This window comes from Haemaphysalis longicornis, unplaced genomic scaffold (assembly GCF_048455015.1).
Source record: "Haemaphysalis longicornis isolate Haplotype H1 unplaced genomic scaffold, Haemaphysalis longicornis Haplotype H1 scaffold_423, whole genome shotgun sequence".
NCBI classification, from domain to species: domain Eukaryota; kingdom Metazoa; phylum Arthropoda; class Arachnida; order Ixodida; family Ixodidae; genus Haemaphysalis; species Haemaphysalis longicornis.
The window spans coordinates 24-71,945 of NW_027526368.1; the positions used below are offsets into that span (position 1 = coordinate 24).

At 46.5% G+C, this 71,922-nt stretch overlaps 1 protein-coding gene across 7 annotated transcripts; it reads left to right on the forward strand.

Annotated features, from left to right (window-relative positions):
* Positions 1-245: 245 nt before the first annotated feature.
* LOC144137612 (echinoderm microtubule-associated protein-like 2) lies at positions 246-51,955 on the forward strand (the record flags this gene model as incomplete). Of its 7 annotated transcripts, none has more annotated exon segments than XM_077669550.1 (23): positions 246-352; positions 754-896; positions 2,496-2,687; positions 8,673-8,741; positions 11,074-11,099; positions 12,067-12,196; positions 13,334-13,483; positions 14,277-14,349; positions 17,290-17,334; positions 26,580-26,681; positions 28,214-28,318; positions 28,780-28,914; positions 29,745-29,810; positions 31,981-32,080; positions 36,230-36,387; positions 37,076-37,201; positions 37,414-37,545; positions 38,737-38,893; positions 40,001-40,098; positions 44,810-44,897; positions 46,127-46,222; positions 47,403-47,533; positions 51,685-51,955. In XM_077669550.1, coding segments are annotated over 23 exon segments (2,555 nt in total), but the record flags the coding sequence as incomplete, so codon positions are not given.
* Between the last annotated feature and the right edge of the window lie 19,967 nt (positions 51,956-71,922).

A 71,922-nucleotide genomic window follows, 5' to 3' on the forward strand; every position in this document is an offset into this window, starting at 1 on the left:
CTGTGGCGAGAAAATGCAAACCCTGAAACTGGAGTCATTCTGCATGAATGATTGAAAAGGTGGTTAGTGCATGACCTTGTTTTGGCACGATCAATGATTGCATTACTCACAGGCACGGTCAGTTGACAGACAGCCGTGCGTTCTTCTTGATGTCCTTGTGCTGTGTTCAAAAGCAACTTACTATTTTGTTTCCTTTTGCTGTCTCTGTGCTGACCAATATTATGTGTTCCCTCCTGTTGGTGCAGCCCCGGTGATCACCAACTCCAACAGCCATGCCACAACGCCGACCAAGGTGTCCCCGTCCCCCCCACAGCACCCGGTCGTCCACAACCGGCACTCTTTCCACAGACAGGTACGCTCGTTGCTGGTGCATTAGGTAGGCTGTTTTGTGGGGGAAGTTTGTGCTCTTTATCTAAGCTATTGTCGTTTTCCACTCAAAACTGTTGCATTCTGCCGTGGCTCAGTGGTTAGGCCATTTCGTTACCAAGTACGAGGTCAACGGGGGCCATTCCCACCTCCGTAGCAGCTGTCTTTTTCCAGTGGAGTCAGGAAACGAGAACACCTGTGTGTTGAGATTTCAGTCCAAGTTTGAAAGATCCCTAAGTGGTATCCAAAATTATGCGCAGCCCCTTTACTGCAGTATGATTTGAAGTCCATGTGTTGCTCCGGTGCTTGGAGCCTCAATTTGAATAGGTTTACTTTCGTTTCAGTGAACTGCTGTAATTGTGCAAACATGCCCCCCTGCATTCGCAGGCGAGCAACAGCTCGAACTCGTCGTACACGGACGGGGTGACGCCCCTGAACGGCAACCACCAGCCGGCGCACACCTCGCCCGGGGTGGCCCCCCAGCGCCGGCTCAGCTACTTCCCCACCGCCTCCACCAGCTCCCTGCACAGGTACTGGGCAAGGGCAACGGGGCCTCTCTTCCTGGCGTTGCATCTTAAGGACACTTCTGCGGGTGTGGTTCATTTTTGTACTGAGACGCCAGTGTTACCTGTCATTAACTGAAGTGAAGTGAAGTGAAGTTTGAAGTTTTATTTTTGGCAGAATGGTGTACATGGTGCCGAGGCTAAAGGCGACGTACATGTCGCCTGACTTGACCTTTGGCTCCCGGTAACACTGCCAATAGAAGCCCGCCAGTGAGTAATAAACATGCTAGGCAGACAGTTGTTGTGAAAAGGGAGGAAAACTCATTGGCAGAGGGACAAACAACCCACCCAGTGAAGACGGAACTGCTTCTCTGCTGACGGCTTGCCACTGGTAGGGCAGGTAGAAAGGGTGTAAGCTGAGTTCTTGTGCAATCAGAACTGAGACTTGAACGCCATCGTGGAACCGTCAAGATAAATCATCTTATACCCCATACACCCAGGCACTCTCAATTTGGATTGAAGTGACAGAGGATTGTCTTTTTGAGCTCACTTGATGCACCACTGCTGCTTATATGACACGTCACAAGCCCAATTAAGAAAACACTCTCATACGCCAGATGGTGCCAGAAAGGTACTTTGCAGCCAGCTTTGGGTAACCCTGTGAGGCTGTAGCCGGTAGCAGCCAAATTCACGGCCATGTCAAGTCGTAAAGTGGTTGCTTTTTAGCAACTGGTACAGTGCTGTGTGGTGTGGTATGTGAGCCCTTTTTTCACGACAGCGCTTGGCCCCCACCACGTTGCCCCTTCATATTTGTCCCAACAGAGACAGTAGTGCAAGATGAACTAGCAATAACTGCTGTAGTTGATACAGTCGCCAACGGGTGTGGCAATGCAATTTTTGTGTTCAAGCAGGATTGACCTGTGGTGTCACTGTACAAATCCAGTTTTGTGCAAGTAGGTGTACTTATCTACATAAATATTATTGTGTACTTATTTCAGTCAGCTTACTCGATACAACTCGTGGCATTATTCAAGTTGTCACCTTTTATGGCATTACTCAAAGGGGAGAAGAGTATCACTGCTGCCTTCTGATTGCGCTTGGAAACCTCAGTCACGCTTGGATAACCAGGATTGAGTTGAGTGTGATAGAGCTCGATCGCAATTGAAACTGGCCATATAGCAGCGCCCGATCCGTATTGAGTTTGATCAGAATCAACTCAGTTGTATTTGAAAGTGCCCATGTCACAGGGGTATTAGGCTCCCTCAAAAATAAGTTTGCCTTGCAAAGGATGGTTCGTGTGGGGAATAAATTTGGGAAATAAAATAAAATGAAAGTAAATGTAAGGATTTAGTAGTGAAATAAATGTATGGGGAAACCTTTCTTCAGCACGTTGCTTAAAACACGTCCTGTGCAAGTGCGTGAAAGCTGCAGTGTCACAAAACGGTTTGTGGACAACCGTACATTTGAGACTGTTCATACCTCTCTGTTCTACTGTTCTAAAGTATGGTTTTCAGCAGGCGTTTCTGTTACACATGCGTGACTTTCCCTTTTAACAGTTTTGCCCTCCCCCTCTCTCCCCCTCCCTCTCTCCCTCCTTCTCTGAATGGCGATGGTGGCTGAGCGCAGCGAGGGTGGCCAGAGCTCGACCTCGGCCTCGCCCTCTCCGTCGCCCGCACCCTCGTCCTCGTACCGGGGCTCCCCGTCCCCCCGGCAGACGCCCTCGCCCAACCGGCACATCTCGGCCTCCACCTCCAACCTGTCCGCCATGCGGCGCTGGAGCAGCACCTGCTCCAGCCAGGACTTCGCCACCTCCAACAGGTAGGGCAGTGCGCCACTGGGGCTGCACTGGGGTCCCACTGGGTCAGTCGGCGTGTCGGGTGGCAGAGCACTGTTGGAAAACAGGGGCAGGGGATGTCCAGTTGTAACAGTAAACACATTTTTTTTTCATTTTTAGTGACAATACAATGGGGTGTGATGCATGCAAAAAGTTTGGCGACTGTTAAAAAAAAAAGGGAGGGCCCTGAAAGACGTACAAGGTGTGAGGTTCGGTCTTAGACCTGTGCACGGGCTTGGGTGACTCTGATAAGGTTTATCCTGAGCCACAATGTATTTTTCCTGGTGTGCCGAGGGGTACCCACGGCCAGGATCGGCTTGGATCATTGATGTAGTCGACGGATTTCGATGGCATTCTATTAACCAGCTGACACGCAAGCCTTCTTCTTGACCTAATCTCCTTTAATATGACCTTGAACGTAAAAAGGCAGGGTGGCGATGTGTGTTGCCACGAAACACTGTTGCCTTTTTGTCTAGTCCCACAGATCAGACAACTTTTTATTAATCTTAGCCCCTCCTGGGGCATCTGGAGAACAATTGTTGTCGATAAGCTAAGCATATTGTTGCAGAAGAAATTTTAACTTTATTGACTTATTTTCATTAATTTGTGAGGTCTCTTGGAATACAGGAAAACAGGAATTCAGTAGACGAGATGTTCCATGGAGCTGTGCCTGTCCCATTACTTTATAGCACTTTGGACAAGCAAGCTCTATCCCCAAATTTCAGCCCGCCCATGCACATTTTAAGACCATCTAGATAGGTAAATTAGAGCTTTGAAAGTAAGAGATTTGCAGTCTTCAATTAAGGGTCAGGACTAGTTGGCTTGAAGAAAAGCTTAGCTCAAAACAGTGCTTTTGGAGACTTGCAGTTGCGGTGCTCACGCATTCGGTGTTTGTTTCAGCTTGACTGCGCAGGCTCACAAAAAATGGCAAATACATCACCAAGGCTATGAAAGAAGTGCCATCCATTCTACGCCTTCTCCTCATTTTACTAGCTTGCTGGAGCCCCATTGGCCAAGTGATCAGCCAACACACAGTTGGAATCAGTTTTCAGGGTTTCTAAAAGTTTCTAAGCAGCTGCATTAGTTTTCGTTTATGTAAGTTTTCTCCCAAACGTAACATTTTTCAGCGTTCATATAAGCAACAGGGAACCAGCTCTCAGTGGAGAGCACTCCGTGCATAGGAGTGCTTGTACTAGTAATCCAGTTTTCTTTGCTTGGTTGATTCGGGGCAGTGTTTATTTCATTTTGTTTTATCCTTTCAGTATAAACTGACCAGTTGATGGGTTCACCTGTGCAGTTGGAATTGATTTGCAGGCCAGCAGTGGTGTATGCCAGTGATAAACTTAGGCATTGATAAATTGTGCATATGGAGCACAGCGCAATGACAGTTTTTATTGTCGTGAAAGTTTTGTGAAACTCTAGGGCATCAGTATCTGCAGCATGGGTGTAGTTGGCGGACCTGCTAAAAGCATTTCTACCCGACCCCCTCCCATTTGTTTGCTTGTGACAGTCACCTGTCCAGTTATCTGACCTGTGTGACCTGGATAGATAACACTCGTGCAGTTGTACATAAATGCCTCGCATTGCGGCCACAGTAAATGTAGTTGTTTTTCTTCAGTTTGTTTATATAATGCCTAACCCCCAGCCCCATTAGGCAAGTTGAGGCTCGCACGACAGTTCCAAAAACAGGGCTTTTTGTCAACTACCGCTCCGCTGATTCATGTAACTGGATCTTATTGATTTTAAAGCTACTGCGTTAAACCATTTGCCATAGGGCTGTACGGAAATGCATTAATTTCCATGCCCAGCAGATCGTTTAGTTAAGCTTACCTTTTGCGGCTGCCTTGGCTGGGGCAACTGCAGGCAGTGTAGGCCTGGTATCTCCACTACCAGACCACAGCGCAGTATAATTACAGCTACTCCCATTTTCGGTCCTACCTTGGTGTTCTTGTGTGTCTACAAATCAGTTTGGGCTGCACACGAATGTTCCTCGCCGTTAACGTGTGTGTGACATGGTTCTAACCTTTTCAGCTGTGCTTGTCTTGCAGTGCCTGGAAAGAGAGAGAGAACAAAAAAGTGTCCGCCTCTTGCCTGGCCCCCTTTGTTGGTCACTCACCCACAAAGAGGCTGCTCCCCTGCTACGCTACACGCTTTGCTGCTTTATCACTGGCTTGGCTAACACTGTCGCACGTGCCTCGATCGCCGCACCGCGATTCGCTGTGCAACATGTTGTGCTGTGTAACATGTGCAACATTCCTTTGGCCAGCTGCAAAAGTGGCCGCTGACACGTTTATCACGGAGGAATAGAATGCAGCAGATTTTGTGATCAGCAGCAGGCTTTATACTCGCGCTTTCCTCTTGTTTTTAATGTGAAAGCATGAAATGGCCCAGCTGAAAAGCCCGCATTTGGCGACTGTAACAGACAGCAAAACAGCTCCTAAAATGGCCAGTGGCACAAATAGATTAAGAGTGAAGAAATTGAGTAGAAAAGAAAATGAGGAAAATTTGGGTATGGATGGTAGCTGAGTCCAGGGCCTCCAGAATGTGGGTCAAGCACGCACCATGACTCTGACTTCCTAAAAGTGACCCGCCGCGGTGGCTCAGTGGCTAAGGCGTTGCGCTGCTGAGCACGAGGTCGCGGGTTCGATTCCCGGCCGCGGCGGCCGCTTTTCTGATGGAGGCGAAAAGCAAAAACGCCCGTGTGTACGAGATTTCGGCGCACGTTAAAGATCCCCAGGTGGTCAAAATTAATCCGGAGCCCTCCACTACGGCGCGCCTCATCGCCTGCGTTGCGTCGGCGCGTTAAAACCCTACAATCAAATCGACTTCCTAAAAGTGGGCCGAGTGCAACGTCGGCGACCAGTGCATGCAGCTCAATGTACTACACGTTTGACATTGCTTGGTGCATCATTAAGCTCAAAATTAAGGTAACCTCAAGTTAAAAGTAGTAATAGTCCTAAGAACGTGTACCCACTTGTGCAGATTGGCCAGGGATGGGGATAGCTGCCGTCAGTATACTCACTCACACTTTACACATACCTGCTCAGTGGGATTGAGCAGTGACAATGACAACAGCCTTTGAGGGCTCACAGCCAATTCACCAATTCCTCTTGTATGCAGCACCAACAACCCCACTTTAAGGAGCGCGTTGTGACGTTCAATTGGACATTAATGCTTTCACATTCACAACTCACGAGATGTGCTTAGGTACCTCTGGAATTGCATTTTATTTTGTTGCATCAGTGCGTGGCATTTATTTTATAGGTAAGAAGTAGTTCTACTGTGAGGTTTTTAAATTTTTCGGTTCCTTTTTTTTTTTTTTTTTTTCAAATGAGGCATCGAAATGTTAAGTAATTTTCATTATGCCATAGAATCGACAGCTGTAAATGACTACAGTAGTTGTACTGTCGTACGTATGTGTTGTAGTTAGTTGTAGTGGTTATGTGCTTTAGTAAGATGTACTGACGAGATTCACGCTACATGTATTCACGTGCTGCATGCTACAATATCCAGCTTGCGCTTTTGGAGCTGCCTTTTTTGCTGGGCACGAGATCCCATCACCTCCATTTACCCTGAAGAGTAGAAACTGCTGGGGCATTCTTGCTCTTTTTGCAGCACTTCCACAGGTTCTGTTGAAATCCACAGAGCATTGTTACGATATGGCACTTGTGACGGTATCAAGCAGCAGTGTCACTTACGTTTGTAAAAAAATCTAAGTTAGTTTGTGGGTGCCTCAATTTTTTTAACTTTTGTTTCTTCCCAAGTAAAAGCTTCACAAGGGCAGCCAGCAATAAGGTCATTGCTGTTCTGTTCGTAATGAGGGTCCTGTGGGTCTAGACTAATTATTTTTGCCTGACTTGATAAAAGAAGGTCTCTTTCAGAGACCATTGCAACAGAATTGTGGAAGCTTCCAGAATTTTTAGTCTGTGCAAACCACTCGCTTGTTTGCACTAATATTGAATTTTTAGTCTCTGCCAGCAACAGCACACACACCTGATTGCGTCTGTATGAAATAAAAACGGGTTTCGTGCCACTGGGTGCAGCCAGTGCTGGATTGGCTCTTTTTTTTCCCCAATCCAGAAAAGACAATCCACCTATGGGCAAAAAAAAAAGAAAGGAAAGAGACCACAGTTTATGAAAGTGATTATTTTTTAAGCATTTGCAATAATGTCACAACACCACATATGTATTACTATTCAAAAAATTGCAATGATAAGAATGAAAGGCAGTGGAATCTGTGGGTAATGTTTGCCTGAGCAGACGTGTATGCAGTAACTTATCTGCTAAAGCATTCTGTGGTTCACTTTATTAAGGACGCTCAAGGCTTCTATGGTAGCTGCCTTAGGGAAACTTCTACTTGTCCTTTTATAATGAGTGGTTAGCTATATGAAAAGAAAGAGCAGTCAAAGGGGGAGGTTATTACATGCCTTCAGTGTAGCCATTTTCATTGACCTGTCTGCCTTTCTCTCCCTTCACCTGCTTATGTTATAATCGCGGTGCAACCAAGGCACCGACTCATATAAACTCCCATCCAGAGCACACATGCAAACAAGAAATAAATGTGCATATCAGGTTACTGCACACTGTATAAATACTTCATTGCTAATTGTCTATTTATTCTTCGCACTGTAGAATCTTCTTTATTACATATCGTATGTATCTGTATCTTGTTACAAACAATGACTAGGTATTTTTTTAGCACAGCATAGTTAATGCTCACCCCATGGGGTTGAACCTCATCTTTGTAGCATATCGTATCTATCTTATTAGGAAAAATGACTAGGTATTTTTCACAACTACATAGTTAACGACGTCCCTGTTTTGTAGAACGTGAACAGCATCATTTGCACAAGCACACTAGATTACCTGGTATTTCTTTTGCTTTTTTTTTTTTTTGCTCGATGAGGGGCTTTTGTTCTAAGTTGAATGCTCCAGCAAAGTCGCGGAACATTTGTAGAGTTGTTTCACTAAATTTTTTTGTTATTTCTGCCTGAAGTCATTTGTATTTTGTGCCTCTACTAATGCCTTTGCTCATACGATAAAAGTTAGGTTATTTTTTTAAGGTTTTATTTTATTTTTTAACTTTATTTTTATGGTTGTGATGATAAAAATTGGGGGATGTGTGTAGTTCTTTATCCTGATTGTAGATGCGAAATTTGTTTTTGTGCGAAAAGAATATATTCAAATTTATTTGGATTTTTATTATTCATTTTGTGACAACTTTTGTAAATGAACTGCTGTAGTGCAGGGATGCAGCTGAACACGGTACCAGTGAACTGTGCACAAATCAAGGAATGCAGTAAAAACAAAATTGTCATTCTATCTGATCTGTAGCAAACGTTAGGACCATTTGAAGTTTTGGCCTGAAAGGCAATACCGGTCTTTCTGGTTCCCACCTTCCAAGCCCAAACTTCAAACGGTCGTAACTTCTGCTACAGACCAGGTAGAATGATAGTGCACTCCTTGCTTTGTGCCCAGTTCACTGGTACCCTACAGCAGTTCTTTTACAAAAGCTGTAAGAAAATCAAATATAAAAATACAAGTAAATTTGAATAGATTCATTTTGCACAAAACCAAATTTTATATCTACAATCAGAATGAAGACCTACATATGTACCCAATTTTCCTCATCATAACTGCAAAAATAAACTTTTTTCGCTTAAGACCAGTGTGCCCCTTAAGTCGATAGCACCGTCTGGTAAATAGCTCACTGCTATCCATTGTGCCAATAAGGCTTTACCACACATATGAACAACTGTGGCATTCAGGTAGACGCCTCTCTAATCCCTCTCTCTCACACATCATCTGCATGGCTGAAAGTGTCTTGGCTTGGCTTTTCCCCCCCTGGCCGCTTATTAGCGCTGCTTGAGTGGACGTGTGATGATCTCTGCCGCACTCTGTGTGCGCGTATGTGTGTATCCGCCCTCCCCCTCACCTGCCCCTCCCCTTTTTTTCTTTCCTCCCTGTAGACGCATTGTAAGTGGTTCCATGTACAATCTGCCCATGCGGTCATCTTCGGGGACTCTCTATAGACATGGGTAATGGAAGACGACGGCAGCATTGCATGCGCCTCTTCTACGGGGGAGCATGCGGGACGGGTTCGGGGTTCCTCCACTGACGTCGCTCTGAGCACGTCAAGGGCAACGGCAGCTTTCTTTGAGTTATTTTTGGGCATTGCACAGTCACCCGTTATTGTATGTAAAAGAGTGAGAAAGTAGTATGCAACGTAGGTGGTGGTAGCAAGTTATAAAGCCAAGCCAAGCAAGTTGTGAAGTGAAGTGAAGTCAAGCCAAGCCCAGTTGTCAAAGTAGTCACGCCAGAAACCAGATTTGACTGAAGTTTTCTGGGCCTTATTGCTCTTCAAGTGCTACGGTTCACGTGTGAATTGATAAAGCATTGCATTTGTAGTTTCTAATTGTGACACCGCAATTCTGTGTCCTTGTCACTCCTTTGACAAGGAGTTCACGCTACTAGTTTTTTATGGTACAAGGCACTGTAATTGGGGTTTTTGCTTTTCGTATGAACGTGTGCGTCGAGCACAGCTATATTGCAGAGGCTTCTGGAAAAAAAAAAAAAAAAAAGAAGTAGCCAGTGAATTTAAAATATAAACTTCAGCCAAGCAACATCAATCTTTGTAATGGTGGAGAATTTCGGCTTGCACCAGCTTAATTTCGACCACAATTAAAGCGAGGAGCTTTCGCCTCAGCAGGTTTGAATTTTGAGTTTCAGGCTTAGTGGTTTGTACCACAGGCCAGAGAAGGCCATGATTGTCACTTCTTGAGACGTCCTCTGAGCTCCCTCGTGTGTAAAGTTCAGCTTAGTTTAAATCTCTGAAACTTTTGCTATCAGGAACGTGCATTTGCATGTACGCATCTGCTCCCGATCGACTCACGTGACTTGAAGTGCGCTGTGTATGCATGGCAGACAGAGAAATTGCGCACATATATTTTTTTTTTTTACGCTTCTTTGTACGAGTCGTTGCACATTCCTGAGTAGCGAGGTAGCCTCAGACCGTAGGGAAGTGAGGGAATGTTTAGAAGGCAGCGTTGAGCGCCTCCCAAAGCTGCCGTTGCCCTGGAAACGCCCAGCGTCGTCGGAGGAGCCTTGCATGGCAACCCTTTCCGCATGATGGTGGTGGCAGTAGTGGTTGGTGGTGGTGGTTGTAGTGTGTAGAGGTGGTAGCATCTTTTTGACCGCTCACACCTTGCCCTGGCTCCTGTTGCAACTGAAGTAGTGCAAGTGCAGGTAGGTGTGCTCATATTGAGAGACTGGCGTTCACAGGTAGAATCAAAAAGGCATCCACTCGACAAAATGGACGTCTAAAATGGTTATGGCAGTTCATAATGAAACCGAACATGAGACAAGGACAAAGAACGAGAGACGACACCATGAGTATTCATGGTGTCGTCTCTTGTTCTCTGTCGTCTCTCGTTCTGCGTCCTTGTCTTTTGTTTAGTTTGCTCAAGGACGCGGGTTCGATTCCCGGCCGCAGTAGCCACTTTTCTGATGGAGGCTTAGACTGAAAATGGCCGTGTGTTTGAGATTTTGGCGCATGCTAAAGGTCCCCCAGGTGGTCAAAACTAATCCCAGGCCCTCTACTGGGGTGCGCGTCATCGCCTGCGTTGTGTCAGCGCGTTAAACCCCACAGTAAATCAATGAATCAAGTTTCTCTGGTTTCACTGGGAATGTCATGGTATAAAAATATAGACGAGAAAGGCAGTGGAGTTGTAAATGACACCCTTCAATGGTAAGGCAATGGTTGAAAGTGACGCATAATAGCACTAGTTGGAAGTCAGTGGGGGAGGGTCCGCTGAGTAGCAGTGAACGGAAAAGAGGGAACAGGGGCAAGTAATCATGAATGGTGAACAGGGGAATACCAGATTAGGAGTGAACGTGGTTCACATTGATAAATTCCCAGCATGCTTCAGTTGCATCATGGCGGCCAGGCAAGCTGTGCTCTGATTCCTGTGGTTTTGTTGTGCTGGGTTTTTTCCTTACTGTCCTTTATCTGGGATGCAGGAGGACTACTATGGTTACGCGACTTCTTTTGTGGGGGAGGGTAACACTGTCCTTACCTCTGTTGGTTCTCGGAAAGCTCTTTTTAATTCTAACTTTGTTTAGAGGGGCTAACAACTGTACAGGAAATTCCAGGTAGTCATTAAAAAGATCACGATTTGTCTAGCTCATGTGTTAAATTCAAGGTGCATCGAATGTCTGGCTAGAGATCAGGTTTGAAGGTGTTTCTCCTTACCAACATATGTTGTAATGGGCGCCAAAGTTTTCGGAGCTTGTGCGTATGTATTTTTGTTCTCACACCTCCATTGCCAACTTTTCTAACAAAACATTTTCTCTTTGACTTCTCGTTTTCAGCACAAAAGAGACCCAACTCAATACAGGTAACCAAACCTTGATGCTCATGATTTCAAGTTTGGCTTAATCAGCACCATTTTTAAGCCTAATCTTTGCACAACTGTACCCGGACTAATGTTATGTCTTTACGCATACGCTACTACAGGTGCAACATTGCCTGCTATAGGAACTTGAACTGAAAGGACATGCTTGATTTCTTGCTCTTTAAATGCTCTTGTGGTTTGTATTTTTGACAAAACAATGCCTTAAGTAAACTATTTAGTTTCCTTGAGGTGCGGCTTTATTTGAAACCTGGTTTATTTAGTTCTACTGTGCTGCTCGTGCATATTTTTGTTCATGTTAGTAGAAAGATGCAGATGGGTTCCATCTGATTACAGCTTGTATATGGGAATAGTATATGCATTTTTTATATGTGTACAGCAGGATCTTGTTACATAGAAATAATTTGCACAAATTTTTGCCCAATGTCAAAATAGTTGTTGTTGGCTGGTTTCTTTTAAACACAACTACTCTCTCACAAAAAGAAAAAAGGAGGTGGCATGTTTCTGTGAAACTTTTGACAGTTGGAATGAAATTTTGCTTCTCTCTTCAGAGATTGAGTGTTGAGGAATAGAAGGTTGATGGAGGATGGCAGTAAGATGTACTGAGATTTCAAAAGCCCCGAGGCTGTGAGCTTAAAAAAAAAAGTAAAATAAAGTGCAATGTTTCCTGCGACTGCTATAAACATTTGGGGCGTTTCACTTTGGTTTTTTTTTCTCCATCTGCACACACACACAGAGAAATAGTGCGAGAAATGTTGACACTAAAGAGGCACTGAAGTTCAAAAGTGAACTCGCAAACAATGTGGACCCCAGGCAGATGGGCCTTTGTAGTTGTGCTCTTAAAGTTCCGCTCAGACTTCTTATTTGCCTGGGAATGTGTGCACTTGATGCACGTGAAACGCAAGCGCCCCCGCTTCAGCGTCACCGCAGCGCGTGTGTGTGCTCAACGCAGAGGAGGGCACGGTGCGCATGTACCTGCGGGGGCGGCCCATCGTGATGCACATTCCCAGCGAGCAGCTGCACGACTACAGCCTCATGAAGGTCAACAGCGCCCCCTCCCAGCGGCTCAAGCTCGAGTGGGTGTATCCTTGCTGCGCGCTGCGTCTTGCTGAGCACCTTATCTGTATCACGTACCTCATACAATAGGTATACAGTGTACCTAAGTAATGGTGTGCAGTGCCCCAACTTTATGCTGGGCAAGCTGGATGATTTTTCTTTAAAGAGTGCAAGAAATAGACTCACCACAGACGAAAAATGGACAGGACGAGTGCTCATCGCTTCTATTCTTTGTCTGTTGTGTGCCCGTTTTTGGTGCTCCCTACCAAAGACACAGTACTCGTGAATGCAAGGGCATGCAGTGTCGACCTGTCGCAAAGAAACGGTGTCTCACCCTCTTGTGCTTTGTTAGACAATTGATGGAAGGGAATGCGTGCCGGAATAGTTCTGGTGCGGCATCCTGGCGGGACCAGCTTGCACATGTGCGGGATTGGGGGGAAGGTGGGATCTGGTGTACTTGAAAGCAGAGTGTGCCAGGCTCTGTTCAAATGAGAGACTAGGTGAGGTGGGGCAACTACAGCTTGTTACAGCCAGGGGAGATGCAATGTGTTAAGGGGCATGATGACGGAATTCCCTTTTTTGGGTGGCATAGGTGTAGACAACAGTTACTGATTTTCACGGTAGAGGTTGCAGGCTTGCCTGCAACATATAAGACAGGTGTCGATGGCTCTTCAGTAGTAAGTCCCAGACATGCCACGGGTAGTGCATCCATGAGTAGTTCAAGGACTATTACTATGGGAATACATGTGAAAAGTGAGTACTGGATTGAATTTTCAGTCGGCCTGTGGGTGAACCTGGTACTGATAGTGGAACAGCCGCAGTGTCCATTGGGAAGCAGCTGTGTCCATACCAGATCCTTACTTTTTAGGACGCAATTTCGGTTTCCCCCTTGCACATTCATATAATGAGGCTGGCTGTACACTTTCAGGTAACAACAGTGGAGACATGCAGACAGGCAACAGACTATAAGCCAGGCATAGTGCCCAAATGTCTCCTACCCTGTAGTTTGTATGCTTTGTTGCTCTCAAGCACAAAAACTTCCTCACACCCCAGAACAGTAAGCGGTGCACCTCTCATAGTGGGTTGGGCCTAGCCCAGTCGTAGAAGAGGTGAGGCCTGCATTCCTTTGCTTGTCTTCCTTGACGGTGACGTAACAACGCCAGATATGGGTACCGGGGGCGGGACTGTCGGGCCAACCTGTTCCTGCTGCCGACGGGCGAGATGGTGTACTTCATCGCGGCCGTCGTGGTGCTCTACAACGTCGAGGAGCAGATCCAGAGGCACTACCTCGGACACACCGACGACATCAAGTGGTGAGGGGGACCAGGGGGCTCGCGCCCTTCCTGGCTCACCAGGAAGGGTCTCTGAAATTATTGTACGCTCGTTGAGAAATATGGACACCTGAGGAACCAATGTGCCGATGGGAGTTTAGTGGTGTGCGGCATTACCCTCCAGAGTTTAGGGCAAACTGCGCGTTTCTGTACTGTCTGTGCTGTTTGAGCTGCATGCATTCATTAGTTCCTTAGCTGTTCAACGATCTCCCTATCCACTGTAGCGTCGTTTGACATCCACTGTAGCGTCGTTTGACAGCTCGAAAAGGGATGGAAATTAGGACACATAAAACCAGCATCGAGGAGAGGGGGGTGGCAGTTTTTTCTTCTGTCGCATTGTGCCTTGAGTTCTGGGCACGAGCTAGATAAGTGACATAAAAAGGCTTCTTATCTGTAAATGTCAGAAGGGGGGCCCTTGCACAGTTTGTATTACCCCGAGCTGCTTTTAATTGCAACTTTGCTACACCAGTCTTTTTGAAGCCAAAACTGGAACAAACTTACTTTTAAGAATCGATTATTCTGCATTCATCTCAGGCCCCAAAGGAAACACTTGTAACTTTCTAGTAAATGTCTTAACTTGGAAAGAAGTAAATGTTCAACATAGCACAGTGGTGAAAAAGGTCCATGTCCTCAGGTTTCAGTGTGGATAGAAGTGGTCATTTTGATAGCTCTACCAAGGTGTATCATTTTAATAATCCATGCTGCTGTCTGTAAGTGTCTCACTGCATAAACCATTTCCCCCTGTCCTCTCTCCCTCCCTCTCCCTCCCTTGCAGCCTTGCAGTCCATCCAAACAAACTCCTGATTGCAACGGGTCAGGTGGCAAGTATAGACAGGCGAGAAAGAAAGGTGCGTCCCTTTCGCTTCCCATCTTCCTTTTACTGCTAAGATGCACTGCTGGGCAGGTTGGTTGTTGGTTTGGGTGCGTTTATAGCAAAGGTAAATGCGGAGACGTAGACGGCATAGGTGCTCACAAGAGGAGACACGACAGGCAGTCTCGTCTCTTCTTGTGAATGCCTGCGTATATGCCCGTGCCTTTATTGCAATGTATTTTTTTATGCATTTAAACATTGCAGCCGTCTCTACGAAGTGTGATACGTTCGCAAAAGATATCCACAACTGTTTGCTTATCCCATCATCATGTCTTGCCGCCACTGTGAACACAGGCACATTCGGGTGGCTTTCTTTGCGCATCATTTTATTGTAGCGCAGCTAATATGCTGGCAGCTCAAAGCTGCTGTATTTTTCGCACGGCTTGGAGCTTTGATTATATGACTGAGCCCAGTTCTCAAACAAGGCTTTGTTGAGAATGCACTTGTGGACTTTGCGAAATCATTTTCTCCGGTCTCTAAAGGCGTATCCGATGTTTTGGGGGGTTGGTAATAAAAATGGACGCGATCTGTGGCCTCTGCGAGGTTGTTGCTACGGTCTGTGAAAGCATTTGTGCGGTCTTTTAGTGTGGTCACCTGACCCTGCAGTTGGGGGGTTGGTGTTGTGTAACCGACACGCACTGCATTTCAGGTCGATGGCAGGGCCTGAGTTCAGAACTAAATTTGACAAGCTTTTGATGCCTCTGATTGAATCCGCCGAGATTTGCCTGTATAATGAACAAATAGCAGACAATTCGCCAGCCCAACCTAAGGGATTTCACAAGTTTCAGCCGCAAATTGTATGACCTAGTAGTATGTCCGTTCAGCTCTTGTTCTTTCGTACCAGCTCGTAGCAAAACAGGACACAGGGCTGAGACCAACTGCCCATTGTTGCTGAACGATTATGTGTGCTTAACAAGGAGCGTATGCTCAATTTTGCACTCTCCTAACAGCCTTCATTACCGCCACCGCCGTACACGCAATTTCCAGGTGTAAGTTTCATTTCTCGCAATGCAGTTGCATGCACCTCGCTTCTATGCCAATGCCTTTGTCACGCACTTAACATTCCGCAGTCCTGCTCGATTTTGTTGGCACCGTACAAAGATATTCTTGGTTGCCCAAATGCACCATATTGGGTTTACTTATAATGGGTGTAACATTTTGAAACTGTTAGGACAGCGTTTGCATGTCCAAAGTGGTGAATAGATTTTTCTGAAGGGGAAGCATCTATAAGACTTTTCTTTACACACATTTTTAGCCTCGTAACAAATATTTCTGTTTCAAAAACCATTAAAAGGGCTACTGTATCCATACTGTGCACAGTGATGAGGATGTATTCATATGCTGAGTCAAATGCAGAGAAACTGTGTTAACGAAAATCACTGGAATAAACAGGTTGGCTTTTTAAATACTACAATAGCTGGAAAATTTATAATACGCGTGGTTTTTCAGTTAGTGGAACTTCTTATGATTGGAACTTGCCTTTAAGGGGCCCTGAAGACAAATTAACGAGGTGGGTTCTTTTAAAATTAGCATGGACCCGATAACAATGATGTCAACTTTTACACAAGCTTCCAATGACTAGTCTAGGTGTTAAGGGGGCATGTGGCAAGTAAAGCGACTTCTTATTTACAGACCAAGTCTAATCAGATTAGCAGTATTTATGCAACTAACCATCACAATAACAAAACTCAAATCGATTTCAGAACATCTTCTATACTTCTTGAGTTACAAGACTAATTACCTTGACACAGTCTCCCCAAGATTGATTAACTTAATAGTCAAGAACTGAAGAATTTTTTTTTATGTCAGTGTGAACGGGAAGGTCCATTCTGTGCCAAGAAGCTATTGGATTATTGCCTCATTTCCTTTAGGTATCCAGAAAAATAGAAATTTCATTTCCATTGTAACTTAAAACTTTTTCTGGTTTTGAAAGGAAGCTGAAATTTCTCATGTCATTTCTTTTACTAAAAGGAAATAAAGCAATAATCTAAGAGCGTCTCGGCCCAAAATCGACCTTCTTGTTCACACTGACGTGAAAATATTGTTCAGTTCATGCGTAATTAGTTAATTATGCTTAATGCATCAGCTTTCAGGCAATTAGTCTTGTAACTCAAAAAGTATAGAAAGTATGCTGACACCGATTTCAGCTTTGTTGTTACAATGGTTAGTTACATAAATACTCCTAATTTGATTAGGTTTGGTTTGTCAATAAGAAGTCTTTTTTCTTGCCACGTTCCCCCATAAGGAAAAACGGGTGAAGCAGCGGCTATTGGCAGCTGCTGACGAAAGCTGCCGCCAAGAAACAAGACTGTGCCATTGCAGTGAAGTCGGAAGTTCTTCTTGATGTTATCCCTAAATGCTAACATGGAGTTAACGTACGAATAACTCTAGTTTTAGTATTCATCTTATCAGGTCACTTTTGACATCTTGTAACGTGAAATTAAAAAATCTTTCAATATGTCTGATGTTTTGTTGGTTAAAAAAAAGTCTCAAGACTGGAGCGGAGTTGAGTGGCTTAAAAAATAGCATTGTTTTCAAATTTAAGTTCTATTTTGTCTTCAGGGCCCCTTTAGCTGGGACAATAGTAAAATTGGCATGTTGTTCAGGTGCCAATTTAATAATATTTTATTGCAAGGAAGAAAACTGGAAAATTAGAAAGCATAATCACACAGGCAAAAGCATAGTCCCGTCATTATTCATCACGCATACATCATTATAACAATGAATGTTAAAATTTGGTGACACTGAAATAAAAGACAAAAAAGAAGAAACAAGTTACCAGCCTAGCCGCCTCGTAAACACAACCGTTGTTGTGTGTGGTGTGATACAGCAAGCTGAATTTGTAATAACTTTGTGCACAAATGATAAGATGGCTGCATCGCTTGACGAAAGTTGTCCTGCGCTGTTGCGAGTACAGAACCACCGGCGTGCTGACGTAATGGCGGAGGAAGAGGGTTTTATGGTGAGTCACCAGGTTTGTTGTGGGGGCCGCAATCTCCTGTGCGCGTCTCTTAATTAGGCCGTGGCTCGTTTCGTCCACCCTCGTCACGTGCTGTGCCGCTCATCCGTGCACCCCTGTGGCTTCGTCATCACCGCTGCTGCCTTAGCGTCCCACCCGCACCTGTTGTATTCTTTTGCTCTGTGACAGTCGGTCGCATATCCGTATGCACTGCGCTTTTACCTCCACACTATCCGTAGTGTAGCCTTGGTGGGTGGCTGAGATTGCACGGCTTGCGCCTATTTGCAAGAAAGAGGAGGAGTCTTTCCTGCCTGGTCTTCTTCGCGGGGAGCAGAACTAAATTTGGAATATTTTGACTTTCTGCCATTAGTTCTATCCGCAGTTTCTTGGTTACAGGCTGAGCTGTGTTTGCTAATGCGAACACGTTATGCGTCTCATGAGGCTGAGAACCTGGCATTGAACACGTTGGGTGGTTTGAAAAACCCACGTGCGGTGAGCTGTCATCTAACTAAAAAAAAATGTACTGATGTAGCAGGGATGGGAAGCGAACTTAGGGACCTGCCATGACAGGCAAGTGACTTAGCCTATACTGACGTAAGCGACTTAAGTCTACTTAAGTCTACTGACAGCAAGTGACTCAACCTCACCACATGAAACACGGCATTTCAGCTACTTCAAATGTAAACGAAAGAGCGCCAAGGGAAGAAATATAGCCCAACAGACTGCGCTTGGTATACCGTAGTTCAAAGGGAATACAATTTCTCTCGCTACCTGCATTTTCTTTATTTTTATGTTGAGACTGTCTGCAGCGTATCAAATTGGCCTGTGCAAGGAGCTCATATCTGTTCTAGTCTTCACCTTGGCGTTCACTCTGCCAAATTTGAATTAAATTTTTCCGCTTATTCTTGCCAAGGAAGGAACTGCCAAGTGTTTCCAAGACCTGAAGTGCCCGCTGATAAGCACTGCTCCTCTTTCCTAGGGACTATAGAACGCCGTTCTGTGGTGTTGCACTTTCTCAAGTGGAAAAAGCATCAGACAAGACCCTCGAGGGGGGTTGTCTGATGCCGGAGGAAGTGGTTCGCACTACCTAAGCACACCTGCTGGCAATGCTGTCGCAATCTGCTGGCTGACTGGCACACTTTTCCTTCCACAACAGCTCGCCTACAGCTCGTTGGTACTTTCCTGCTCTGCTTTTTTCCCTCCCAGCACTCACACATTTTGCACTTTAAAAATACTACTACTATGCCAAACAGAAGCAAAAATGTCGTAATGGTTTTTTTTTTTTTTTTCGTTTTTGTGCGCGTGCGTTTCTTTCTGCCCAAAGGTCAAATGCAGTACACACAATGCTGAAAAGATTTTGTTTGGGCTTGTAGGACGTAGTCTTTCATGTGACACGTTTTACCATCTGATTGCATAGCACTTAGGGCTTGCAGCTGTGCTATGCAGGATAGGCGCAGGTTTTTCAAAGGAGACAGCTGGGCTTAACTTTCCCATGAAAGCAGATAACTAAGCTTTCTGTGAATCAGCGCTAATGAGAAGTTCGGGCCGTAGAAACTAATTCCGATCCATGAATTTCCAGTCTACCCAGCTGAAAACAACCATTGGAGGTGCAATTGTACCTCCTGGAAACAGCATTGGTCCAATTGGAACCATTTGCATTCTTGTTTGGTTCCAATTGGTCCAATGGTGTTTTCGACAGGCCCAGTTAAACCTCCAGTGGTTTTTTTCGGCTGCGTAGCGCAATCAGGAGTGAAACTGAGGGAACGTTGGCTGGAGAAAAATTTTATTCAGTAAAGCAACTAAACACCTTACTGGTAGAGCCAGGGCAAATTGTGTGTGAAATGCCAAACTTTTACTTTAGAGCAGGTGTACAGGGTAATTCACATCAGTCCAACGTTGCAGTTCATGTAATGAGCGAGTGTAAAAATTGAGAGCTCTGTGCAGCTCTTTTCTATCAATTCTATACAGGTGTAGAGCATTGCTGGAATTAAGTGTACAAAGTTTGCAGTACCAAAATGCACATTAGAATAAAATTTATTCAACAATAACAACTTTGTAAGAAATTCAGCACCGTTCTGGGGACAGAACCAGTGGAGAATCTTTCTAGTGTGAGTTCTTTCTAACTGGACTTGACTCACATCTTTTTCTTTCTGCATACCCACTGCAGTTTATTAAGTTACTATGGCCCAGGTACACTATTCCATTTGTTGAGTGTGTGATTGTGCTAAATGACATTGTTTCATGTGTGCAGTTGCTCATTTCTCTGGCTTGATTCCCCTATGGTATTGTCTATGCAACATTTGGCTTCCCCACAACTTTCAGGGTGAAAGCTCAGGGTGCCCCATTCTGTAAAAAACCATCACTGTTGTTGTCGTTGTCGGGCTATTGATATATTAGAAAAGTTGGTCAAGGCTGTTAACTACAATATTGCCTAACGATAAAGTCACCAAACAAAAATGGCATAAAGTCTAAGCAGGTTCTGAGCATAAACGGTTAACAGGTGTACATTATAGAGAATAGAGAATCCAACTTACGACAAAAAAGAACACAAAAAATTATCATTTAAGGAACACCAAAGAAAGTACAATTATATGTACACATACCTTTTGTGCACATATTTTATATCAGTTTATGTGCTATGACTGGGTCACATTTACCTGTTATACAGTAGTAGGCATGGGTTTGGGTTTTTTGCTTTCATTTCTGTTTATATATTTTTTTCCCCGGCCCCAAAATAAATGAAGGTAAAAAAATGGCCGCCACTGTAAATGAAGAGTAAATAAAAAAAAAGTGCGATCCGGCTGGATTTGAACCCCGGTCTCCGTAGTAGCAGTCTAATTCGCTCCCACTGTGCTATCTCTGCAAGTTTCCAGCGGTAAAACAAAAGTTGTTGTGGCTGTTATTGTTCCTTTCTTATCGGAACAACAGATGCTTTGAGCAGCTTGCTCCCACTCCATAAACTTCACAAATCTGTGAATCGGAGACGTAAAAATTGCTCAATAGTGCATGGTACATGACACCTGAATGGGATGGCATGCGAGTTGAACAGGTGCGCACCAGCTGCAAAGAACCCCGAGTCTAGAAAAAGTGTAATGTGTGCCAGCCTGCTTGGTGATGTAGTTCACACTGTAAGACAAACAAATTCAAGCAAAGAAAGGAATGCAAAGGTGAAAAAATGAAAGCAAAAAAGAGACACAAATACGATTTAGCAGCAAAGAAGTTGTTACTAAGTGTTGTCAGGCTGTTGCCTTCAAAGCACGTAAGCAGACTGAAGTGGCCCAAGGAATTTTTTCCCTTGTGCATTTATATGAGATTTCGGTTATGGCATTTTTTTGGTGTTGCTATTTCTGGTTCGACTCACTTTTTGAACCTGTCATTAAGCACCTCAAACCATCTTCAACAATCCAAGCTGGCCTTAAAATTGTGGTTAGTGGAGCTTACGGGGCTGTCATCAGAAGGTGAAACCTACAAGCAGCAAATGTTTGGGAATCTACGCAAGATGCAGACCAACGTCTTGAGCTCTTACGTTGACTACACACTACGCAACACAAGGCTTTTACACGAGTAGAAGTAGTAGCAATGCGTGTTCATAGCAATGACCAGAAAACTGTTGTGTCAGCCGTGGAACAAGTTGCTTTTTATTTTTGGAATTGTTCCCTTCTTACGTACTGTAAAGCTTGTGGGTACATCGGACATTTGCGTTCTGTGCCTCTATACTGGATTTTACAGCCACTGAGAAATAGTAACTGCAGGTTAAAGCTTGGAGTTACAACTTTTGCTACTCTATGTGGCAATAAATTTTGAAACTTCGTCAGCAACCACAGTTGTTGCACATTAGTGGCAGAATTCACTCGTGCAGAGGTGCCTTCCTGCACACTGTTTGATGTACCATAAATTTTCTTGCCAATAGTGAGTAGCAGCATTCACTCATCACGTTAGCCACGTGCACTGCAATTGCGAAGCCTCAACAGCAGGGCAAAATAATTGCGCTTGTGTGAAATGCAACGGGGCAGCTGAGCATCTCTGTTGAGGTAATGTAAATGAAATGCGAACACGCAAATATGAACAGAAAAACAGAAATAGTGGAATTCTTTTAAAGGGGCCCTAAATAGGCTTCCGAAGGTCGCCATTTCAATCGCGCAATCGCTAGAGTACCCCTTCACGACAACGTGTACCAAATATTACACCTCTGCGTAAAGCAGGGGCCGCACAAACACGAAAAAAAGATTTCACTTTCTCCCCTGGCTCACCAACCGTACCTTGCCGCCACACTTGCGCGCTCTGACGCAGTTCTTTCCGGCTCTGACGCGCCTCTATGACGCACGAGACACTGCCCAGTGCGGCGCCGCGAACGCGAACCACAGCGACAGCGCTCACCGTGCAACCGGAATCTGGTGGGCGGAGCATGCGCGTCGAGTGTTAAAAAAAAAAATCGCGCGCAGGGCTTGGCGCAGCCAATGACTGCACGTACATCAAGGAGGGTGATGGATTGCCCTGTTTCTCTCGGTGGTCTTGCGCCGGGTCGATGACGTCGCGGCTTCCACAGTGCTTCGGAGGAGCTACTAGAGGAGGAGAGCCCCAGGCCTTATGGGTGGCCCCTTTTAATGAGCGATAACTCGGCTAATACTTAACGCATTTAAACAATTTTTGCGGGATGACGTTCCTTGCATAGTACTCCAGTGACGGCGCACGCAAAATCGTAACATTTGGCAGCCTATTTAGGGCCCCTTTAAAATGCGAGTCAAATTGTCACATCACCCCATAAGAGCAGAAAAGCTTGTAAATGTGACTTCCCAGATATACCTTTACCACATCACTATGTGATCTCCACGAACCATATATCCTTTGATTTTGCATGTTCTGGTTCATATTTTTGTGTTTGCATTTCGCTTGTCCATAAGTGTACAATGTCATAAGCGTGCTACGTCAGTCTAGTGGGTTTATACTTTTATTAGTGTTAATCACAACTATGCAGCATGCATTTCAGTTCTGTTCACAGCTCTGAATGGGACTTGATTTGTATACGTACCTTATATGAGCAGGTTTCTCAAAAACAAATTTATTAAAATGTAAATGTAAAAATGTGGCTTCTGCTACCCTAAAACCCTTAATTAAAGGGACCCGCAATTATTGAGTGCCTGCAAGAAGGCAGCAGTGCTTTGTTCAAAGCAATTAGTATATGCTGTGCAGATCAAATGCCTTCATGCAAGGAACTAACCAGACATCTATTGTTTAATCATAACCGACCTGTTATTTAATTGTAAAATAATATTTTAAGGCTCTGGAACTGCTTTACAGACCTTTTTTTTTCTCAGAACTTGCATAGAGATTTCCCGAGAAGACGTTTCCACTGTAGATAAAATAAGTGCAGTTAGCGTGTGATTTCAGCAAAAAGGGTTGAAGTTGTTATACGGCTTTCGATGACTTCTGCTTTTGGTTCTTGCGGCAGTAAGCTTTGTTGTACAAATGAGCAGCAGAATGACTGCTGCAGAACCTCTGGCAGACAACATATAAATTGTTGTGCAATTTAGACTCGTTAATTTCAATCTTGAAAAGGAAGCCGTAATGGGGTAGACAGTATTTTCTAAAAAAAAAAAAAGAATGTGCAAGTGATTGTGTAGGATTTATGAGATCCTTAGTCATCTTGAGCAAATCTCACGACTGACTAAAACGCTGTTTTGATTTTTCCCTCTCTCTTTCTCTAAACCTTTCCCTTTGTAGCCACGTGTCGTCAGTCGGGTAATCAACGTTTTTACTTTGATTAATGCACACTTGCCCTTACCCCTGCATCACCACCCCATATTTTTAATTTTTTAAGCTGCATTAGCTTGCCTGCACCTTAGAGGGAGAGCATTGACGAATGCATGGGGGCGGAGCATGAGTGGATTAACTGTACCGTTCTCTTACCCACATTTTTCAACGTCGACGTTCCCCTGCGCACTGAACAGATGACTGCTGAAGTGTATGAATGCTGCATGAAAGGTCTACAGTGCTTTCCAACTTTGACCCAAGCCGAGTATTTGTTGAACAGCGTGGAGATTGAGTTCTGTCATCGTGCCTTCTTATTGTTGGCTTGCAGGGAGAAAGCTAGAGGATAGTTAGTTTCAGCTTGTGCGTGGCTGGTCAGTCTCATGACTTTCTTCAACAGGGCTCCGATTTGGTCAGGTTAGTTGCAGTCTATGCTGCCACGGAGAGGGCTTTGAAGCGTAATCATATGATCTGGGAAGAACTGAAGGTGTTCCCTTGTTACCTCTAAGTAAATTTTCAATTTTTAAAGACAGTAGTCTTTCCTGGGCTACTTCAACACAAATTTTGGTCTGCCTGTATGTCTGTCTGTCCATCTGTCTGTCCCTCGATCCAGCTATCCAGCCGAAGTTGAAGCAGTTGCGAACGTGACATTTATATAGCCCAAGATATTTCCGGACCTTGAGATCTGGCGGCTGTGTTCATACTTCTGAACATTGTTGAGCCAAAACAAAATGTTACGCATATCTCAGGCACAACACAAATACATAAGTGATATTTGCAGTGTTTCTGTGTGGTAAAAAATACATGGATGGTTCATTTTAAAGACGCTAGTGTTTCTTGGGCTGTGATGGCAAATGAAATTTAGCCACTCTAGGGATGCAAAACGTGGAGCCATGGAAGAAAGAAAACCCCTCCGTGGCAGACACGGTACCGCCACCTGGCACTGGCCCTGGGAAGCAAAGTTGTGTGTTTCCCAGGGCCAGTGACAGATGGCGCCACCACGTCACTTCGGTGGTAGGTTCGGCAGTACACTGGAAAGAATGATGCCTGATCATGCAGTTTTCCACCTTTCAGCGACCATGGCAGCGGTCATTAAGTGCCAGCTGTAGACACGAAGACTTGCCCAGAAAGCGCAAAGATACAATGACTTATATAGCAGGAACAGCAGAATACTACCGTCTTTCTACAAAATTTGCAGTAAAACAAGCAAATATGTGGCCAATTTTTTTTTTAAATAAAATATACTGGGTCCAGGAGAGTAAAGTGAGTTCTAGACAACATTGCCATCTCGTATAGCTTATTTGAAGTTCTTAATTTTGATGATGGACATCAAAATTTCTTTCAACTGTGTAATGAAGCTTGTGCAGGGGTTTCTTGGAACCTTTTGAAATCTTTAAGAGGGCAGCAATTAAAAGATGCACAAATGGAACTTGCGAATTCTGCTCCAAGGGGAGAGTCTTTGCACTCCAGTCTCTGCTTGGGCCCCCAGAAAATTTTTGTGGTCCACAAACTGTCGGTGCACACCAAAACATGCTATGAAAATTTCCGTACACACCTGCTGATGCTAGTGATAAAATTAGTAGAACTGCGTATGTAGTAGCTTTCTTGCACTCACACGCGCAATATAGAGAGATATGAAAAGAAGTGCGGATGGAGGGCTTATTTTTTACAGCGCCCCAGCCGTTGACGCAAGAAGTAGAGCCCTCAGTAATCATTGTGCCTTGACAGACTTCCGCAGATTTCTGTTTTGCTTCGCCTTACAGGTCCAACCCCTTCCCTTTGCAAGTATTGCGCCTCCTTGAGTATCGTGTGCATGCCTTTAAAAGTGCGACGTACAATGTCTCTTTAGACTTGCATAAATGTGTTGTGGCTGTTTGTGTGCCTGTATGTGTGTGTACGTGTGTGTGTGCTGTAGTGACGTGCTTATTTTGTACCATGGCTTTTGGACCGTGCTTTTTGCCTCCCATAAATTGACCTTTGTGCGCCTCAGTGCTGGCTCCTATCATTCGTGCTGCATCGCATCTCAGTATCTGAATTTCAGACCACTGCTAATCCCTAGTGCCCTGATGAAATTTGTGACGTCACAAATATCAAGTAGCAAAACGGGATTGGTGGACTTTGTCCAGGCAGTTTTCGTTTCTTGCTAAAATAGCGCATGGACACGTGTAAACAGGAAATAGATCCATCTGGCGACTGTCGTGGAACACATTCTTTTAGTTTTACGCAGTTAACTCTTGTACGTCAACCAAACAGGCTGCCTTGCTATTGTACGCAACAAGATTCATTTCGTTGTCAATTTTGATCGAATATTTCACGTTGTTGCACGGGCAGTCAAGATTTCTGCCTTTAGATGTGAAAACTGCTATACCCTGCTTAAGGCCTGCACTGAACTGCAGTGAACGGAATTAAATCAGGTGTGCAAATGGAAGCGATTGGAATTTTCAGTCCGGTAACATTTGAACGCTGTTTTATCCATCTTGCCACTTTGGAATGTGCAGCATAAATGATTGTCAGTACCCTAGTCCCGGCCCTGTTGTGCTGTACGTGCTGTAGTGGCCTGTGTGTGTGTGTGTGAATGGGCATGGCCCGGCTTGTAGAGTAGCAGCCCCCTTGCAAGTGTTGTGTGTGTATACATTGGGTGAGCATTGTGCACTTTATCTGCCTCTCACCGTAGTGGCTTTCTGCTTATTACCTGTAGATAGAAAACGTGAATTTTGTTCTACGGAGTGCTCGAGCCCTGAAAGTGGATGTCCTTTCATGATTTTCTTAATTTGCACTGTGAGTTAAAAATAACATCTTTTGGAAAGAAGAAGATACAGTGAGCTTTTAGCCCAAATTGTTGTGCCATCTCTAAAGTACCATTAATCAGAGCCTTGATTTTAGGCGTTTATAATGTTCCTTGCGGAAATTGTTTGAGGCGTAACTTTCTTGCATGCAAGCGTCAAGAAATTTTCCTCATAAATTTTTCTGTGGTGTAGTAGGTGAAGCCACACGAAAATTTACGCAAAAAGGATTCGAATAAGGCAACAAAGACGAATGGGAGGAAGTTAGAAGACAGCTTCAGCTCCTTGTTTTGTCATATGCTATCAATGTGCTGCCTGTTGTGCTGTTGTACCTAGACCTGCGCAACAAAATCTAGCCACAGACCTTGGCCTTCACAGTTGTAGGGCAGGTCAGCACCCTGGCATCAGATAAGTGCCCTCGTTGTTCAAGTTTTGCATAAACACCAAGTTCAGGCTAAAAGCTTTGCGCTTAAACTTGGCACCGAACTTGAATTCTTCCTTTGCAAAGAAATTGTTTGCCTGGACCGCTGAGTTTACAAAACTTTTCCTCCCACCGTTCATTACTGTTGACGACACCCATTGAGGCTGTAGGCAAAAGGTTGAACTGTTTGTTTTTGCGGGCTCGAGCACTTCTGACAAGTGCTGGCCTGATGCGAAAGTGTCCCCCCAGGCTTTGCACTAATAGCAGTGCGTTGGTGCGTGCATTCGGCTTTCCAGCCCCACGTCAGGATATGGGACTCCGTCAGCCTCAACACATTGCACATCATCGGCGTCGGGGACTTCGAACGAGCCGTCAGCTGCATTGCCTTCTCCAAAATGGTGAGTGCTCCCTCGTTGTCTAGCTAAAGGATACAGCTTAAACAGTGTGTGTTTTTTCCGCTAGGCTGTAGAATTAGTATTCCCACCTCATGTCTTTGGAACACTTGATATTAAGCCAGGCAAGAAGGGGAGAAATTCGAAAACGATCTTGTGAGCATTGTACGTGCGGGATTTTGGGACTTCGTTTAGAAGCTTCTTAGAGGGAAGACCCACCAAGAGGTTGGCTAGGAGATTGGCTCATTAAGTGTAAAGGTGTAAGTGTAAAGAATATCTTTGCCTTCATGCATAGAAAGCTTGAAAAAACATAGCTACAAAAGAAATGATAACTTATGTTGTCAGGATTTGATAGATCTGGGTGTTCATGTATTAGTGGTTGATAAAAAAAAGAATGGCAGGGAAACCTAAAAATAAAGCTCTAGACAAGATGATGAAGCAGTGGGGCGAGATTTTGGCAGAAAAAGCAGAAATCCTTGAAGGAATGCATGTTCCTCAACATTTTGTGAACACAGTAGGTACATTCACCTGGTCCCTCCAGTTGCTGGAAATGGGCTAAACGTAACAGTGGCTGGCATGACCCTTAAATTAAGCCAAAAAGTAATGACTCTTGATTCCTCAGTCATGCTACTATACTGACAGGAAAAATCTTTTTGGCTTGTGAATTGTATAGACAAGTAGTGTTCCACCCCAGCTAACATGTGCAAGTGTTGGCATTTTGCACTCATTTGTGCTAGAATCACACGTGTCGGGCTTTTTGCACAGCTTCAGTGTCGTACAAACAAGCCAACCTGACAGTGCAAGCTGTGTGGTGGAGCAGGTAAGTTTGCAGGTCGTGTGGGAGATCGAAGAGATGAGCTGGTTGGTGAACATCCATGAGGGAAACTTAAGCACTAACAGACATGGGGTGAAGAAAGGGAAATGACACCAAATTTCACTGGTCTATTCAAAATTTTGAACATTCAAAAACTTCAGATGCTTCGAATGATGAAACTTCTTTGTGATTTGAGTAGAGTACACTCTTTGTGAAGCATTCGAAGTTTTGAATATTCGCATGCTTGTAATAAAGTGCCTTTTGTGGTGCCCCAACCTATCCTTAATCTCTTTTTTGTGTGTGTGTGTTGAGGGGGGGACTAGTACTAGCACACACAGGAAAATAACTTGCCAGCACTAGGAATTGAGTTTATATCGCATGAATTCCAAAGCACAAGTCCTAAACCGGTTGCTGGGTGACAGTGCTAATTAGGGCAAAGTTAGAGGTTTTGTGCACGGGTTCGGCATCACTTTGAAGCCTGGGAGGAGAGAGATTCATGTTTTGCATAACTTGCCTTGGGAGGGAATCTGAAGTGACAGCAACTGTGGTGGTAAGCGGTGCAAAAAATGCGACAGAACTGTGATAATTTAGGCTACATTATGTGCATCCTTTCATGATTGCTATAGATGATGCCATTGCTAATCATAATCATTTGTGTGTTCCTTGATGACTGGCCCTGACTCTCTCCATAAATCTCTCCCCCCTCCCCTGTATTACCTTGCAGGATGGTGGCTCCATCCTGTGTGCGGTGGATGACTCGAGCGAGCACACCATCTCCCTGTGGGACTGGCAGCGAGGGGAGCGAGGGGTCAAGATCACCGAGACCAAGGTGCCAGCCACTGAGATCGCTCTCCCTCTCTGCTGCTCTTGTCTTGGCAGTTTATTTGTGTTACACTCAAAAGCCCAGCTGTACTACCCACATGACAAGCATTTAAGTGTTTGCTTTCCATTTTTTTTTAACATTTTTCATGCATCTGTGTGTCTGTAATTTGATTTATTTTGTGGCTGTGAAGAAAGCCCCCTTTCCCCCCTTTACCCCTCCTTTTTTTTTTGTTGCTGCATGCTCGTCATGGTGGGGAGACAATTTTTGACACAATGGGAGTTGTCCCCCAGCCCTCATAGCTACTCCTTGTCCAACTGCTCAGTGGTTGGTAACAGCCCCAGACTGTTCGTGAACTGCAGGATGCTGCTGCCTGTGTGTGCGCGTAGAGTGAGAGAGTGGTGAGCAGGAGCGAGCCAGCCGGCTGATGGTGGGCGTCCTCCCCCCTCCCGTTCACCTTTGTGTCGCAGAGTGCGTCGGAGGCAGTGCTGGCGGTGGAGTTTCACCCGATGGACCGGCACACCCTGGTGACCCTGGGCAAGGGACACATCCACTTCTGGGACATGGAGGGCGGCACCCTGGCCAAGAGGCTCGGCCTCTTCGAGGTGGGCTCCTTTCCCCCCACCCCCAAATCGTGCTGCAGCCAGTGCTTTTATGAAGCTACAGTGCGCACTGAACATGTAGGAAAACCCTGCCTCTGCTAAAAAGGCTTCTGGGAGGTAGTTTGAAGAGCTGTACTTGGTTATATGCATGAGGTGTGGCTCAACTTCTTGACAAAGCGGGCAGTGAATGGACAGGGAACATCTGCTGATTTATTACCACCACAGTTAACCCATTGCAATAATAATATGGCATGTAGTGTGGAGGGGAATTGCTATTTAAACTATTTGAATTTGAAATCTTCTTTTCTCCCGCGTTAAATATCTCTGCGGTTGATCATGCGCACACGTGCTGTCACAGATACACAACCACTGCAGTTTTTTCTGCAAACACAGGCTGGCATGGCTGCAATGTTGTGGCATGTGGGGAGCAGATTGTAGGTGTTGCTGCACAGTGGAAAGCGATGGTGGTGTCAGCACCCGCTTGAAACCACTAAGAATAAACAGAACAACAGAGCAAAGAGAGGAAGTGAGCGTGGTGTGAGTTCTCAGTTTATGCATCAAAAATCACAGCATCTGAGCACGTGTGTGGGATGTTTAACATGCGTGCTGGTGAGGTGGCGTCTCCCTAGTGGATGGCTACGGCCAGTGGGGTTTCTCTCTCCCTGCATGTGTGTGTCAGCAGCCTGTACTCCCTGTGGTGGCTTGCCCCCTCTGTTGTCCTCCTTGCATGGTGTCCTCCTCCCATCGTCTTGCACCCTCCTCCACCTCCCTCTGTCCTGCACCACCACCCTGACCTACTGCATCTCCCTGGCTGGCATCTTCTGCCACCACAGAAGGACAACTCTGGCAGTGGTGACTCTGCTGCTGCTGCTGCTACCTGCACCAGCAGGTATCTGGTGGTGAGTGCACAGAGCCAGTCAATGGAAAAGACCGTTACAGTCACTAAATTGAGCGATACTACAGAGTAGCGCCACTACTCCGGATGGATTCACTGGGCTGAGTGTGTTCTGAAAATGCTGATATGTGGTGCGGCCGTGATGCCATGATATTCTCACGTCGTCAGACAGTAGTTGCTATTTCAAACACATACCGCTCACCGTAAAATTGGGAGATGTTTTAGTGTTCTATGGGCTCGAAATGGCCCTGAAGCTTGCAGGGGTAGATGACAGCAGTGCGAACACTAGCAGAAAATTTAAAGGGAGTCAGAAATGCCCCTAAGTGTGGTTGCCTTTATGTTTAGATTATTTATTAGGTCACGTGGTCATCAGAGGTGAGTGTGAGTGTGTGTGTGAGGGATCAGAATAATGATGATGATGGCAACAGTCATGGTATGTATTAATGCAGTTACCTGGCAGGACTGTGGTTGTTCTGCAGCATTTAAAGCACTTGCCCGAGATGTTCCAGAAAAGCGTCTGTATGTTTCTGCATATTTTTTTTTTTTAATTCCGCTTGTTGCAGCCAATATGCAGTCTAGAGTTGAGTGTTTTCTTGATTTCATTTACCACAGTGTCAAATATGGGCGTGTGAATGTTCAAAACTTTCAAGCATTGAAGCAAATAACACAATGTTCGTATTTGGCTTTCAATCGAATAGCACTATTGGAACATTTAGAGTAAGCTATTTTGAAGTTCAGAAACATGCACCAGCCTTCTCTTTTAGCGAAGACAGGCTTTTCTGCAATGCACTGATGACACGCGGCCAAACGGCAAGAGGGAGGTGCCGTTGTGAAGTGCCTCTCATCACCTTTGCAATGGGCCTACTACACCCTGGTGCTTCTCTTTTTTGTTTTCTGGTAACGTAATTGCACTCAAGCTGCGCGGATAAATGATTTTTAGTTAAGGAAGACAAGCTGCATACTAGCATTGTCCCCAAGGCTTGGCTTTCTGATCATATGATGCGCAATGTTGATATTTTCTTTAAAACTGTTAATGCTGTGTTTTCTTTTCCCTGCATCGAACATAAGAAAAACAATGAGTCGGTCTAGCTTTGTGCTGCTAGACATAGAGGTAAAACTTTCCTGACAAGAAGGCGTTGGCACTGCGGAACTAGCAGAAGTGCATGGTTTGCGCAGTACGGAGCCTGCAGTTTGTTATCAGACAATTAAACCAGTTTTGGTCTCAATTTTTTTTACACATTTAGAGTAGGCATAACGTGCCCTTCTTGGTACCCAAATTAAAGATTATTGTGTGTGCATGCAGGGACATTCGCTGCGGGAATGCTTTCTAAAAATAAGATTTGTCCGTTGTTAATAAAAGGGTACCCACGAGCAAGTGTAAAGTGGGCAAATGATGAGGGTTTGAAGTTAGGTTGGTTTTTCATGGCTTGCGTTGCCCTATGCACTAGAAGTCACATGAACGCATATGAAACTGCTGTTTTTTTTTTTTTTTTTTACGAGCAACGTGTTAATCTCAGCTTGTCAGGATATATAGCCTCATTACACTAATACTGAAATGCGTGTGGTTGAAGTAGCCACGTGAGATGAAACTTGCCCCCATGCAAAATGTAATACAGTAAAACCTCATCACAAGGGATACTCAAAGGTCCCAGGAATCATGTCTCTTGGAACCAAGGTCTCTTGTATGCAGTGTTGCTAACATGGCAAACGTAGGAGAACCAACCAAATTGTTCCCATTCAAATGTCTCTTACAACCAAGTGTCTCTTGTAACAGTGTCTCTGGGAACAAGGTTTTACTGTACATCGTAAATAAAGCTAAAAGCACTGGAGCAGCTTGTGTACGTGTGTTTTATGCCTGAAAAAAATTTTGCAAGCCCTTTCAAACAAGCCTCTTATTTTTCCTCAGGCTATAGTTACTGAATCATGCTTGAAAAATTGTAAATTTCAGTTTTCTTATTGGAAACCGGTCTCTTCAATTTGGAAATATTTCAACAAAATCATTATTTGCTTGGAAACCAAAAGTCAGTATTCACACAGCCCTAATGTCAAAGAATTGCGTGAACTGGCTCTTTTGAAGACGCACCCTCCGTTGTGCTCGAGTAATAGAGCAGTTGTAACGAGCTAGGAATCCCACCTGTCTAATTCCCTGACCCCTTCCCCCATCTCCCTTGCAGAAGAGCAACAAGCCCAAGTACGTGCTGTGCATGACCTTCACCGAGCACGGGGAGCTGCTCACGGGGGACTCCAACGGGAACATCATGGTCTGGCAGAGAGGCGAGTCTGTTTTCATTGTGCATGTTCCAGCAAGGCTTCTTGTTTGCCTTCCCTAAAGACACGATGAAGAGAAAAGAAAACCGGGTTTTATTAGAAGGCACAAGCCATTGGTAGTTCACTAAATGTCATTCTGACCTCGAGGGATGTTGTTTCCACGAAACAAAAGAGAAAACAGGGGGAAAGAAAGATATGGTGCTACATACTGAATAGTTTCTAGGGTATTACCCATGCAGTAGCATTGCAGTGATACAATCAAACGGAACTACAGAGACTCCACTACAATCGTTGAGTCATATTTCTTGGTGGTGGCTTTGGTAGGTGGCCAGCAATTGCTCAAGCAAGGCTCTGAGAGAAAGTGGCTTCATTTGTTTTCCCTGACATCTGGCTTAGTTATGGTGAAGTTTGCATTAAAATTGGAATCACTGTTATTGGAACGAAACAATTTTCTGAATGATGCACGGAAACCTGCATCACTTTTGGCAAAGGAGGTAGGCAGAGGAGGTGAGATGTAGGAGGCACTATTTCTTTCTGGAACTTTCCCTCTTTTATTTTATTTTCTATCCCTGGCAGTAAAGCATGCATGTAACAATGGGCCTAAGTTGGCTGAATTGGTTGCCAGTAAACGTGCTCCTGCCCTGTCAGTTTCTATTGTCATTACTCACCTCTGACTCCAGCTCTGCGAGATTGCAGCAAAGTTAGTGAGCCCAGCAGTAAGCTTCATGCGCAGCAGGCCAGGTTGGTGCACCATCTGGCACCATGTGTGCCTCCTCATCTGTTTCTGCCCTGTGCTTAAAGGGACTTTAAAGGCTGAATGGCATTTTGTTTTAACTGAAAGATCGTACGTTTCGTAGCACTCTCGGCTTTTGTTCGACAAGCAACGATACATTATTTCCTCAGAAATAAGCACACAAAGCTGGCATTTCTCTCTCCTGCTTCTCTCCAATTCTTTTGTGACATAGCCATTGCGTCACAAAGTAGGAGCGTGGCACCGGTATGGTCTAGAGTGTAAACGGTTGGCGCTACACGCTCTCAAACTGGCAACGGTAGCTTTTACACCACCAAGCCATGGCCAACCACCGAGAACATTTCTTTTACCAAGGAGGCTGGCTTTCACTTTTATTGTGTGTCACTGAAGGAACAAGAAATGCTTTTCACCCCTCCAGCGGCTGTTGTGCCCACGTACACCAGACACCCAGACTTCACACTGGACGCGAACGAAGCAGCGACTAGTGCTGTTTCAAATATCACGCAAGAGTGGCTGCCCGGCTAGGCATCGCTGAAGTGGTAGCCTTCATCTCAGCTCGTCTGGCGATCACGTCCATCTCATATTCTTCTCTCACGTGACGCACCGACCTGGTGTGAAATGCACACTCACTTCCTGCAGCCATCTCGAGTAGTCTTCATTGCCAAACTTCAGAGTGGCTCCGCCCAGCCCGAACATAACAAGGGTAGAGCTATGTGTGCACGATTAATGGATTATTTATCAAGAGCGGCTCGCAGATAATGGAAGAGCACAAGTTTGGATCGGTTGGATAACCAGCTTCACTAATTACTTTCATGGGCGATAAGGTTCAAACCGGGCGCAGGCAACATTCGTGCGCGGAGGACGGGTTAGAAGCTCAGGCGGGTCGCTTTAACACCTGCAGTGCATCTACTTTCTTTTCCCGCTTCCTGCCGGAGATATTGCTTGCAGAAGCCTGGGCATTCACTGTGGTGGGTTATTGACTTCGCTGATTGCACAGCGATGCTGTTCCAAAACGAAACTGAAAGCATGGTGGCTGACTTAACAGCGAGAAAAGCAGCCTGCCTCGCAGTGTATAAAGTCCCTTGTCTGTGTTTTCTAAATAAGATGAGCTAACGGAAAGCTTTGATTTGCATTTGTTTCACGTTCTCAACCACTCCAGGACTGTTTGTTTTTGGAAAAACATCTATGGGTTTCTCCAATGAGCTATTGCCATGTGCAAATATTGTGACATCAGAGACCATAGTACCCAAAAGCAAGCGGGGCATGAGCACCCATTTTCAAGTTTCTGACATTTCCTGCCTTATTAAACAACTGCTAGTTGCGGAAATGGTGAACTTGGATTCCCGGCACCCTAATCTACCGATACAGGCCAACTAGTTTCCACCCTTTCTTTAGTGTCCCTTTAACTCAGTTTAACTCTTTCGCTACCGCGCCTATCAAAATCGATCAATTTGATCGATACTTTTGGGAGCGCCTTTTCATAGCGTCCCAGGCGTTTCTCGAACAAGTAAAGCTGTTCAGAGTTAGATCAGAAAATGGCCTTTCAAAATCAGTTTTGTTTTCATTTTTGCAACGCAAACGTGATTTTTGAACCGCTTTTGAATCACCTGGGTGTGGAAAAGGGGCGTGGTCATCGCGCGTCACGGCTACCAACGAAGAATGCGTGCAACTCGTAATTACTCTGCACCAGCGCTTGTTTTTTGCTATCAGGGCGTGAATGGGGAACTAGCAAACGATTTTCAATCGTCAGGTTCGCGCTCTGACAGTAATAATGTCAGAAATTGGCTGAAAATGTCAAACAGTGCCTGGTTGCAAAGCTACTTTATGATTTTAGGCAGTTTTATTGCCTTTGCGCAAGTTGTTCTAAGTACTGTGGTAGTTCTACTTACCCCAGGACCATTCGCAAACAGTTTACAACAGTTTCAGTTTCATTTCTGCATCGCGAAATTCATATTTAGCGCTACTACGCAGTTACCCAACTTCAAGGCTACCTGCCATGGCGCGTGAAGCATCCGCGACTGATCCTCGAACAAAGCACGGCGCTCCTGATTTCCCCCCACCCTAACCCGATTTCTGCGATAAGAACTTCAGATGCAAGTCAAAAGGTCACACCCAGTCGCCAGATATCTGTTCTGTCGGGGACAGCGCTTCAAACCGGTCTTACACTGCCAGCTGTTCGCCTTCCAGTTCGTTTCCATGTGAGGGTATATCCAGGTGTCTAATGTTGCTGCTTAGTTGAACTGTCTATTCGGACGGAGTCTCTGATAAGTTTTTGTACTGTTTCATTTGAAAAATGGTAGGTGGCGCTGCAATAGAGGAGGCTTGTGCTGATCTTTTTCAGCGCGCAACTGCTACTCGGCCAAAGATCGCAGGGCATGATTCTAGCTCATCGTACCTCATTTTTGCGAGCAAGGCTACAATTGAGAGTAAGATGATGATGATAAAGCTCAGTTTTATGTTTTGAGAGATAACTGATCGTGAACGACAACAAGCATCAGCCACGGCGTTCCGTTTTCAACTTCATGCATGTTTTTTTCCGCATCGCGTGCTTGTCCCAAATATTGTGCTCGCTGTAAATGCAAAGTCAGCTATTGACAAGATGTTTTTACGTTATGTGGGGGCAAATTGGTGCCTCTGATAACGTCAAACCGCCAGATTTATTCCAGAGAACCACCCAAAATTGCACATTTTGAATTAGAGGTTGGGCTTCACCGCATGACACGAGCACCGTGCGTGCTAACATTTTTTTTTTATATCTGAAAAACTGTTCCGCGCAAGTCGACATTTTTTTTAGGGTGTTTTTTTGAAATGTTTCCCTACAAAATGTATATTCCAATTTTTTTCTACTACCGGTGGTTTGATATACACAACTCCTTTTTTATCATTTTTTTCGACAACTTGACAAAAATTTTGATTTTGATATTTTTTTTCACAACTATGATTTATGAAAACCTTTAAAAAACTGGTGTTATTGGAAAGGCCGTTAAATATTCTGCATTTTGTGCCCCTGCAATTAGTGCCTAACCAATTTTTTAGCAGAAAAAAAATTTTTTCTTCGACCCCTAAAAATTGGTCAATTTTCTGCGGTAGCGAAAGAGTTAAGTGCCTTTGGTTGTTTTGAGGGTGAGCATATCCTTCGTTGTGTGTTGTAAGTGTTCACATGAGACTCGGGTGGACCACAACACTGTGTGCTACCCAACGTCTACCGTTGAAGCCCCCGCTGTGCTTTCAGTGCCCCAGTGCGCTTCAACAGACATCAGTGGATGGAAAAGGTGTTTGGCACATTGCACTGCGGAGTTTTCTAACTCGCCCAAAGGGCCGGTGCCACTACATATACATTTGTCTCCGACACGCCAACCCCCCCCCCCCCCCCCCCCCCCCCCTCTCTCTCTCATCAATTGCAGGCTCGAACAAGGTGTGCCGCACGGTGGTGGGCGCCCACGACGGGCCCCTGTTCTCTATCTGCGCCATGAAGGACGGCACTATCGTGACGGGGGGAGCCAAGGACCGCAAGGTGGTCCAGTGGGACGCCAACCTCTCCCGCACGGGACAGGAGGCGCGGGTGAGGAACACTTCTCGGTGCTGCGTGTTGTTAACAAGGGCGTGCTTACCGTACCGTGTGTAAGCATGACTTCGCTTCAGGTTCGGGAGTGCCTTAGCTACGCACAATCTCGGTAACAGGGCTTTATCTGGATGACCTAATATTCCATCCATTTGGGGCACTGAAGGTTTGTGGTAGAGGAACAGGGCCCAGCCAGTGTCTCATTGATGCGTGGATGCTTTTTCAGCCTGTGGGTTAGCTTCAGTTCTTGTTGGCCTCTAACACTGATGGCATCAAAAAAAAATGTTAAACAAAGGACCACCTTGTTAGGACAAGGTTTCAAACTATTTGGATGTGGAAGCAAGAGCTACGTATGTGTCTGTATAGTTTCACCAGTGCACGAGATGAGTGTACTATTTCTTTTTTGGGGGGCGGGCTATAACTGCTTTGAGAGTGTACCATATTGCAGTAGCCCCAATGAGAGGACACACACCAGCCAAGAGCTGTGAAGTGTAATTTGTCAGTGTGTGTGTAATCTATTTAGGTAGTAGGTGTTTGCTAATTGGCACACCTATTACCTAAAAGATGCTCGCTTGTCCTGTTGTCCACCAGTACGTCCTTGAGCGAAACTCAAGTGTTCCTCCATTGTTAGCCTTCTCTCCATTTCTGAGAGTCGCAAATTTTGGCTAACGTGCGTGTTCCTGCCCAGCTGCCCGACATGGCGGGGGGCATCCGGACGCTGGCCCAGGGCAAGGGCAGCCTGCTGCTCATCGGGACCACCCGCAACTCCATCCTGCAGGGAACCTTCAGCCTCAACTTCTCCACCGTCGTCCAGGTGGGTCAACAAACAACTTCCACCGCCTTGAGACACCTACACATCGCAGCACTAATAATCTCCTTGTTTATGAGTGGCTACAAAGATCGCATGTGTAGGCTCCTATTTGGCTCTCTTACGACGCAAGTGCACTGGGCATATAACTGTTTCGAAGTAGACAAACCGCCCCCCTGTGTTGCTAAACCTCGCCTCCTCCCCCTCCCAACAACCAGGGCCACACGGAGGAGATATGGGCGCTGGCGGTGCACCCGACGCAGAACCAGTTTGTGACGGGCGGCTACGACTGCCAGGTGCACCTCTGGGACACCCTCTCCCACTCGGTCGTCTGGAGCAGGGACCTGGGGGTGAGTGAGAGGTAGAGGGAAGGAGGGAGTGCTTCCGCCTTGTTTCGTTCTTTTCCCGGCACTGTGCGCGGCATTTAGGGTAGCTAAGCCTTCGCACATGTAACAATCAGTGGGCTGCTGTGTTGGGACGGTACGAAGCACTGTACGAGGCACTGTGTCGGAGAGGCTGAACATAGAAATACAAGAATTGGGCTAGGATTGCCTGTGAAGGAGTTGGTGAAAACGTGAAATGTGTATGAAGCAGTGAAAAAATGGCAAAGTTGTTTGGTAGAACCAAAATTCTGTGCATGAGATTGCATCGCAAACTCCTGGACACGCGACCCAAATCGGCAACAAAAGTGCTCACAGCCTAAAGAAATACTCACTTGAGGCTCAAAGAGCAGTGCAAATTCAATGGAATTCAAATCAGCATCAACAACTGGGGCCACAAAAGACAACACATGGCACTGACTAGCAACTGCTGGTTTATTCACAGGCTGGGGAATAGTACTATATATTAAAGGAAGAGAGGGAAGGAAGCTGAAAAGAAAGCACGACTTGCAGGAGTGAATACGAAATACAACAATAAATGAGCCATACATGTGGCAACGAACTGATTACGTAAGCATAGCGTTGGTAAGTTTACCGAGTGAGGAACTGATTTCCTGAGGCAAGAAAAACTGGAACGACATGGCTTGTCTGTCATTGGTTGCTTGGCTTGCTCAGCCTTGCTTCGTGGTGAGCAAACAGTCTACCACCTACATTGGCACACTCCCTTCTAAAGTGCAGTCCACTTATAAGGATACCTAAGAAGGTGGAAGTTTTCAGCGTCATAATCAACCATTGGTGTATCTGGAGCAGGCGTAAAAAATTCTCTCATACAAAATTGGTGCGCACCATCACAGGGTGGACATCATTGAAGAAGGGTTCAGAAAAGCTTTATTTTCAGATATAATGAGGCCAAAATCACTTCTGATTGGACTTCCTAAAAAAATCCACGATCTCTATTTGCTTTTGCTATTGGCACTGCTTAGCGTTTACTGCATGCGTCAGCTCCGGCTACTGAGTACACGCTGGTGGCAGTCCCTTTGAGTAATAGGAAGTTACGGATCAGCCGAGTAATTGGCGACGTTCCTTGTGTCACTGCCAGTAGCTTGGCTGAGGGAACTCGCCCTGTACATATTTCCCCTAACCTTCCTGTCGGTTGTGCAGGAGCAAGCGCAGGCGGCCTGCTTCTCCCCCGATGGCAGCGTGCTGGTGCTGACGACACGGACGGGCCGATGGAGCGTGGTGGACTCCTCCACGCGGCAGCTCTACTCCATGCACACCGACGGCACCGAGCCCATCGACGCCGTGGCCTTCTCGCCAAGTGAGCACGCCCACGGGGGCAAGGGTGGTGGGAACCGAGGGAGAGAGGCCGAGGGGGACTTTGGGGAGATTGGCTTAACATTGAGATAACTTGTAATGTAGTAGTAAACTGATACCGTGCGGCTTTTTGACTTACAATATCGGCATCGCCGCGGACGGTCTACAGGGATTCCCTAAAGCCATAGGGATACATGGGAAAAATGAATGCCGCCTGACTGATTCTCGGGGAGTCGGCAGTGAGTGTGAGACTGATAATCAAAGAGCCTTAACATCTGATTAAATTGCCCCACTGATGTTGGCGGTGTTCTTGCACAGGCTGGGCGTATTTGGAAAAGTGGAAAAAGTGAAGTGGCTTTTGTCACTGATGCTGCTTGGATAAGTTTTGACGGTGGTACCAAAATGTGCCAAATTGTGTGCTAAGTGCTGTTCCCAGGCAGTTTTTGTTTACCAAAGTCTGTGAGTGTTTTTGGGCATCACATAAGTTCACTCTCCTCCAGTCTTGATAATAAAAGAAAGTACATTCATTTGCTGAGGAAAGAAAATGTGATTTGGAAGTTGTGCTTTGCAAACGGTTCCAAAAGCGCGCTATGACATATTCCTGTTTCGTCGCTACTGCAAATTATGCAGGTTGTAGTAGTACCTCTAATGCTATCCAAACAGCTGGGCAGTTTGAGCTTGAAGTTAGCACGAAGCTCACATTTGATGCTGCATTTTGTTTAACGCCAGGGTTAGCAGACACGACTGCTGTCCAAAAGCACAACTGGGTAGGTCATTACTGGCTTGCATGCAGGCTCACAGCTGTATGTTTACAGCGTGAGAGAGTGAAGCGGTAATTTGCATTTCATTCCATGATAATCGCCGCAACTTCCTTTGTGTGTTTCCCCAGTCTTTGTGGCATTTGAAACTGTTGTAGATCATTTATTTCTCTGTTGCACCAACCCTCAGTAAATTTTTTTTACTGGAGGGGGTTGAAAGGATAAATAGAATAACCTTAAACATCTCGTTGCACACGGATTGTGAGAGAATACTCTTGGAGACACAGGCAGCATTAAGCAGTGAACATGACTGTTTCCATACTGTTCTTACAAACCCTGGTGCGCTGTTGCAGATGGCCAGCTGCTGGCCCTGGGTTCGCGAGACAGCTTCATCTATGTGTACCAGGTCAGCGAAGAAGGACGCAAGTACAACCGCATCAGCCGCTGCTCGGTGAGTCGGGGGAGGGGGGATGTGTTCACAGTGCAAACTCAGATCCTGTGGCAGCCAAGTGCAGTGCTCACTTCTTTGCACCGCTCAGTATTGTTCGAACAGTCAAGTACGTAGTGTGTTGTCATTTAGGTTTTAAAAGCTATTAAAAAAATAAGTTTTATGAGCCTCATTTTTCTGCAGCAGATTAAATCAGAGGAAATGTGCTACACCAATGTTTTGACGAATGGCTGATACACTTTTTTTTTTCTATTTGTATGCAACACAAAACCTAGATCTGTTACTTCCTTTTTGTTTTTCTTGACCACTAACATTTACCGACTTGGTGGCTGACAGTACCAGCATTTCAGTGAACAAGCATGAGGCAAACCTGAAATGTACTGTGAAAGCTCTTTTGAAACCGTCTGAGCTTCTCCTGCCTTCTTTTGGAGGAGGGGGGGAGCAATGAGCATCTCTTCACATTTTGCTAAAAAAGGAGGAGTACAGACAAAATTTAGCAATATACATTATATCCTGATGCATTTATAAATTGTCATTTTTTGTTCCTCCAAAATAATCTTAGTTTAATTTAATGGAAATCACAGTTTAACCAGGTCTTTTCCTGTAAGTACAAATACATTGTACTGAGCTTAGACTGTAATCATGATTGCACCTCTTGTGATATTGGCTGCAGACAGTGGCTGTAACGTGATGGTTGCAGGAAAATATTTTCACCTTGTTCTTGAACCTTGTAATAATGACCGCAGTTGAAGTGCAGTAGTTCCGCTACATGACAGACCAAGGTAGTAAGTCAGGGCGGTCATTTTGTGTCACCTGTGACTGTGTATGTGTGCTGCTTTGACACTTTGGCTGCTGCATGCGCTGCTATGGCTTTCTTGCTGAGGCACTTTTTCAAAGCCCTTCAAGGTCCTGGTAGTTGCATTTTGTGGCAACTCAAATGGCTGCTACTTGGGGATTATTCTAAAATTACAAAATTGTGAAGGAGTTGATTGTGCTGAAAGGTGAATCTGAGAGACCTCTCACTAGTAGGTTATGCCGCCACGCAGGGCTTTTAAAACTATGTGAAATCTCCTGTGTCCAGAAAGAAATACAGAGACATGCAGCAAGTAACAGCTTGGAAACTGCTGAATAGAGCCGAATTAAACGAATGTGGCCTTGCCCAGGCTCGAGCCCAACTTTCAGCTAAGAAAGTGCAAGAAGTTTTGGGGTGTGGGGTTAAGGGAATGCCACAACACAAATGTATCGAAAGTATGATACCGTATTTATTCGAATCTAGGCCGGCCCCGATTCTAAGCCGACCCCCGAAAGTCCGAAGGCGCGAAAAAAAAAAAAAAAACTTACCTCGAATGTAGGCCGAACAAAAAGGCGAGGTCAGCGTTCACAAAAAGAAAACACGTTTATTGAACATGAAGATGCGGTGCTGGAACTCAATCAGTTTCTCTTCAAAATCACCGGGCAACTTCTGGGCGATTGAGGTTCGACGACAGAGGCTAAAGCCGAAGTGCTTCATGAATTTCTGTAGCCAGCCCCGACTGGCTTTGAGGTGTGCCCGCGATAAGCCTCGACCCCTTAAAAGCTCCCTTGCTTTTGCCTGGAGCACTTCTGTCGTTACTGGAAGGGCAGCTGCTCGCTGCGTCTGAACGAAGTCGGCCAATGCCATCTTCAGTTCATGGTGACGGCATTCTCGTGGTCCGGTGATTGCCAACCTCGTTGCGGCGCACGCAAATATCCTCTCCCGTTGCGTCCTCCAACGACGGACATTTTTTTCATCCACGCCGAAGTCCCGCCCGGCTTGAACGTTCAACGACAACTCCGCAGCTAAAACAACTTTTCTTTTAAAAGCGGCACTATAATGGCACCACTTCTTTTTGCGCTGTCAAAACCAAACGCCACACCGCACGCAGGCCACTATCTGCACAATTCAAAATGGCGGCCTATGGCCCTTAATGGCTACTGGCTCGTCTAGTAATGGCTACAATACTTTCTTTTCTGGGTGGCGCTAGCTGTGCACCACTTCACTTGGAAATTGGCGCGTATTTCAAAATCCTCAAATCCAAGCCGACCCTGGAGTTTGATATATCAGTATTTCAAAAAAACTATCGGCTTAGATTCGAATAAATACGGTAGATCTTGTTGGTTGACATTGCACATTTATGGGAACCTCGTTCAAGGTTTCACCTGTTACATTTAAAATGCCGTTCAACGTCCCATTTATGGCACATTGAGGAACTTTGTTCAAAGTGTTGTTTTCATTGCAGTTAAGGTCCTCATTGGAGACTTTTGCGGCATGTCGTTCCCTGTTATGGTACCCTCAAGAAACTTAGCGGCTTTGGCTGCAAAGCAAATTCAGCACACTGCGTGGCGGCTGGTAACACGTGCGCTGAGTCCTTGTTTGAAAGTGCCTCTCTCTCTCTCTTTCTCTCTCTGCACTGTTTCCTGCTGTTCCGAGTGCACTCTTGCCTATCTGGAAGACAGCTGCGTGTTGTGCCATGCTGCTCGTTCTGTGCACTCACCAGCCTCCGTCTGTTCTTCTTCTCTTCTCCTGCTCTTCCCTTTCCTTCGGGTCTTTCCTCCTCTCCCCCTCGCCTCCACTGAAATTGCGCGATCGCGTAACTGCCCCTGTTGTGGGCATTGTGGGAGCCTAGAAGCCTCCTCCCCCTGCTCCTCCTCCACGGGACCAGGAGGCAACGCGACGGCCCCCTACCACCCTATGGGTATGCCTCCGCATTAAACCTTCTCTGGCTGCCACCACTGCACCATCTTTCTCATCTTTCTGGTCCTTGTAGCTCGTCCAGGGTCACGGTATCTAGCCATCATTACAGTAACGCTTATTACAGCATCATGCACCCGTACAGTGGCTTTGAAAAGGTCACCGCTTCCCCTGGTCAGGATTGAACCTGGGTTCCTCGCATTATGAAGCTAATGTCTATACCATTGCGCCACAGAGGCACAGGTTACTCATATGCAAAGTGTTGCGGGTGGTCTTTGTGCTGTGCTGTGCTGTTGCCACGGACACTGCCGTTGGCTAGGTTGCAAATGAGTACGCAGTAACATAAAGTATGGAAAGAGTAATGAATTAATGCATTAATTAGCCCAAATTGATGAAAACTCAATCCAGTGTCTATAGGCATTTTCAGGGGCTGCGGCACCCTCTCTTGACTACTTTCAGTGTCTACGCCGGGCTGATACTGAAACTCCCCAATAGAGGGCGCCACAGCCCCTCTGGTGACTCGCTGGTGACTCTGGTGACTCTACACTTGACAATTTTCGCGTTGAGTCGAACTGCTTTAATTTTTTTCGCAGTCTTCTTTCTTTTCATCAAGTTCTCTTTCCTTGCTTCTCCCTTCTGGTCTTGTGCGCTGCATTAAATTGGCACCCTCTGACCACAGGTTTGTCAGGCATGCAGTGAGAGCCATTTCAAGATAGGACAAGTTCTGTTCAGTGCTTTGGAAAACTATCCACCTGAAAACAACAGAGTCCGTAATTTGGAGTCTACAGTGCCCCGTTGAAAAAATATGAAGCTGTGTAACCATCATGGTAAATGACGCAAAGTTTGGTGTGCGCAACGTTACCGTTACTTTTCTTGCAGCTAATTGCGTACCCAACTTCACGGCTGGCTCTCACACTGTGTCGCTATTAATTAAAGAGTATGGGCAAACATATGCCACTGCATTGTTTAGAGGCTGAAAGCAATGGTGGCCCTTCCCAGGTTCCATTCGCAATGAGTCTCAGAGTACCTGCAAGTTCTTCCTGTTCGCTACTGCCTTGGGAAATCAAAATTTGCACAGTGCAGGCAACTTTCTTTTTTGTCTTGTGGAATAGTAGTTGAGCATCTTCAACTGCAAAAACTCTGGCCCTATGCCCACATCAGATGCAATAAGGTTTCTGCCGGCTGCTTTTAGAAACAAAAGTTTCACAAAAGTTTATTGCCCACCTTTTGGGCAAGAAAAATCAGAGCATTGACTTGTGCTTGCCCGTACTCTTTAACTAAGAGCAACACACAGTGGGAGCCACTTTTTCTTGTAAAAGGCAAGGTGCTTCTACAGAAGTTGGACGGCTGCTATGAACATTTGCGTGAGGCAACAAGAGGGCATCGCTCATCGGCCTTAAACATGGTGACGGGCAGTAGGGATTCTTGCAGTAGCAGAAGCATGTTTGTCTAACAAAAAAAAAGAAAGAAAGAAAGCAAAACAAAAACAGACCTTCTCCAAGTGGAGAAATAATTGTACTCGCAGTATCCTGTTGCCTGGTGATAAATGCTGTTTCAAAAATGCATACTTGTCCATACAAAAACCAAAGGAATCCCAGCTTGGAAAATTTAAAAAATGCGACTTCAGTATTTCCCCCGATACTCAAGCATATCACCTACATTGTGAAATTTAAAATATTTTATGTTCTAACAATCGAGGAAAAAAGAAAAGACTGTGGTGATTTCTCTCACCAAACTTTGGCATGGAAAGATTTATTTGCAATCTCAGCTGTGCATGGCTGCTCTTGTGTTTCGCACTTCGCACTAATTGCATGGTATTCCTTTTCACGCGTTCCCATTGAAACGACTTGCCCTGCCGTGTTGAGGTGTTGATACGAGTCCTGTCAGAGCACTTTTGTTGCTGCAACCAGAACACTTTGTCCCTTCATTTTGTTGGCCAAGTGGGGAACCCGCATTAATGAATGGGTGTACTACTCTTTCGTGCCCTCCCCCGCTTTACACCAGGGCCACTCGAGCTTTGTGATCCACCTGGACTGGGCTGTGGACAGCACCTACTTCCGCTCCTGTTCCGGCGACTACGAGCTCCTCTACTGTGAGTTGCCACTTACGGATGGGGGTGGGAGAGGAGGGGAAGCAGGGCTGAAATGGGCTGGGTTTACCCACCACGCCTTGCAGTCTTGGTGAAGTACCGTATTTACTTGCATAATCCTCGCACTTTTTTTTTTCGGAAAAGTCAATGCGAAGTTAGGGGTGCGAGAATTATGCGGGGGAAAAAAATACGGTGCACAGTGTTGCCAATTTCCCTTCTGCCAATCCCGCTAAATGTAGCGGTCGTTTTTTGTATATGTAAGCTCAGTGTTGCCAACAGCAGCTATTTCTTTTTATTTTATAATTTACAACGTAAACAGTATCCCGTCGATCAGCAATCATGAAATTGCTGCCTTTGCTTTCTGGCGCGCGCCCTATCTCGTCGTCGTCATGTGCGTGCCCTACTTGTGAAGCTCGACAGTAACGCACGTTGAAGTCGGTGACGCCGAAGTGCCTGCCTGCGGCGCGGTTGCCGTGTTCGATCGTGTACTCTATCGCTTTCAATTTGAAAGCGGCAGTGTAGCTGGCGTTCTTCCCCATGGCGAAGCGGCGCCAAGCACAAAACAAAGAGATCAAAAAGTTCTCAGAATGGCAGCGAGCTATCCACCACTGACGCGAGTGACTCACTGACTGCTGCCGCTCAACGACGGGACCACGACGGCGACACGACAGTGGGCTGCGCGAACACCGTCTAGTTGCGTGCACGCGAAACCGGCTCAAGGACGGTGTGAGTAGCGCGTTAGGGCGCCTGTTAGGGAGTAGCCATGCAGGTTGTTAGGGCGCCTGGATGGCCTTGGATACACAGCGCTCTCCGCCGAACGGAGAGGCGGTGGGGGAGGGCGCGCATTGGAGAGCGTGTGCACCATGCGGGTTTCGCGAGCAGGCAACTTTCACCGCTGCAAAGTTGGGGGTGCGAGGATTATGCGAGGAACCAAAAAATCCAAGTTTTGGTGGCTCACATTAGGGGTGCGAGGATTACGCGAGTGCGAGGATTACGCGAGTAAATACGGTACTATTGAACTGTATAGCTAAAGAAGCCCAGTACAGAAGGGCAGTGAGACAGACGCCAGGTAGGCTCTCGGAATGCTAAGCTGCCCTCTTGATTGTGCTCGTATTCTTGGCGTAATTCTGGTTTTTCTCTGCGTACCGACTTGCCTAGTGAGGTGTTTGATCACGAGCATCCGCCCTTCCTCCTCTCATCCTTCCCCCATCCCTCCCTTCATGTGTGTGCAGGGAACGCCCTGGTGTGCCGGCAGGTGACCAACATGTCCATCACGCGGGACCTCAAGTGGCACACGCAGACCTGCACCATTGGCTTCAGCGTCTTCGGTGAGAACAGGAAGAAAGAAAAGCTGCTTTGAGGGATGCACATATATGTCTCTGCATGAATTGGTTGTATAAGCAGCCAAGTGGGCAAGACAGCTAGTCTTTCGCACCGAGTGTAATCGCACAAGAAATAAACCTTTTTGTAGGCAACCCTCACGTCCCTCCAACATGGCCACATTAAAAAGGTGAAAGTGATGGCAGTCATAGCATGGTGTTAAGCTGGAAATTGTCCCTTGTGCCAGCGACAAATCTTCAGAGCTGCAAGGGGGTCTAAACCTTCTGGCTCAATGTTTCATGAGCAATGGTAGATTTTAGAGAGCATGTTTTTGTTAGAGCCTAGGCATTTCCTCTCCAAGGTGAGGGGTAGCATAAGTACCGTCATCATGGTATTTGTTTCAGACGAAGACGTAAATGGAGGTGCACTGTGGCAAATTTTTAGCATTCACCCTTGCATAACTTGCTAGGAGCTTGTTGCATAAAGAGGTCAATGCCAATTGGACTAGTGTGTGTGTCCTGGGAACACAAACTCTGGGTGCCAATGTGCAGCCTGAAAGCTGATTGCCTCGAGTGGCAAAGCTTGAAGTAAGAGATTCCCACCTGGTTTATAATGCTGAATGCTCCCAGCACACCACTCGCTCTCAGAGCTTCCCAACTCCACTCTCTGTGTGCTTGCTGCCGTATGGCCTCAAAGCTCTGACCCATTAAAGGGTCCCGGCAACACTTTCTTCAACTTTTTTATAAATCCTAAATGCTTTCAAAACATTGTCAAGAAACACATCCAGTACTTAGATTGGGGGGTCGCAATTAAAGTACCTCAGACAAAAATTACTGCTCTATGCCCATCAGATAACTTTGAAACTTGTTCAAGAAAATTTTCTCCGTTTCCCGGTCTTGGCATTCTTCAAGCACTCGAATTACGTCATTACAGCAGTGTAGCAGCTATTGGCTGCCTTTATTTCAATGTCGGCAATAAACGGATTCAATAGCCACTTTAAAAAAATTTGCCACAAAAGCAAAGTAGAAATGGAGGGCGTACCTGCTTGCGACCAGCAAATTACGCTGTGCTGGCAATAACTAGCTTTTGCAGTGCTCCCAGGTGTGAAGGAAAGAGTGAAAGTGTTTGTCGAAAATGTTGCAGAGTCCCTTTAATGATGCATCCACACCCTTCCTTCTCTCGTGGCAGGCATCTGGCCGGAGAATGCGGACGGCACGGACATCAACACGTGCGCACGCTCCCACTCGTGCCGGCTGCTGGCCACAGGGGACGACTTCGGCAAGGTCCGCCTCTTCGCCTATCCCGCCTCCGAGCCCAAGGTGAGCGGGACGCACCCTTCCTTGGCCACTCTTTTTGGTTGGGTGTGCTGTAACTCCGCCTACCGTGTGTAGATGGCAAGAAGGTACAGGGCTCAGGGTATAGCGGCACAACACATGTTGCAGTTTAAGAAAGAGATACAAAAGTAGGTAGCTCTCAAAGAAGCGCCTTCGGAAAGTCTCACGTTGATGCAATCTGCCTTCCTGTCTGCTACCTTGTGGAAAAAGAGGAAAAAAACATGAATCCCATGCCAAATTTTTGCATGCAATGTTGTTGGCTGAACACAGGTGGCCTTTGTAACTTCTAGCCTTCTGGTTACTTTGCAATGTTGAAACTCCTGGTGTCTTCTCCTTTGCATGCACCTACACCTAAGCACTACAGTTTATACTTTTTTGTTGCATTCGCCTGGGCGTAGAAGTAAAATTTTGGGTTCTGCTGAGAGACACTTTGGCAAATAACTTTCAAGACCATTGGCTCTGCTACCAAGGGGCTGTGCCAACAGCTGTAGCTGCTTGCTGTGTCATGCCCATAGTGCTGTAGTTGTGTGTGAGTAACTGAAGGGGTTGTGGAAAACTGAGTTTCAGGCTAGATAGGCTCTATTGTAAGAATACGGCATATGCCAGTTAGAGGAGAAACCCCACTCAGGTTAGCTGGGGTATTCTTAAAAAAAAATAATTTGACAACATGGTCAGTAGCCTTTTTTGAAGGCCCCCCCCTCTAGTGAGAAACTTTTGGCAGCCTGCTCAAACTGGAACGTACCAGTGAAAGCTATCACAAAAATGGTGGGGTTTTCTGTTTTCAAGAAAAACCGGTAGCCATTGAAACCATTATATGTAATGATGAGTGCCTGAATTTGACAGGGAAGTCAAAAATATGTTTTTTTTTAATTAACATGCAAAATGTATTCAACAGGGTGGAAGGCAAAGGGTGACAGGATGATGACATACCATACCATCGAGTTTTTGCTCTGTCAGTACATGCCGGCAAAAAAATATTTGTCTGTTTGCGGTTTTAACCTTTGGAGCACTTCAGAAAGGTTTGGAGTTCAGATAGTGCCATTCAAATTTTGGAGCCAAGCAGGATATTTCACTTCAATATTCTCTAGTTCGAAATGTTCGCACAGCCCTGTAACGTACCAAGCATGGGTTCTGCGGGTTGGGCTTTCCTGAGTGGCTGTGGTGTCATGTGGAAAAATTAACAGAAGGATTTGTGCATGCAATTAACTCTTTCGCTGCCGCCGGAAAATTTACCAATTTTAGGGGTCCAAGAAAACTTTTTTTTTTTCCTGCCAAAAAATTGGTTAGGCACTAATTGCAGGAACACAAAATGCAGATTATCTAACGGCCTTTCCAATAACACCAGTTTTTAAAAGGTTTTTATATATCATAGTTGTAAAAAAAATATCAAAATCAAAATTTTTGTCAGGTTGTCGAAAAAAGGGATAAAAAAGGAGTTGTGTATATCAAACCACCGGTAGTAGAAAAAAATTAGAATATACATTTTGTAGGAAAACATTTCAAAAACACGCCCTAGAAAAAATGTTGACTTGCGCACAACAGTTTGTCAGATATAAAAAAAAAATGTCAGCATGCACGGTGCTCGTGTCATGCGGTGAAGCCCAACCTCCAATTCAAAATGTGCAATTTCGGGTGGTTTCCTGGAATAAATCTGGCGGTTTGTCATTATCAGAGGCACCAATTTGCCCCCACATAACGTAAAAACATCTTGTCAATGGCTGACTTTGCATTTACAGCGAGCACAATATTTGGGACGAGCCGCGATGCGGAAAAAAACATGCATGAAGTTGAAAACGGAACTCCGTGGCTGATGTTTGTTGTCGTTCACGGTCAGTTATCTCTCAAAACATAAAGCTGAGCTTTATTATCATCTTCTTACTCGCAATTGTAGCCTTGCTCGCAAAAATGAGGTATCATGAGCTAGAATCGTGCCCTGCGATTTTTGGCCGAGTAGCAATTGCGCGATGAAAAAGATCAGCACAACGAGCCTCCTCTAATGCAGCGCCACCTAACATTTTTCAAATGAAACAGTACAAAAACTTATCGGAGTCTCCGTCTGAATAGACAGTTCAACTAAGCAGCAACATTAGACACCCGGATATACCCTTACATGGAAATGAAGCTGGAAGGCGAACAGCTGGCAGTGTAAGGCCGGTTTGAAGCGCTGCCCTCGGCGGAACAGATATCTGGCGACTGGGTGTGACCTTTTGACTTGCATCTGAAGTTCTTATCGCAGAAATCGGGTTAGGGTGGGGGGAAATCAGGAGCGGCGTTCTTTGCTCGAGGATCAGTCGCGGACGCTTCACGCGCCATGGCAGGTAGCCTTGAAGTTGGGTAACTGCGTAGTAGCGCTAAATATGAATTTCGCGATGCAGAAACGAAACCGAAACTGTTGTAAACTGTTTGCGAATGGTCCTGGGGTAAGTAGAACTACCACAGAACTTAGAACAACGTGCGCAAAGGCAATAAAACTGCCTAAAATCATAAAGTAGCTTTGCAACCAGGCACTGCGTGACATTTTCAGCGGATTTCTGGGATTATTACTGTCAGAGCGTGAACCTGACGATTGAAAATCGTTTGCTAGTTCCCCATTCACGCCCTGATAGCAAAAAACAAGCGCTATTGCAGAGTAATTACGAGTTGCACGCATTCTTCGTTGGTAGCCGTGACGCGCGATGACCACACCCCTTTTCCACACCCAGGTGATTCAAAAGCATGTCAAAAATCACGTTTCCGTTGCAAAAATTGAAACAAAACTGATTTTGAAAGGCCATTTTTTGATCTAACTCCAAACAGGTTTACTTGTTCGAGAAACGCCTGGAACGCTATGAAAAGGCACTCCCAAAAGTATCGATCAAATTGATCGATTTTGATAGGCGCGGTAGCGAAAGAGTTAAGCTGAAAAAATGGTTCATGTTGTGCCACAGTGTCAACGTCTATCCCTGTATCTCAAGTATTTAAAAAAAATTCTGTATGTTGAATGAAAAACTGCGCTATGAATCAAACGGCAGGCACTATTCACGAATTTTCAAACGTTCGCACACCTCTGGAATTCGTCATGGAGGCACAGGGCTCTTATATATTGTAGCATCGAGCCTCAGAGTGGTTCTTCGTCGTCTTCGGCTGTAGCAGAACTGCCGAAGACAACGAAAAACCACTCTGAGGCTCGCTGAGCGAGCCCCGTGGTGCGTGCAGCCAACGGCTCCCAGGAACTCTGAGCGTTCGGGCAGGCATAGCTGCCGCTGGCCCGTCAGCTCCTGACTAGTGTTCCAAATATATGTGTGTTTCTGTGGCTCAGCGTTTTCATTGCCTCGTGCTGCCACAGAATAATCTCATGAGAGATTACCGTAATTACCCGATTCTAACGCGCCCCCGATTCTAACGCGCACCCGATTTTATTGGCAAAAAAAAAATAAAAAACTTGCACCTCCGATTGTAACGCGCGCGGGACTTTGTGACCCGGACAAACGAATGCGAGAGAAACGGGTGATTAATTTCCCGAAGTAATCTCACTCATCTCACTCCTCGTCGCTCTCCGGTGACAACAACATCTCGGCCTCGGTGCCTTCAAGCGCGTTCGCGATGCCACATTTCTGAACGAACGTTCAATCATGGTCTCTGGGATCGTGGCCCACGCCTCGCACGCCTATCCCGAGAGCTTCTCCAGAGGTGCACGCTTCAGCGAACCGCTGTTTTTGAACGCGTGGGAGCTCTGCTGCCATTGCTGTTATCAAGCGCACAAGTGAAACTATTTGACGATTTGTGTGAACTCCGATAGAAAAGCCTAGGCGCCTAGGCTTGCTGCGTCCGAAAAATCGTTGCTAAAAGCTTTGGCGCCTTCTCGAGATGGCGATGGGTGGGACGAATTTTCCGCTGTTTCGGAAGTTTCGGTTTTGTATCTGGTTCTAACGCGCATGCGATTTTTCGGCCTATTTTTTCGGAAAAAAAGTGCGCGTTAGAATCGGGTAAATACGGTACTTAAGTGTTTGGCATTCAGCCTGCTTGTGCTTTTGTCTTTGTGCGATTACCCTGCACGTTCCCTAGTCTCTTACTGTCAAAAGAAAAGAAAGAGACTACAATGGAAAGCTACGCTCTCTCTTTCACTGACGAGACGGAACCTCTTGACACTGTCGCAGTGCCTGAGCCACATGTACGGCGGCCACAGCAGTCACGTGACGGCGGTCGACTTCCTGCCGGACGACAACCGGCTCATCTCCCTGGGTGGGCGCGACTGCGCCGTGCTACAGTGGGCCGTCGTCTGAGACGGTCACGCGGTCGTAACTTCTCCATCGGGACAGCGGGTTCCCCTTCCCCAGTGCGCAAGGCCGTCCGGGAGGACCTGTCAAGAACGAGTGGAAGCGAAAACGCCGTCACCGCTTCTATTCACATCACCTGGTGCTGATGACGCTGTCGAAATCGCGACTGCTCATGTGTGTCCTGAGCTGTCGTGTCGGGGACTGTGGCGTGCTGTAGAGGTGTACACATTGTGGTTGGAAGCCATAACCTTTCATTCTGTAGTCTGCGTGTGAGGGGCAGTTCCTTGAGAAATAGCCCGAGGGGTCTGGTGACAGCTATGCGTCGATCTGGGGAACAGCTTGGGAAATCCTAGGGCTCTCTTCTCCCAAAAATGGCCCCCTGTTCTGCTGGCAGGTATGCAGCTACGATTATCGTTACTTCGCTCTTGTGAGGGTCAAACGAAAGAGATGTCAAGCAGAATTTTAGCATGACAAAAACCTCTGGCTACGCTTACCACACAAGCACACTTCCCCAGCATGTCTCGTAAAAAGAAAAACGCTGTTCTGCCATTCATAGCTAATTCTTGCCCGACCCACTGGAAGCTTTCAGTCAGGTTCATCCCGAGATCCTAAGACGGGGTCATTTTCAATCATGCTACGTTTCGTTTTGCTCAGCGCTGCTCAAGTTGGAGCATCATAATCTTTCACCTTGAGGGTTATTGTGCCGGGCGCACAAATTGAGGAGTCGTCCATTCAGACAGTTCACTGATATTCAACCGTTTGTCTTTGGAAAAGACCACCCAGCTTCAAGTGTGTTACTCTGTGTCTTTGGCAAGCAAGAATGAGAAACACGCGCTTATCAAACACTCTGTGAGCACAGGCGTCAAATTTCCAGTGTCACCTTATTAAGCACGCCAATGGAGCTTGCCTTTTATTAATTATCCCAGGTGGATGCCAGAAAACAAAACATGCTTCTTCCACTCTACAAAAATGTTCTTTTAGCTTGCACATTTTTAGTTTGTAACTTTTGCCAATTTTAGCACTAACTCCGCTAGGCCATGAAAAAAAAAAAACGAGTTTTTCTGTTTATTGGTTCAAGTGCTGCTTTGTGAGTTCCCTAGGAGAAAAAGAAGCTAGGCTGTGCCTCAAAGGTGGTTGGGAGAGATCCATCACCAAAGGAGTGTAATGCCTTTTATTCCCTGCAGTTCTAAGAAAGTAAATGGTGCTTAGGAAGTTCATTAAGGACAGTGACCATCGTGCCGTGATAGCAGCTCTGTTGCCTCCTATTAGAATGGCTGGTTTCATTCTCCAAATTCAGTTTGTGGCAACTTTCAGGCTTGGCTACACTCCGATCTTTCAAGTTCCTTGTGCGTGCAATTGTTACTTTCTGTGTATGTGAATGTCGTCGTACTTCACTCAGTCTGACTTCATGAAAGGCAATCACCGTTGCTGGGCGGGGCCTTAGGCACGTTTGTTGTGAGGTGACTCGAAACAAACAAACAGAAAAACTACGCATAGCCTGCCATTCTGACGACATTGTGAACTGTGTGTTCGAACACTGCAATTGCGCATGAAAGCCATCCATGTTGCCCATTTTAGTGCAGTCCATTTTCATCGCAAGCGTGCCTACCTAATGTTTGCATGTGATGGGCACACATTTCCAGCACAACATGTATGGTGTGTGCAACACATAATACAAAACGCAAGCAAAAGAAATAAGTTCAGACCGTGCTCCTGTCACCCGCATAGCGTTCTCATTGTATCCAATTGCGTGATTAGCGCATGTAATATACGTAAAAAAAAAAAAAGTGCACGTAACACTTGGTTTCTATTTCAGATCATTGCAGCATAAATTCTGCACGTATGCATGGCTGCTGGAGTGTATCACATACATCAGACTGCTTTCATAGAACACAGCATCTTAGGTGGCATTGCATGGCAGGATCCTTAATGCACGTGTCAAGCATCCGCAATAACATGTTTCATAGCTGCAGCAAGCTTTAGAGGAACAGTATGGATTCAGATAATTTAAGATATATATATGAAGGGTGCGATTCTTTAATACAATAAGTTTTCTGGATGAAACTGTGTGAGAATGAGTGTGCGGCAGCATTAAGTTGAAATTCTGAAATGTTAAAATGTTTTGGTCGCACTACTGTCGAGTTTGATGAGGTCCATCACGTCTAAAGGCTGGTCTGTATGTGCACCTTCTTTATTGCGACTGTTCATATCTGTGCTTCATAGCCTTACACATAGTGCGCAGTCATTGCGTCTTCACTCAGTTCACTAGCGTCTAGGACTTTCTGGATTAGTGTTGTAATACGACGCACAGCTGTAATCAGTGCCTCACATCGCATCACACATCACTGCTTAGCAAAACCTGTTTAGGCATTCTGTTTCACGCGTGATCTTTGTAAAATACCAAGTGAGAAAGCATGCCTGTCGCATTCAGATTAATTTGAAACACGTTCTCGAGTTTAGGCCTGAAATTCATGAGACTGTCTCTTGATAGCTAAAACACAACCATCCGCGGGAGGCAAGTGCTGCTATGTGTATGTCTGAAAGCTCGATGTGTGTTGCAGATTCTAAAGTATCCCTCTTGCGTTTAGTTTGGTGGACTGAACAGAGTTTCGGTTATTTTATATTACCCTTTTAGTCCTACATTTGTTAAGTTGATGTAGTACCACGCTTGCAATGTGACATGAAGGTTCTGCAAGCAGTGTTGCAGCAACTTTACATTCATGTACCCCTCTTTGGATAAAACAGTGCAGTCTGGACTGCAGCGCACAAAAGACAGAGGGCGCCACTTGAAATATTTCTCGTGTGCATGTTAATGGTTGGTTGTTTTTTGAGGCAGGAAAGGTAGCCGTACACTGCCAAGCTGTGCGAGATCACTGTCGTGTGTCATGTTTTAAGGCTTTCAAAATAGTGCAGTTTTTTTCTCTCGTTTTCTCGTTAGGTTTGAACCCCGCCTGTTTTCTCGTGAGGTGAGAACTTGCACGTCCGTAGCTACTAGTATTTCCGTCTCTCCATGACTGCAATCAAAAGGGCCCAGCAAAGGAAGCAATACTCTGCAGGCATTTTACGCTGCACGTTATCATCCCGCTTATCTACACGGGTGCTTTTGCCAATAATCCATCCACATTGTGGCTGTCGGATGCCGCGCCGCGTCGCCCTGTGTTTTTCGAGTGCTTGGGCGCGATCCCCATTTCAAACTTCATTTGGGCAGGCATTCCGTGTGAGAGTGTTTATCCATCCACAGCTTGAAAGGAAAGGAGGTTTCGCGTGTTCTGCACATTTCCGTCAACTTCGGAAGCAACTTTTTACCATAGTGAAAGGCTGAAGTCTTTCAGTTAAGTGTTGTAATCGGCTGCTGTTGCCTGGATGTTGTTTTGTGACATCTCTGCGTCGTTATCAAGTGTGGAGTGCCGCAAGGGTGCAGCTTATCACCTCTACTGATTACTCTTCCGGTTGAGCTACCTGTTGGTCTGAGGTGGTGCAACAGTCTTAAGGACCTCGAGGCTTTATTCAACTGTGTGTGCAGTCCAATCTGTGTATTCCATGAGTGTGCCTGTGTGTGCATTGTAACGAAAAAGTGTGCGCTGAGTGTCTGTGTGCATGCACGCACGACTTGCATGAAGTTAGGGTACGTTATCTCAGAGCTGTTGTAAGTACGTTTCTTCCACCCACACTGAACACCGGTGATTTTTTCGGAGTTAGCTTTTAGAGTTCATATTCCTGCACTGCGTGTAGGCCGTAATGCATGTGTGTTTCGTCTTGCGAGCAGGTTACGTACGAAGTGCCCAGAACAATCTGAGAGAGTAGTAGTACTAGTACTCTGACAGGAGTGGTATTCCAGCGTTTTTTTTTTTTTTTTTTTTCTTAACAGAGTGATGAATCGTAGTTAGGTCGCACACATCGCTGTAGTAAGTGCCCAACGAGATTTTCAGCGAATCCTCTGTGCAAACGGGGTGGCAGTGCGTCGAGCATTGTTGCACGCAACTGTCGCTCAATAAGGGGTGCGTAGTAGTTTGCAATGTCAGCAAGTACCTGTCACTGGATGCGATAAGCTGCACCAATAACTGTACAGCACTTGCAAGGGGAGGCGAACAGATTCACGGTTGTTGCAAGTAGTACTGCACAACCGTGCGATTTCATCTATCCTAGACTGATGGTAGCTCTCCTTTTTTTTTTTTCTTTTTCTTGCCCTTCTTCAAGTACTACTTGCAAAAACAAAAGAGAAGGCGAGGTCGTTGTGTACATTTCTCAGATGCGAACTAGAGGATCCACTTTCTGTAGGGCATAGCTCAAAGTGCATTTCCTTCACCGCAGTGTCTTTTTTTGAGATTGCGCAGTCCGTGGGGAACAACAAGTGCCCCTCTGTATAAACTTTGTGATGATGATGATGACGGTTGCACTGGCCATGTTCTGAGCCACTGGGCCGGAAAGATAGCAAAGTAGCAACATGGTTGATAGTGTAGGTTTCTGATTTAATTGATGCTCTCTGGATCTTGAGTCGAACTTGCCGCACAAAGTGCACGTGACAGGGTTTTCGCATGATTTTAGACTCAACAGGATATCGCCTTGGGAGACACGGTGCTTTGTCTATGCTGGACGGTGTTGAGCATGCTTGTACAATTGCAGCTAAGCATGGGTGTTCTGTGTTGAACTTGCGTCTGAGCTGATTTGGGACAAGGGGCAGTTGATGGCACCGTAGTATAAAAACCTGATCGAAAGGTTTCCCCTGAGAAATCTATTTAGTGCATGTTCGAAAGTACAGTCACCTTTACGCTTGTTTTCGTATGGATGCCTGGATATTCTATACTGATCGGATAACTGTGACAACTGAAGGCACCACGTTGCTAAATTTCAATGGGTTGTCAGTCAGCAGAGTGTTTGTGTAAAGCAAGTCTTGTGCATACAGTAAGGGACTGGGCTCACCATTGTCGTGTGACTGTGTTGTTTGTTTTTCTACAAATAGATTATTGACTTATAGCGCATACGAGTATCTGGTGTACTGCTTGTAATATATATACGACTCCAGAGGCACCTGTACGAAACGTCCTAACATATCTTAGGAGCTCAGAGTGCGACTTGAACACACAATACTACACCATGTCGAGTTTTTCATGGTATTTTCATTTGTGGAAAGATGTTCTTCGGGGAAGTGTATCATCAGCTTGAAATTCGCTGTGCTGCTGTTTCTTTTTCTTTTCTTGTTTGTTTTTTTGCCAGCACTTGCAAGGTTTGGAATGCCAGCTGCGCCGATGCTGTATTTATTTCTACTTGCCTCAAGTGAAAGCATTGTTTTCTCTGTGCTTTTTTTTTTCCTGTACATAACTAATAAAAACGCACATCATCTACATTTCTGCATCATGTCTTTATTTTTCTTGAATGCATCATGTTGTGTTGGGAAGTGTACTACACTACAGGCACTGTGTGGATTTTTGTACGTGTGCAGTGGGCCAAAGTTGGGGAGTTGGGGGGCAGTAATTCAGGCCTGTATAAATTACAAAACAAAAATTTCGGAAAATAAAAGCCTTTCCAACCTCTGTTTCACACAAAAACATGCAGATATATATGCATGGGCGTAGCAAGGGGGGTTGTTTTGGTGTCGGTGTAGTGAAGGGCCGGTGCAGATTGGTGGCCAATCCGCCGGTACCGGTAGCGTAACGTTTGCGCAAAAGAAAGCGGCATTGAAGAAAGAAGAGGAAGGAGCTCGGAAGCGGTCGGGAAAGACGACAGCAGGACGGCGCCCTCACGGTGCAGGCCCGAGGTCTGTCGCCGGCGCTTCCTTCCAGTTTCCGTCCGTCGTGGTGTAGGCCCAACGACAGCCCTGGACGCCGCCAGGAGAAGCCGAGGTCTGTCCTAAGAGTGAGCGGTGTGCTGGTGACACGGAGCGCGGGCAGCGAGGCCTTGTTTCGGGCCCAGGCTATTTCCTCCCGCCGCTAGTCGTCGGCACCGCCACAATCTCCGCCGTGGAACACAACGCCGGGTTGAAGCTTCTCTGCGCACACGTCTTGTGCTGCTGCCACCTCGCGTCGACTCACAGAAGTCACCGGAGCGTCTGCGTTCCATCTACCGTGCCAGCCCCAGTGGACTGTAGTAGACCACTTCCTCCCCAGTCTTGTAAATATTGTCTTCCCCCTTTCGTACCTGCCCATTTGGATTACTTTGTGAATATAAGGCGTGAGTTGGCTCAGGAACAGTAGTCCGGCTCATTGCTCTGCACGCGGTCCGGCCCAACATTCATGACAGTCGGAACACCTGCCGAAATGTAAGCATGCAGTAAAATGATATTGTTTGAGCATCTGAGACAGTCTCTATACTTTTTTTTTCGTTGGCGTATAACACCCTCCGAACTATATTGGTGGCTATGCCACTGTATATATGTATATTTAGCATGTACAGTGCGCGTCGGGCTTGTCTAGGGCAAGCGATCATGCGGCTTTGGAGCATGCTGGCAACATCTACTGATAAATGCTGGGTTGGAGCGGGCGCATCTCGAACAGGCTCGGGCTGGTTGTCGTTTAGCATGGGCCACTGAAATTTGCAGTTGCCACCATCCGCGAGGGGTGCTTCCGTTCTGCAGTCTTTTTTTATCATTATTTTTTGCATGCCTCGTGGTCTGGAAAGCTTAAATTTGGCCTAGAAAATTTTGACAAAGACTGTACGGGCAGCGAGCATCGTGTGATGGGCTTCTGTAGCGCGGCTTCGGTATACTGCCCTCCCCCTCACATTTTTGCCATACTTTCAACCTCCACTTTCCTCTACATGTGGGCTCATATTTGGTGGCCTCCTTGTTCTCTCGGTTTTCTCATAGCGTGTTGCCAACTCGGCATACTTTCCTCCCCCTCACTTTTTCGCAGTCCTTTCCTCCTCCATTTTCCTTCTGTCTTCAGAGTCCTGTTCGCTCACTTGGTTATGAGGCACTGGACACCGTCAAACACCAGTAGCGGACTCTAAAATGCTGCGCGTTAAAAATTGAGACGATCATATATTGATCAGGGCAACTGAAGTGTCACTGGCAACAAAGTGCACATTTATACAGGAAGCCCATTCTACAAGGTGCGACACCGCAGTGAATTCACAGCTGTGGCAGCTGCGGTGTCACAGCTGTGACACCGCAGCGACGAAGACGTATTTTTGCAGCTGTGGTCATGATCGTTTTGCCACACGAAAAGCGCCACCGCAATGAATTCGCAGGTAAATTCGCATCATGTAGAACGGGCTTTAGGCGCTTAGAACCTGAGTGGGGAGTCCGCAGTCAACCAATGCCACCTGGTAAATCCGCCCCGCCCAGCAAGCCGGCCAAAGCTTTGGGGAACTGGACAGCCAAAGGGTAGGCTCAACGAGACGGCACAGTTGAGTGAACGCCCACCTGCCCCGGCAGGGCTCACAGTTTCGTCAAGAAAAAAAAATAGCAGTGGTTTAGCTCGGCTATGCCAGGGTATACCTAGTGTGAGCTAATTGGTTCAGCTGGTTATCCTTAGCAAATTTCCATGGCTATAACCCCCCCCCCCCCCCTTACTGATACCTCCGCGCATGCACACAAAATGAGAGGTGCTATCAAGCGGCTCCGGCGCAGAGTCAGTCTTGGCTACTGCGCAACGGAGCGCACAGCTGGGCATACGCGCCGGCACCAGTGCGTCTGCCGCGGCTATGACGTCACTCCTCTGCAATGCGCAGACCGGCGCGGCGCTGGCAGCTCCGGCGCACCGTGTGACGTCACTGCTCCTCGCACATGCGCAGCACGGCTCTCCAGGAGCCACGCGAAACTGCTCAACCTCGGCCAGTGTAGCTCACGCTACAAAAATAACTGCGGCAACTTCGCGACCCCCCCGCGAAAATTATGTTATACTGGACGCTTACTGTTGAAACTTGCTGGGAGATATTTCCTAACAAAAAGGAAGCATATATAGTAGTCTCAGCTTTCAAATTTCGTGTCACTACTCCTTTAAATTTTTCGCGCTGTACGCGCTTCGGGGAGAAAATTATGGAACACCTTTTTATGATAATCCAAGCACACTGCGAGGCTAACATCTGGGGAGATAATTCGAAGTGGCGTTTTTTATTAAAAAATAAAGGTAAAGAGCTTTAAAAAAAACTTACGTGACAGCTGCTTTTCACATAAAGCTCCGGTTAGTCGGCGTATTTGTCTTTCTGTTGTCCAGTTTTCCTGTCATGTAATAGCTCACGTCAAAAGTTCATACCAAAACACACGCCGTAGCGTAGGGCTATTTAATAAGGGTATCTTTAAAGGGGCCATGGAGACAAAATGCAACTTTAACAAATTTGAAAGAACTGGGTAGGCTTCAATATCTCAGTAAGCTTCATTCCAGCCACGAAAGACGTTTTATAACCCCAAAAAGGAATGCAAGAACTGTCGAGAAACTTTCAATTTTAGCGTCATATATTACGGGCGGAGTGTTGTCATATTGGACTGCAATAAAACATTTTTATGAGTGTGCCAGCTGCGCGTTAGCATTCAAGTGATGCGATTAAACGTATAACTCGAGACTTCGTGTAGCGCCAAAATAAAAAAAACGACAGAGGACACAGGGAGGCGACGGGCACAAGCGCTTGTGCCCGTCGCCTCCCTCTGTCGTTTTTTTTTTTTTAAGTGCGAATGCACTTTATAAGCGACCCCAAACCATCCACCGCCGGCGGCGGCGGTGGCGTCCGCAGTGCTCCTCTATGTTTAAAAAAGAAACAGCATCCGGCGCCAGGTTTCGATCCGAGGACTTTGCGGCCGCAGCGCGACGCTCTACCGACCAAGCCACGGCCGCGACGCTGATATCAGAGTTAGTGACGCGCCTTATATCTTTAGCGCATTCAAACTACGTCGTCAGCGGCGTGCGTTGGCGACTCAGCGGCGTTATAGCGGCTTGATAACTGCGTGGTGTACACGTGATACTACAAACCCGATGGAAGAGATGGAAGAGAAGGCGGCGAGGCGGTGGGCTGCGGGGGCCGAGCGCAAGCGCCGCAAGCGGGCCGACAACCGTGCATTCGCACTTTCACATTCTCCCCCTCGGGGAAATGCGGGGGAATTTTTTTATTTTTTGGCGCTACACGATGTCATGGATTACCGCTACCAACTAGCCCAAACCCAAACTCGTATAACTCGAGGTCACACTGCAATCGTCCAGCTATATGTGTCTAGTAATGGCTAGTTCCACGGCCGCCAATCGCGCAAACAAGACCCCGTGACGTCATAGAAAAGTTGCCGGAAAGTTTCTTTAATACGTTTATTAAAAGTTTCGGATAAAATTGGTGCCATTGTTACGGGGACACAGCAGTCTTTACACATTGAACACACTGACTTCTTTGCATTCATGGCCTCTTTAGCGTGCATGCAGGTACCTAATCTCGGCATACGGGCGATTTCGTTTTTCCTCCCTGAGAAAAACGGGCAGACGAGGCCGGGACTGAACCCGCGTCCTTCGACTCTGGGGCAAAAGCCCTACGCGCGTGCATTCTGCGAGCTCTTCGGCTCTTCAGCATAGCGGCTACCGGAGGCTCACGCTACGACGGAGCGCTACAGGGATCCGACTGCGCAGGCGCGTGCGGGGAGGGGGAGAAGGTTGCCCCTCAGCGGAGAACCACTATGCTAAATTATAAACAAGCCCGCTCTCCTTGGCGGAACTGAAGGCAGGAAAGAGGGGGGGGGGGGGGGGGGGGGGTGTAGCGGCGCGCGCCGCAGCCTTCAAAACGAACAACGATGCAAACGGTTGACCCTCACAGGGGACAACAAGCAAAGGGGAACGCACAAAGACAGGGGAGTCAGCAGTCAGGAGGGCTCGTGAATGGAGACGGAGCGGCCACACGCACAAGACACGTTTCACGCGTTGACGCCCCTGTGTCCGTGGCACTTCAGACCGCGGGGGTCCACACAAAGGAAACGGGGAGCGTGCGCAACTTCAGACACGGCCGGACTCCACTCGCGGAGTGTCGTGCCTGGAAGGGCGCAGACACCGCTGTAGATCAAAGAAGACGCCGTCCAAACTGCGTCGCCAGGCGTGCGCGAAAGGGGAACCTACATGCCTCACCCCCTGTGCCCTTTTTCTCCGCTCCCCAACTCTTGCTTTCTTAGCTGCTGTAGATGGTTGAAACCAGAGCAGAGCATTGAGGGACTCTGCAGAAACTAATTGCATTTCGGCCACGATGTAACAAAAAAAAAAAAAAAAAAGAAAGTTGCGGCCTGCTGAGTGAATTATCAGGTACTTCGATTTTTTTTTTTTTGCGTGTGTGTGCGTGGTCAGAGGATTTTTGGTGCGGCTATTTTAAGTTGGGTGAAATTATAAACCAAAAAGAGGTGATTGGCTATTCCACTCTGTGATGCGAAGCTATAGTTTAGCAAGCTACACACTGAGATGACGCAGAATTTTTAACGAAGATAAGAACTCACGTGTTGTGAAAGAACTGATGTGACAAGTAAAATAAACTCACTGTAATTATAGGGCCATCTTAGCATCCAATTGTCATATAATGTAAATTTGTTGCGAAAGCTCGGATTAAACAAGAGCCGCCGTTTTCTGTAACCGTATTGCTCCCGTGGATGCCCGTGTATTGGAAGTAGACGCTTTTAACTTCACTGTGCATTAACTAATTATGCCGAGTAAAGGAAACCCTGCGTAATGATAGAACCACCTTAGCGGCCAGTTGTCACACAATTTTTGTTGTGAAACTTGCAGGCACGTACCCAGGATTTTTTTTTTTGGAGGGGGGGGGGGCATCCCAAGGTAAGTTGTAACGTTTCTATGCAAATTTGGGAAGAGGGCGAGGGTACCTGCTGTTGCTGGTACAAATATGATGAACTCCCAGCGTTTACCATAAAGGCGGGTAAACCTGCAAAGAGAAATGAAATGAAGTGTATGTATCCGCTTTTGTTATGGAGGCGAAAAGCGAAAACACTCGTGTGTCGTAATTTCGGCGCACGTCAAAGATCCCTACTCGAAATTTGCAAAATTAAAAAAAGAACAGCAGTAACTAAAATATTTACAGGAATAAATACGCGTACTGCGCAGTAACTATACATTCCCTCTACTAATGTTAAGGCATATTTCCGGACCATCCCACACGTTATACGCAATCGAAGTCGGCAGAAACAGAAGCGCATGTGCACTCGAGAGTTATCCATGGCAAACCTCTTCTGCTTCCATATTTTTCTCCCAAAAAAACCTCTGACTACTAGTTATGAAGGAAGGAAACAAAATGCTAGGTAAATCGGAGATGTCATACGCCTAATTCCGTGTGTTATTACCCTAAACACCCTCATAGTTTAACGGTCTGCCATTCAAAGCGCCAACGATTCAGGTCTCGGAAAATCGAGATGCACTGGACTGCAGTATGCAGATACAAAAACGGTGGCAAGCGTCGGCGCGTCAGCGCTTACCTATGAATGTTTTGTAAAGAAGCTTGTTATTTCCAGGGATGCGCGCCTTGTCGCTTCCTCGGCGTGGCAGCGTGGCTCAACTCAGGATGCAAGGCGGGAATGAGCTTCTCCTCCGTCCTCTGGTTCGGCCCGTTGGTGAAGTAAACTCGTTCGTTGCCATCCGCCGACACATTGACGATACTCCGACATCGCGAGACTACGCTATGTTTAATGCGCCTCGTATTTTCAGCCTATGTACTCGGGGTTTTATAACCTCTCTGATACAAAGAAACAGTTCACAGTCCAATGTTGAAGCCGAAATTTCTCTCGGCCAAAAGTCTGGTTGGTGTCCGGCGATATGTCCGCCCCGGCCTCATTTTCACCAATCACCCGCTGCACACCCGTCTCTCTCATGTTGACCATTGGCCACCGTGACTCCGTGCCCTTCCCCGCTCAAGCCCGGTCTTCTCGAGGTCTGTTCATAGAAATGCCGCTCGAGGTTCGTAAACCCGCCGTTGTGCGTAGCAGCCATTAAGCAGCAAATGGCTGTCAACCAATGATGCAGCTCTCACTGGCTTTAGTTGCCAGAAGAAATGCCGCCGGTGTCTCTTGCCGCCATAAAACTGCGATGCACGCCTTCACTTTGTCAGCTGCCGTTGTCAGGCTTGGTAACGTTCCTTTGTGAATCGTGATCGATCCTTCTTGGCCAGACGGACGCGGCGACTGTGGAACAGGGCTTTTGTACTCCCACGGTAACTCTCCATAAGCAGTCGTTAGAGGCGCCGGGCGATGGGGTAAAGCATACCCTCGCGCCACTCCGCTCGTCGCCATCCGGCTCCAAGCCTTTGGTGTCGCCTTGGCTTGTTCGGCGGACGCTGCACACGTGCGTGAGCCGGACGTTGGAAGGCATTCCGTAGAGAAACCCCAGCGTGTTTCTCTGCGGCAAGCAGACTTCTTACCGACAAACGCAAAAGTAGCATTTCCACGAAAACAAGTGAAAAACGCGCTGTGAGTTCGGCTCAGGGAAGGAAATAGCTGAGCCACAAGCACCAGGCATGGGCGACAGTATCCGCCGACACCACGGCGCGCTAGGGATTTGTTGAAAAAAGCAAACAGGTTTTTTTTTTCCTTTTCAAGCATATGCGAATCGAGCCGCTGAAACCGCCACCCTGGCGAAACAAGCGATAAGTTGCTGCTGTCCGAGAGGACCCAAGCACCGATTGCAGACGAACAGGTTGGAGGGGGTGCAGAGAATGGCATGGCAAGTGGCAGGCCGGCAGCACAGCACGAAGCCAGTGTACAGCGGTACTGTCTTGCGTGTAAACGGAGCAAACAAACCTCGCCTGTTTTTTTTTTTTTAATCCCACGTTGACCACCAAATGTGACGTCTTTTTTTCTAAATGAACCTAATCTACAAACCAAAACTAAGTCAGATAAAGCTGCACTGCCAAGAAAATCCCGGCAACTTTCTCCTAGAAAAATTTTGACGAGAAAATAATTGAGACAATGCCCTCCAAACGTGTACGCAGGTCTTACTTCGTATGGAAAATGAGCCAGACCCTACTGTGGCACGGATCAAATTGAGCCAAATTCATTTGCCCAACGGGATTTCGCTTTTGGGGTGACTCTTCGGGCTGTTTTGTGGGTGCTTTCATGTTTTTTTTTTGCTTTTGAGAGCTGGCTTATCATGAGTTCAGAAGGCAATGAGGAGATCGGAGAATGATCTGCCGCCACACGTCACGATAACGTGAACCAAAGTGAACGAAATGAAACTGAGAGATGGGATACTATCGTTTTATCTCGTCTCCCTCGTCCTTACGGAGTAAATCTGGTTATTATTATTGTTATTACTCCCATATTTCCCACTTACGTACCTAACAATTTAGCTGCCGCTTACAAGCCATGACGAATCCCCCCTCTCTGTGGGTACAAGCCACTTCATTACGGTGAAGAAGAGGATATGAGCAGGCTTCTTGTGAAGCGTTTTGGAAATTTATGGCAAGAAAATGAAGAGCTTCATGCGTGTCTTCAGGCGTGCCCAAAAAAGTATCATACGGGACCATTCGAAAAGAGCTGCTAATGCTGCCAAGAGGACTGACCTGCTCTTCATGTATAGTTTTACTGCTCTTGAAGCTCTGTTGCGTGTTTACTGCCTTTTTTTGCTTCAAACTCTATCGTGCCATTCTTGAAACTCAATTGCAATAAAGTTTTGATAAGAATGCCGCACCTGTTTCAACTGAGTACGAGCCATATCCGAACGTATCCTAATATTGCTCAAATTATCCGCATAATTTTTAATTACTTGTCGCTATAGCTTTCCCCTAGCCGACATGTAAAACATGTCATTTAATAGTTGTGGCAGCATCGCATTTAGGTACGGTTCCAAACTCGTTTTTTTTTCCCCTCAAGTTCTCCTTAGGTGGATTTGGCTCATTACGGAAAAAAAAAAAAAAACGCCTCAAATTGCTATCAAGCCCAGGATACATATGGCTGCCCTTTAGAATGTGTGCAAGGGCAGAAGAGAGGTGGCGCGGGGAAGGGGACCAAAAAATTTCGGGGGGGGGGGGGGGGGGGGGGGTACGTGCCTGTGTGGAAGTGTACATAAAACAAGAGGTAGAGCCGCTTTTTTTTTTCTTTTGCCGCAAGGCATTCTGGGTCGCGCACACCAGAGTAAAATGAACAAAACAATAGCCATATAAAGCTGCGCTTTAAAACAGGAAACGTTTCTTTTGGCCTTTCTTGTATACGAGAACGCGAGGAGCCACCGTGAACAAAGCAACCCACACCGTGATAGCCTCTTAATTACCGTACAAATTCTGCGCCTGCATTCTTCCCGAAAAACCGCAACTTTCACTCCAGACTAATTCGAGAAGTGCCTTAACTCTTCGTCACCAGAGGACCTATACCCGGGTTCTTTGCTAATTAACGGGGACGCGGACCTGCCTAATGTCAGGTGCTCAGTCAATTAACACATCGAGCGGGAACGGGCGGTGTTAAAGGCGGTCGAAAGATTGGCTTATTCTGTAAGATATTTTCTGTTTTAAATGATTTAATACTGTAGGAATGGACTTCTCTTTCCTTTATGCATCTACCTAATGGAGAACCCTGCGCCCTCCTATAAGAATTACCACGTCCTTTCAGAAACAAGACAAAAAAAAAAGCATGCTTCGTTAGTGTTATCCGTAACATGAATGGGCTTACGGTAAAAAAAAAAAACCGTCTACGGCGCGGTTCAAATCCCGATCTTGAATTCATTAGAAATTGAATCTGAAGGAAATAAAGAAGAGCGCAACTGCTTTGGCGTCGCTCCGAGCAAGACTATAGGCAGTGCTGATAACATGATCGATTTATCGGACCAGATACTAGACGGGCCCTAAACTTCCGAAGGTGGCAATTTCAATCGCGCAATCGCTAGAGCACCCCTTCACGACAACGTATGCCAAATATTACACCTCTGCGTAAATCAGTGGACGCACAAACACGCAAAAAATTGGCCGCGTATCTGCTCTTTTCGTTGCAAATGTCGTCAAAAGACGATAGTCTTTACCGACTTTTGCCAAGTAAATTCATCCCTTCGCTTTACCACTCACCTCTCATGTTATTCCTCTTGCGTCGCGCTCCTCCCAAGGTAAATACACCAAACGTTTGCTTAAATCATTTTAAATTTTCCGCGTTCCACTGCTCCAAACCGGGTGTCTCGATGCGAACGCTGACGTACGGCGAAGACGCGCGTTAATCGAGGTAGAGCACTGCACGGGCCCGGGCCGGCCCGAAAGCCCGGGCCCGACCCGGCCCGCGGGCCGGGCCGGGCCGCCCGAAGTCGATTATCGGCGGGCTCAGTGCCGCGGTCCCGGGCTGGGCTCGGGCTCAGTGCCGCGGGCCCGGGCCGGGCTCGGGCTCGACGCCACGGGCCCGGGCCGGGCTCGGGCATGAATTCATAGGCCCGGTCGTTAATAGTTCCGACGTGAAGTGTAGAAATGAGCATAAAATTGAATATTCTGAGTACACTTTTACGCGCTTTTTGATGTTAGTTGTACACATTGTTATAAAAACGTGTTTTGCTAGGTCTGATAGTCACTATACTGTACTTTAATGACATTTCATCTACTGCATCAAGATTTTATATTTTGGTGTATAAGATATCAAAGATACGGTTACAAGGAATGCCATAGCGGGGAAGGAATTAATTAAGCCACCCTGGACACGGCCTCCGCGATCGGCTGCCGGCGGCGCGCCTGCGGCAGCCGATCGCGGAGGCCGTGCCCTGGAGCTGTGCACCTATGTCTATGTACGTGTATCTTAGATGTCGAACCAATCTAAATGCGGCAGCCGTGGCTGGAAATCAAACTCGCGTGCTAGAGAAGCGCCACCGCTTAACAACCACTCCAGGAAAAATATCTCAACGCACGCACATATTCGGGGATTCAAATGGAGAGCAAAAAATTTCATTAATACCAACTTGTGACCGAAACAACCACATGAAGTTGCCAAGAGTCTGGTCATCAAAGGTGATGGTGTCTCTCGTGTAAGAATACGAGCTATTATTACGCCCATGTGGCGTGAACTGCAGATGGTGTGAGCTAAGCTACGTGTACTTTTAAACCATTATTTTTTGCGTTACAATTCAGGGCATGCTTCTGCAGACTAGATGCTCCGTCTGATTTCCCGCTACGAAGACACTCGACCAAATATAATAAACAAATTTTCTTCGACGTCTAAGACCAGGCCTGGTCACACACATGCGGGCCCTCCCTAGGCTCAAAAAAGAAAAAAACGACCGTGCCCGGGCTGGGCGTGGGCTTGAGACGACGGGCCTGGGCCAGGCCTGGGATTGAGACGACGGGCCCGGGCCGGGCCTGGGCTTGAGACGACGGGCCCGGGCCGGGCCCGGGCTAGGCTCACTTATGAATGCCCGGGCCCGGGCCGGGCCCGGGCTCGGTGTTACGGGCCCGGGTCGGGCTCGGGCTTCACAAAGCGGGCTCGGGCTGGGCTCGGGCCTTAAAATCAGGCCCGTGCAGTGCTCTAATTATTGAGGCGCCCTACTTCAGCGTTTATAGAACCGCGTTTCTCTACTCCACGTGCGTTGCAAGCAGAACGTGGAACCTATCTAGTGGAACCTTGCGTAACTGTTGCCGGTTGATTTCTTAAAATGGCGCCAGAAGCTATAGTGGCGCGGGCGACAGCAGGCGACGGCGGAGTGAATTCTTTTTCTGCAGTTGATAAAGTATTTAATTTCGCAAAATTCAAGCATGTTTGATTTTTTTATAAAGGAACACTGCTAATATCACTTCTGTATTGATTTGTTGTCTCATATTTGCGTAATGTCTTGTTCTTCTTCAACAATGTTGAGAAGTATGAACATTACACCGGACATAGACGGGTAGATTTAGCTGTGACTATATAAGACTATTGCGCAGGCATTGTTTTGCTTTGGCCGGGTGGCTGAATCGAGTCACAGACAGACAGACGGACAGACATACAGACACACAGACATACAGACAGACCAAAATTTCTGGGTTTAAGTAGCCCAAGAAAGACTAGCGTCTTTAAAAAGGTCGTTTCTTTCTTTCCTTCTTTACGTATACCGCTTCCTCGCCGCCATATACTGTCGTGCTCTGACGTGCGACAGACTGCTCTGATGCAGCCACAGAGTTTCATACAATAATAATTGTTATGCAAGAAACTCTATGGACGCAGCCTCTGTACAGCATATCACTGAACAGTACCGCGCCGCTATTTGTGGGCCCTTTAAACGCTGTAGCCAATCAGCGTTCCCGGCTCTGGGGGAAAACGCGGGTGCGGTTCCGGCGAGCGGCGCTCCGGCACCGGCGGCACAGCGTATCATAGGAACGAATGCTCGTCACCAAGGGCGTCCGCAGAACTTTTTGCAAGGGGGGGCATCCATTAGCGGGGGGGGGGGGGGGGGTACGGTTGGATAGCACCAAAAAGGCGCTATTTGTCGTTGTCGTTACAAAAAGTACAAACAGCGAATTAGAACCAAACTTGGAGGATATACATTGGATTTTATTACCGAACAAAGAAATAAAATTAACAAAAAATGCGAAAAGTTACTGTCACTTTGTAAAGAAGAGTGGCCAGTCTCGCTGTGTGAGGGTTCTCGACTCACGCCAACTGATCACCAGCACACAGTACAATACATTCACATACATAGAACTGCACTCCGTCAATCTTCCTTGAATAGCAGCTGCAGACGCCTCGGGTATTTCTCGGCAAATTGCGAGATGACATGTGTGATGAAGTCTGTTGAAATTGCTCAAGCAATAAAGATACTACTCGCCTCCCTGGCTTTCAATGCAGTTCAGGCGTACAAGCGTTTTGAGGGGCTGATTTATAGGTTTTGTTTCGGGGCTTGGGTGTTGCCGACATTTCGCAATTTCGACGGAAAGTGGTGTACAAGGTGATGGGACGGCACGGGAGGATGTTACACTCTCCCTACTAGGTGTAGCGGTGAAGATAGCTGAAAGTTTGTCCGAAAACTGACGTTCTTGCGGTAAGACTGCATAGATCTAGAGTTTAGAAAAACAAAAACAAAAAAAAAAGTCAAACCTTTCAGAATTGTTTGCTATCTTCAATAGCCAGCACAGACAGTCTGTTTCACTGCCGTCACATGACCGGCAATGTTAGTCACTGTCTGACGGTGCAATGTTGACCGCAGTCCTGAAGGGCGTTCCATACTTATACGCAAAACCTGAGTGTGCTAATCATTTGAGTTGCGTGGATTGTTGCGCTAGTTGGTTCACGTACATAATTTTAAAAACTTTGTGTTGAGTAGTGTTTTCTTTGTCGAAAACAGTACGGAAAACCGCAGGCGTGAACTTGCCTTTAGATATTAGCGAGTTCCCGCTCGACTGCGCGTAACTTAACGGGGCGGCTGATGCCGCGCGCGCAGGAGATCTCCAAGGAACGATGCGAACAGTTTGGGTTCACTTGAAGCTCTGTTTTATTATACGCACAAGTATACGCTACAGAAAGAGGGTAAGGGCACGAACAAAGAGGAGAGTCTCGGTGCCTCAAGTGGCGATGGTTGGCGTCGGTTCGTCTGCAAGCGCGCACACACATAAACACACGTCGCTCGCTGGCGCCGCACCGTCAGGGGTCAGTGGCATGGTGTCGGATGCGCCGCATGGTGTAAACAGCGGCCGCTTTTCGTTCCGATCCTCGTCTTCGGTTACTTGATCCGGGGCCTCAAGGTCCTCCCGAGCTCTTCCCCGTCAGCGATGTGTGAACTTTAGACACGCCTTCCGAGAACGGAGGAATTCTTAACATCCTCCCCCCCAATGAGCCTCTGCTCATTCTTATTACAGCTCCAGAGGGTAAAGCGCTTGAACTGGCCGCCGTAATTCTTTCTTGTTAGGAAGAACTATTCTGCAGGCCCGAGCCTTTCCGTCTCGTCCGGGAAACGTCTCGACCACCCTGCAAAGTTTCCACAGCTGGCGAGGTGTTTTATCTTCGCCGAGCAAGACAATGTCTCCCTCCTTGACGCTCTTCTGCGGGAGCCCCGCTGCGAAGTGCGCCGAACGTAGCTCCAGCAGATATTCGTGTCTCCATCGTCTCCAGAACAAATCCATAAGGGCGCTGCGTCGCTGCGATTGCCTTGTGACTGTACTTTTCGTAGATGTCGTTACGATATTACCGCCGGGGGAAGGCAAACTTGTAAGCCTACGTCCGATGAGTAAGTGCGACGGGGTCAAAGGCGTGAGTTCTTCCGCCTGAGAGTGCACGTAGGTGAGCGGGCGAGAATTGACAACCGCTTCCGCCTGAGTGAGAATGGTTACTATGCTGTCGTAGTCGAGTGCACTTCTTCCAAGAACCTTTCGGAGAACGTTCTTGACTGTACGTACCATTCTCTCCCAGAAACCACCCCACCATGCTGCTCTTTCCACTATGAATTTCCAAGTTATTCGATGGTCACTTAGGTATGCTTGAGTGTCGCTTCCCTTGATGGCGTGGAAGATTTTGCTCAGGTCCGCTGAGGCTCGCTTGAATGTGAGAGCGTTGTCCGAGTACACAGTTTTCGGTATTCCTCTTCTCGCAATAAATCTCCTCAACGCCATAAGAAATGTATCAGTAGTGAGGTCTCTTACTAGCTCTAGGTGTACCGCCCTGGTAGTAGCGCAAGTAAAGAGCGCTATATAAGACTTCCGCATGCTTCCTTGGTCCGTGTAAAATATGGGGCCCGCGAAATCTACACCCGTAACCTCAAAGGGGTCCGCCTGAGTCACCCTGTCAGCTGGCAGCGGGGCCTGAGCTTCCGCGGCAGGTCGACAACTCTGTCTTTGACACGGCACGCAGCGTCTTATGGCTGATTTCACGGCTTGTCTTGCACGAATGATCCAGTAGTTCTCACGGAGGTGGGATAACGTATCTCGTACTCCTGCGTGTAGAAGCCTCCTGTGTTCCCCGCGAATCAGAAGGCCAGCGTAAGGGTGCCTCGCAGACAGAATGATCGGATGTATTGTTCTCTCTTGCTCTGTACTGTTTTGCAGCCGACCTCCAACCCGTAGTAGTCCCTCGTTGTCTAGGAACGGGTTCAAATCTTTTATCGGGGATTTTCGGTCGAGCGGCTTGGATGCACTGAGGGTCCGTACTTCATTTCCGAATGTTTCCATCTGTGAAATCCTCAGCCAGTACCTCTCCGCCTCGGTCATCTCTTCGGCTGACAGGCTCCCCATCCTTTTCTCCGAAGAGGTTCGGCAGTTGTAGAGGAAGCGCTTGATCCACGCTGTTGTCCGAAGCACTCT